This window comes from Lactuca virosa, chromosome 7 (genome assembly GCF_052849685.1).
Source record: "Lactuca virosa cultivar CGN04683 chromosome 7, Lactuca_virosa_CGN04683_v6, whole genome shotgun sequence".
Classification (NCBI taxonomy): domain Eukaryota; kingdom Viridiplantae; phylum Streptophyta; class Magnoliopsida; order Asterales; family Asteraceae; genus Lactuca; species Lactuca virosa.
The window spans coordinates 122,392,966-122,465,054 of record NC_136432.1 but is presented as its reverse complement, the minus strand read 5'-3'; the positions used below and the strand labels follow the sequence as shown (position 1 = coordinate 122,465,054).

At 39.9% G+C, this 72,089-nt stretch overlaps 2 protein-coding genes across 2 annotated transcripts; both read right to left on the bottom strand.

Annotated features, from left to right (window-relative positions):
* Positions 1 to 34,523: 34,523 nt before the first annotated feature.
* LOC145125615 (pollen receptor-like kinase 4) lies at positions 34,524 to 37,023 on the bottom strand. Its single transcript, XM_079061048.1, has 3 exons — positions 36,197 to 37,023; positions 35,514 to 36,092; positions 34,524 to 35,430 (listed from the first exon to the last, which is right to left on the bottom strand). The coding sequence occupies exons 1-3, from the start codon at positions 36,846 to 36,848 to the stop codon at positions 34,817 to 34,819; spliced, it is 1,845 nt and encodes a 614-aa protein (XP_078917174.1). The 5' UTR covers positions 36,849 to 37,023; the 3' UTR covers positions 34,524 to 34,816.
* A 2,131-nt stretch (positions 37,024 to 39,154) lies between these two features.
* APEM9 (3-phosphoinositide-dependent protein kinase-1) lies at positions 39,155 to 41,711 on the bottom strand. Its single transcript, XM_079058662.1, has 6 exons — positions 41,472 to 41,711; positions 40,961 to 41,131; positions 40,730 to 40,807; positions 40,265 to 40,553; positions 39,656 to 39,969; positions 39,155 to 39,445 (listed from the first exon to the last, which is right to left on the bottom strand). Exons 1-6 carry the CDS (start codon positions 41,591 to 41,593, stop codon positions 39,331 to 39,333), a joined length of 1,089 nt encoding a protein of 362 aa, XP_078914788.1. The 5' UTR covers positions 41,594 to 41,711; the 3' UTR covers positions 39,155 to 39,330.
* Between the last annotated feature and the right edge of the window lie 30,378 nt (positions 41,712 to 72,089).

The window sequence follows — 72,089 nt, the reverse complement described above, 5'->3', positions numbered from 1 at the left end:
AAGACCGACCTGCTTAACGAATTCCTGAGAATACAAGTTATTTTGAAAACGTCAACATATATAATGTTGGTGAGTTCATAAGCATGTTTGTAAGAAAAGTTTTGTATCATTGGTAAACTCCAGAAAATCCGATATTTTCCGCAAAAATTGTTTGAGCGTTTTGTTTCAAATCTTCTATTATAGCATGTGTGTTCATATTTTGGAAATGTATAAAGAGAGAGTTCCTAAAATTTCTATATTTTCTATTGTAAGTAAAATGTAAGGTATCGTGTTTGTTTCCCAGAAAATCCGATATTTTCTATCTGTAAAAAGAGTTGTAGTCTTTAAACCATAAGTCCCGAATGTTGTAGAATGAATAGCTCGTACGTGTATCAAAAGTATAGTATATGTATTCCGTAAATTTTACAATGGAGTTAATCTCTTAGTGAGTCATTATAACCATGCTTGATATGACTGTTCTGCCTGTCATGACGTTCTTCAGGCGTCGCTTGTTTAAGGTAAGACGTTTGTCACCCTAGACTGGCCTAGTCTAGCTGTAGCGAACAGCTCAAGTGCGGGGCTGTCAACCCCGTATAGATCTATACACAAACTCTCGCTCCCCCTCCAGGAGACTCTGGTTATAACAACGAGACTTAAGGTTGTACACTAGGTAGGTACGAATGAAAGAACGTCTCACAAGAACCTTAACTATGTTTACGAAAATATTGTAACACACTATTTAATGTTTTAAATAACGTTTCCGTGTATGTATTCAGGTTACAAGGCCCAATGTGTATGTACATGAATGAGTGAGGCCCAATAAGCATGAAATGTGTATACAAGGTCCGTCGAGCATGTAAATGAGTTAACAAGGCCCAATAAACATGTAAGGAGTATACATGACCTATCAAGCATGTAAATGGGCCACTAAGGCACAATAAACATGTAATGAATGTATCAGGCCCAATAAGCATGTAAATGGGTCACTAAGGCCCAATAAACATGTAATGAATGTATTGGGCCCAATAAGCATGTAAATGGACCATGAAGGCCCAATAACATGAAAATGTGTAAACAAGGCCCAGTAAAAGTGAGAATGACGTGATTAGTCTGTTTGTTATTATATTGCTCTTTTTAGCTCAATTATTTACCAAAATGACATAAAAGGCCCACTTTTTGTAAAAATGACATTCTTGGCCCATTATGCCGAAAATTTACAATTAAGGCACATTTTTGGTAAAAATTACACTTTAGGCCCATTAAAACCGAAAGTTTACTTTTAAGGGATCATTTTATATAAAATGACATTTTCAACCCACTTTTGATAGAATTAACATTTTCGGTCCAAATTTAATAGAAATGACATTTTCAGCCCATTTAACCGAAAATTTACATTTTTGGCCCATGTTTGTTTAAAATGACAATTTAATCCATAAAAAGTCAATAATTACCTTTTTAGGCCCATGAACCCGTGAATTTCTAAATAAGACCCATTTTGGTGAAAATTGACAAATTTAGCCCATTAAAACTGTGAAGGTCCAAATAGAAGCCCATTTTGTGAAAATTAACACTTTTGGCCCCTTTGAAACTGTGAATGTCATAAAGATCCATTTTTATTTAAAAATGAATCTTTTGGTCCTCTCAAAACCGTGAGTGACATAAAGGCTTCATCTTTTGTTTATTTGTCAAATATGGCCCCTTATATGATTTTATTTAGTTTTCAAACATCCTTAACATGTTTAATCCTTTCAACTTCATAGTAAGTCACATAAGATGGTTTAGTTTACAAACATCACCAAGTTTAGTAGATATTTCGAATTTGGTGAAGATTTAACATGTTTTCATAACATAATCACAACATATAACATGAAAACACACATATACATGCATAAATACATATATCTAACACAAAAGCAACTTGTATCCTCCCCCAAAACATAGTAAAAACCGAAAACAAGGGGGTATGAACTCACTTTGGGTGTTGGATCGGTTTTGAAGAGAAGAAGAAGATGTTTTCGGTCTACCAAGTTCCCTTGATGAGATCTTCGAACTTAAGGAGTTCTAAGAAGCAAGAGTCACAAAATAGAGTGTTTATGAGTGATAAGTTTAACATAAAAATAAAGTTAACTTTTTGAATGGAAGTAGCTTACCAAAAATGATGAACTTTGATGACAACTTCTTGAACACACACACAAGCACACACGAATTTTTAAGAGGAAGGATGGGATTTTTCTTGGAGTTCTAGAGAGGATTTTTAGTGATTTAGAAGTGGAAATGAAGGTGGTGATGGTGTTCTTTTGGCCGAGAATTTAAGAAGGAAGAGAGAGAAATATTAGCTTGGTTAATACATGAAGGATTTGGTCTTAGAAATATGGGAGGTATTAGCTTGGATTACCTCAATATAAACATGAGGTTGTCATCAATTTAATCAATTCATTTTTTTATAAACCGAGAATTAGGGAGAAGGGAAAAGGAATTTAGATGTTGGGCTCAAATTGCATGGGCCCATTAGGGATTTTCGATTTATGTGGGCCCACATGAGAGTTTACGACCCCCCAAAAGAGCAAAGATATGGGTTTTTCGGCCCATTGTAATTAAATGAGTGGTTTCCGGCCCAAATAGGCCTATAAAGACAAGGTGAGTGATTTTCGGCCCAATAAGGCCCATGAAGAGTCTTATGGCCCAAAACACTACAGTTTAATGCATATGGGTCCAACTAGGGCCCAAATGAGGATTCTTGACCCAAAAGAATCAAATTGATGGGTTACTGGGCCATTAGGCAATAAAGGGAGTCCAGGTCCAATAATAGGTATGAACCGGGAAGTTAGGGTTACAAACCCAAAATTGAGTGAGTGTAGTGCATTGAGTTAGGTTTAGGGATTCACGAGTGAGTTTTGATCCGAATAGTTGTTTTTGAGTGAGTAATATGTATAACATCAAACTTTGAGTTACAAGATACATCGGAGGTTAATCATACATAAACAGAATTCCCTAGCCAAAAATACTAGTTGTGACATCATCCCCCCGTTAGAGGGAATTTCGTCCCGATATTCTTTTGAAAGTTATTTTTAGGAACTAGAGAAAAGGTGAGGGTACTTTTGCATCATTTGGTCTTCGCGTTCCCATGTGAATTTCGGTCCGCGCTTTGCGGCTTTGTTTTGTACGCTTCATTTCCCTGTCCATTATCTCAACCGGTTCTTCGATGAACAAGAGATTCTTATTCACTTCAATTTCCTCCAACGGAACAACGAGGGTTTCATCTGATAAGCACCTTTTCAGATTCGACACGTGGAACGCGGGGTGTACGCTGCTGAGCTCCGTAGGTAGCTGCAGCTTATATGCCATCGGACCAATTCGGGCAAGAATCTCGAATGGTGCGATGTATCGCGGATATAGTTTTCCTCGCTTCCCAAAACGGATCATCCCTTTCCACGGAGAGACCTTCAATAGCACCCGATCTTCGACTTGAAATTCCAGAGGCTTTCGCCATTTGTCAGCATAACTCTTTTGTCGGTCTCGCGATGATTGGAGTCGTGCCTTGATTTGAACTATTTTCTTCATCGTTTCCCGAATGATCTCGGGTCCTGTAAGAGTGTTGTTTGGTGTTTGTCCTCTTGCCAAATGAGTGTCTCTCACCTCAGCCTAGCAAAGAGGTGATCTGCATTTACGGCCATACAAAGCCTCAAAAGGAGCAACCTTAATGCTCGTGTGATAGCTGTTATTGTACGAGAACTCGATTAAGGGCAAGTGGGTATCCCATGCCTTGCCAAAATCAATCACACAGGCTCGGAGCATATCTTCAAGCGTTTGAATGGTTCGCTCGCTTTGGCCGTCGGTTTGAGGGTGGTAGGCAGTGCTCATATCTAGTTGTGTTCCCAATGCTTTCTGGAGGGACTGCAAAAATCGTGAAGTAAATCTACTATCTCGATCTTAGATAATATATATCGACACCCCATGAAGTCTCACCGCATCTTTTATATAGATTCGTGTTAACCTTTCCATTTTGTATGACTCATTTATTGGCAGGAAATGGGCGGATTTGGTTAACCGATCGACAATCACCCAGATAGCGTCCAATCCGTCCGCTGTCTTAGGTAATTTGGTTATGAAGTCCATGGTAATCCTTTCCCATTTCCAATCGGGTATTACTGGCTGCTGTAACAATCCCGAGGGCTTCTGATATTCCACTTTCACTTTGGTACAGGTGAGACACTTGCCTACATAAGTGGCAATCTTTGCTTTCATGTTCGGCCACCAATTGAAACATCCCAAAAATACAGTCTGAAAATTTCGTTTAACCCATTAATAAAAATCATAAATATCCTCGTCATATAAAAATCATACGTCATGTATCAAAGTCACATGTCAAAATATATCATAACATCTATCAAATATATCAGAGTATAAACATCCCAGGCTGAAACAAATGGTGTGTGCACTGCAATCTTCCCGAGCTCCTCTTTTGAAAACTGAAATACCTGAATCCAAAACTGAAAACTGTAAGCACGAAGCTTAGTGAGTCTCCCCAAGCTACCACATACCATACACGTAATCACATAACTTGGGCCTAGCCCACTGCATCGGGCTCCGCCCGACATCAGACCGAAATCCGGTGCACATATAAACATATCAGCAATGCATAACGTAAACACATAACACAACATAACCTTGGGACTCCGCCCAGCTCCATCGGGACGAACCCGACATCGGGCTTACCCCGACATCGGACTCCTGTCCGGCATCGGGCTCACCCCGGCATCCGACCGCACCGGGCATCGGGCTCACCCCGACATCGGGCTTACCCCGACATCGGGCTTGCCCCGGCATATAACATATATCATAGACACGTAACATAAACATAAAACATACATCAGGCTTACCCCCGACATCGGGCGTGCCCCGGAACACATAACACATAACATATAACTAACATACATCGGGCTTACCCCGACATCGGGCCTAGGCCCGGAACAAATAACACATAACATGCATGAATCACAAAGACATCAAGCATACATATACTCTTCTCGGGACCGCCCCGACATCGGACCGTAGTCCGGAACTACTAACATATAAACGGGCCGACATTGTGGCCTTAGACCCGTTCCTACTGGAAGAGGACTCACCTCACACTGCTGAAGTCCCGCAGACGCAAACCCGGACTACTGGATGACAGCTTCCCGAACTGTCAATATCAAAACAATACCCAATTAATAATTGGGTTCCAACACGAAAGTCATAAGTCCATGCTAGGGTAAAAGACTGCTTTACCCCAATCTTAGCTTGATTCAAGCCCAAGGCCCAATCCAGAGGCCCAAAAGTCTAATAATGAACCCAAGCCCATCATATGGCCCAATTTTCCAAATTGGGCCCAAACCTCTACATGGTCTTCCCTTAAGGCCCAACCATTTAGTCCAGTCCAACATTTGGCATTCTAAGGGCCCAGTATCATATAACCATCAAGGCCCAAACTATGGCCCATCTATTGCCCAATTTTCCAAATTGGGCCCAAACCCTCATATGGGCCTTACCCTAAAGCCCATCTAAATATTCTAGTACATACGATTATTCTTGGATGGCCCATTTTTGCCCAATTACCAAAGCCCAATAGGAAAGCCCAACTCACGGTCCAAGTGAAATTAGGGTTTCACATAAAATGACAATTAGGGTTAAGTGTTTCTCACTTATTCCATTAAGGACTTAATCCATTAAGTCCTTTACTCTACTAGATAAATGATATGGAGTAGTTGGGCTTAATACACAATCCAATCCCGATGGCCCAAAAGTGGGTCCCAATAAGTCCAAGGCCAAATATCTAAAATTAGGGTTTTCTAAACCCTATTTAGGGTTTCCCAACCAAACATGGCCCAATAGGCCCAAAACTAATCTTTAAGCCCATTAGGGTTTCATTAGGTCAATTAGGGTTTGCTAGAGGGGCACCACCCACTACCACCTCGGGTAGTGGCGGTCAACGGTGGCTTACGGCGGCGGCCACCACCTTACGGTGGTGGTTATGGTTCTTTTCATTATTCTTTGCTAATTACAATTACAATGCTTTAATCCAAAAATAAACACACATACACACACACAACCACCCTAGTGGTGGCCGGCGGTGGCGGTGGCTGATCTTGGGAATTCCGGCCAAACGGCCCAACACCACTTTACTAAAATAAACACATACGCCCTAACTGATCACAAAACGACCCCAGCCACCCACCTGGTGGCACACGATGGAAACAGAAACACAAAACGGCGGCAACTGCGGTGCTTCTGGTAGCCGCAACGGCGGTTCTCCGACTCCTCACGAGAAGACACTCACGCCGGAATTTCTTTCCTACTACAGCCATACGATACGTCCCCATCATGGTTCCACGAGCTCAGCCACCCTTCACGGTGGCAGAAAAGCATTCCCGACGACTTAGGTTGACGACAAAGATTCACGACGTCCGGCTCCGATTCTCGGCCTCACCTTACGTCGGAAAATGGCAGCAGTGACAGCAGCAAGGCGGCAAGGGCTCACATGGCGGCCACGGCTGACTGGAAAAACGTTCATGGCGGTCGGAAGATGGCGATAGGGCGGCGGCTATCGGCGGCTGAGATGCAACGGTTCACAGCAGCAACGTACATGGCGGTGACGGGGTGGCGGCGCCGGAGAATGAAGAAGGAGGGTGGTGGCGGCACTGTAAGTCGAAGAAGGGGGAGGGAAATGGCGACCAATGCTTAGGGGTTGGCGGCTGCAACACCTTCCTTAGGGTTAGGGTTTCATGAGTTATATACCCGACGCCCCTAAACTTATTTCCCATAACAACATAATTGGTCCCTCTTCCATAAAAACCTTTTCAAAACAGCTCCCATATTTACCTACTACACCCTTGATCCTATAATTCTTTTCATAATTAATCCAATCAGTTACTAAACAGCCCCTCCCTTACAATTTATTTTCAAATGAAATCCATATATTACCATTCAGCCCTTAGCTTCCAAAATCTCTTCAAATTAAGTCCCGGAAGTTACCATTTAGTCCCTGCCTTCATAAATACTTACAAATTAAGTCCGAATTTTACACTTTAATCCCTACCTTCTAAAATCTTGACAATTAACTCCTCGAGGCCAACACCTTGTTATATAATTATTGATTTTTGGGCTACTATACACTCATTAATTATTAATTTATTATTTAATAAACGGGGTGTTACAACTCTCCCCCACTTAAATTAGATTTCGTCCTTGAAATCATTCCTTACCATTCCTTACATGCCCAACCACTCTAGTAACATGGTCACCATCCTAGGCACACCCTAGCCTTCCCGGGGTAGCCGTGAGCAATCTTCGCAAACCCTTAAATATGTTGTCTCGAGATGACCTGATTCCCCGACACCCACTCATACTGAATCATTATCTTTGAATCCATTCCGTTTATCCCTTAACGAACTACTCAGCTTCTCATAGCTCGAGGTTCCCACTATAAAACAGGATCACAAACCTAATTATCCCTGCATATAACTTATACCTGGTCAAGGCTCAGCTGATCCCGCTGTGAGTGACTTGTCACTTCCCAATCAACCAGCTATTCCGTCCGCACCTGCAAACCTGAAACACTAATACTGCTCGAGATCCTAAAACTGCCTGAAACACCGAACTGCCTGATGCAGTATGTTGTCACATGACTGCTTTCCCAAAGTCTATCGAGACCTTCCTAGTCTCACTTCATTCGTCCGTCATCTGAAATACCGGGTTCCAACCTGATTACGGAGCCAAAAGACTCACACGCAGTTGCTCCACGCTACTTCTGAACGAAATCCTTGTCTGTCAATAGTTGCTATTAGTTATCATGCCACTGAGGCTCTAATAACCTTCTGATCTAATTGATCGGTTCCATTCGTCGAGTCCTGACGCCACAAAAATCCAAGACTAAAAGTGATTGCTACCTGACCAATGGCAGACTTATATCACAAACGGCCTCATACGGTCCATTGCTTCCTTGATCCCATGACTGCAGTGACGTTCCGACAGTCTTATCCCTGCTCCACCAAGTCTAATTCATCTGGAGAAATCTGTAAACCAATCTGTGGATTTGTCACGCCCTCACTGCTGCACCCGAACTGGTGGGTACTACTGTTCCTTACGCGATCTAACAACACTCCCATGCTATCTACCAACCTAGTGAATGTTACGGTTACACCCGCAGTCTTACAACACTCTAGCACTATCTGGCTGCTAGTGAATGCTACAGCTACACCCGCAGACTTACAACACTTTCCATACTGAGTCGAACGCGTGCTTGACCTAATATTCAACTGAACTCATGTCCTGACTGGAATCCCTAATTTGATTCCCTAAGGCCTGCTATCACGTGACCCCGCTGCATCGGTACGACACCCATGTCCGTGATTGAAGTGTCACAATAACCCACAAAATCATCTACACCCTCTGGCAGGGTGAAAATCGGCACCTCTCACAATCGCTGTATGAGCGTCTCAAAGGCTGTCTGCTGCTCAGAACCCCAACGAAAAACCACCGACTTCTTGGTCAGTTGGGTCAACGAAACTGTTATCTTGGAGAAGTCTTGGATAAAACTCATGTAATACCCTACCAGACCCAGGAAGCTCCGAATCTCAGATGGAGACCTCAGAATCTCCCACTGCATCACGGCCTCTATCTTGGCCGGATCTACCAAAATACCCTTTTGGTTGACGAGGTGCCCAAGAAACTGAACCTCGCGCAAGCAGAACTCACACTTGGAGAACTTCGCGAAAAGTCTCTCCCCCCTCAGTGTCTCCAGCACCTCTCTCAGGTGCTCCTCATGCTGCTCCTGAGTCTTGGAGTAAACCAAAATGATGTTGTACTCTCCCAATCCCGCAATTTGGGAAATGTTCTATCACTATCCGCTAATAGTTCTCGGTATGCAATTGACATATAACATCTCTTGAAAATATAATTCAAACACAAAAAGAGGATAACCTAGAGTTACACTTACTCAAACCCTTGGAACAACAGGCTCCCTTGTGCAGTTTCCCACAAGTGCTTCACCGAATCTGGTCCTGCTGGCCTCTCAAAAGCAAATCCTAAATCTTGGGTCTCCTCCCGAGGCCCTTCAGTATAAGCAACTGATCTGATTCCCTCTTACCAATGTGCTCAAGTCCATATCTCGTTGTCAAGCTCTAGAAGTCATATCATTCAGGGTCTTGCACCCCGAGATACTCACGATCTCCCTGCTATCATTCTACAGTATGTTCTGATACCTTACCTTCTTCATTTCCTCATCTGCTGCATATTGTGGTACCAAATAAGCTCTTTCCCGAGACTTGGCAATGATCTCTGCCACAGTCTCAGTCGTCTGGTGGAGGTCTAACAACTCTTGTGCCAACTGCTGCGCTTCAATCGCCTGGGCACACTCTGCCCAGAATCTGGACTAAAAGTCATCCCATGACATAGCATCAATCGCATCATCACTCAACCTTCTACCAACCTCTTTCCATCAATCACGTGCCCTGTCCTTCAGAAGGCAGGAAGAAAGTCGGTCCTTGTCCCCTTTCGAGACTACGGATGGTACAAAAATATTGGCGACATCTGCCAATCACCTTCTACTAGCAATGGGGTTCCTAGCCCCATGATAATCTGGAGTTTCTCAAGCTCTGAACTCCCGAATCATCAACGTACTCATCCCTATCATGGCTGCTATCTCAGTGCAGAATGCACTCATCCTCTCATCACAAATCTCTAGAATGCCCTCCTTGATTATACTGAAGATCACAAGAGTCTGGTCAATGATACTGTGCCTACTCTCAGATGGAATGAACTCCCTTATCTGACCATCAAGCTGCCCGGCTCTAGAGTCCAAGCCTGATCCCTCGTCGGCACCAGAACTGCCATCTGGTCTACCACATAACGTCACTATACTCGGTAATATACCATCACTAACATCACAATACTCCTCATAACTCGAGGGATCTCACACACTACAAGTTCCCTGGTCTTATCTCAGCCTTCCTTGATTCGAGTACGGATCCTCTGCTTTCAGTAGTACATGCCTATACTACCTTCCACATCTATCTATACCTTCCTCAAGAACGGCCTTGACTCCACCAAGTCCCTTCTACTAATACTGCTGTTCTCATGCTAATCTCATCCTAGGATTGCCCTAGGAAAAATCTCTGTCCCACCCCGTCCTCAGCTGCTGAAGGACTTCCCATCAATGCCAACTAGCTAACTCATGTATATAGCCACATGCAACAAAGATCAGATAATCCTTCGAGTAAAAGACTAATCCCTAGAACGTTTGGACTCAGAAAAGAGCTGCGCAATAGCTTCAAGTCTGTCACTCTGAGATTATCCGGCCTGTGCCCCATGTGACCTAGCATATTCACTTACTAACTGACTCACATCGCCAGGAGCCCCACAAAGCACAAAGCAAGCAGCATTCGAACAATGGAAAACTAACCACATAAACCAATTAAATTGTTCTATCATCTACTTAGGAATCTGTACTAGCATGCAATTCATAAAGCTCATACACAAATATCAGGCATAACCTAAACAGGCTATCGTACCTCCGGCTGATCAATTCTAGCATGCAAGTCTACTAGCTCATAAAAACATACAAAGGCATCTCTTCCTAGATCCTCAGATCTAGTCTAGCATGTTGTTCTCATAATCATATCATACCATAACATAAAATTGTATGGGTAATTTGGGAGTACTTACTTGAGCTCGGCTGATTGCATGCACCACACCCTTTTCTCTTTTCAAAGTTCTTTTGTCTTGTCAAATTCTATTCTCTTTTCTAGATTTTTTTTATAAAAAGATTTACATTTGAAAATTTTCATACGAAATCCTCAGTTTGAGTTCAGACACACCCGAGAGTGTGCCCGAATCCCTCAAACCAAGGCTCTGATACCAACTTGAAACATCCCAAAAATACAGTCTGAAAATTTCATTTAAACCATTAATAAAAATCATAAATATCTTCGTCATATAAAAATCATACGTCATGTATCAAAGTCACATGTCAAAATATATCATAACATCTCTCAAATATATATCAGAGTATAAACATCCCAGGCTGAAACAAATGGTGTGTGCACTGCAATCTTCCCGAGCTTCTCTTTTGAAAACTGAAATACATGAAACCAAAACTGAAAACTGTAAGCACGAAGCTTAGTGAGTCTCCCCAAGCTACCACATACCATACACGTAATCACATAACTTGGGCCTAGCCCACTGCATCGGGCTCCGCCCGGCATCGGACCGAAATCCGGTGCACATATAAACATATCAGAAATGCATAACGTAAACACATAACACAACATAACCTTGGGACTTCGCCCAGCTGCATCGGGACGAACCCGGTATCGGGCTTACCCCGACATCGAACTCCTGTCCGGCATCGGGCTCACCCCGGAATCCGATCGCACCGGGCATCGGGCTCACCCCGGCATCGGGCTTACCCCGGCATCGGGCTTGCCCCGGCATATAACATATATCATAGACACGTAACATAAACATATAACATACATCGGGCTTACCCCGGCATCGGGCGTGCCCCGGAACACATAACACATAACATATAACTAACATACATCGGGCTTACCCCGACATCGAGCCTAGGCCTGGAACAAATAACACATAACATGCATGAATCACAAAGACATCAAGCATACATATACTCTTCTCGGGACCGCCCCGACATCGGACCGTAGTCCGGAACTACTAACATATAAACGGGCCGGCATTGTGGCCTTAGACCCGTTCCTACTGGAAGAGGACTCACCTCACACTGCTGAAGTCCCGCAGATGCAAACCCGGACTACTGGATGACAGCTTCCCAAACTGTCAATATCAAAACAATACCCAATTAATAATTGGGTTCTAACATGAAAGTCATAAGTCCATGCTCGGGTAAAAGACTGCTTTACCCCAATCTTAGCTTGATTACAGCCCAAGCCCCAATCCAAAAGCCCAAAAGTCTAATAGTGAACCCAAGCCCATCATATGGCCCAATTTTCCAAATTGGGCCCAAACCTCTACATGGTCTTCCCTTAAGGCCCAACCATTTAGTCCAGTCCAACATTTGGCATTCTAAGGGCCCAGTATCATATAACCATCAAGGCCCAAACTATGGCCCATCTATGGCCCAATTTTCCAAATTGGGCCTAAACCCTCATATGGACCGTACCCTAAAGCCCATCTAAATATTCTAGTCCATAAGATTATTCTTGGATGGCCTATATTGGCCCAATTACCAAAGCCCAATAGGAAAGCCCAACTCACGGTCCGAATGAAATTAGGGTTTCACATAAAATGACAATTAGGGTTAAGTGTTTCTCACTTAACCCATTAACGACTTAATCCATTAAGTCCTTTACTGTACTAGATAAATGATATGGAGTATTTGGGCTTAATACACAATCCAATCCCGATGGCCAAAAAGTGGGTCCCAATAAGTCCAAGGCCCACATATCTAAAATTAGGGTTTTCTAAACCCTAATTAGGGTTTCCCAACCAAACTTGGACCAATAGGCCCAAAACTAATCTTTAAGCCCATTAGGGTTTCATTAGGTCAATTAGAGTTTGCTAGAGGGGCACCACCCACTACCACCTCGGGTAGTGGCGGTCAACGATGGCTCACGGCGGCGGCCACCACCTTACGGTGCTGGTTATGGTTCTTTTCATTATTCTTTGCTAATTACAATTACAATGCTTTAATCCAAAAATAAACACACACACACTAACTGACACACACACACAACCACCCTAGTGGTGGCTGACGGTTGCTCGTGGCGGCGGTGGCTGATCTTGGGAATTCCGGCCAAACGGCCCAACACCACTTTACTAAAATAAACACATACGCCCTAACTGATCACAAAATGACCCCAACCACCCACCTGGTGGCACACGGCGGCAACAGCAACACAAAATGGCGGTTCTCCGACTCCTCACGAGAAGACACTCACGCCAGAATTTCTTTCCTACTACAGCCATACGACGCGTCCCCATCATGGTTACACGAGCTCAGCTAACCTTCACGGTGGCAGAAAAGCATTCTCGGCGACTTAGGTTGACGACAAAGATTCATGACGTCCGACTTCGATTCTCGGCCTCACCTCACGTCGGAAAATGGCAGCAGTGACAGCAGCAAGGCGGCAAGGGCTCACATGGCGGCCACGACTGACCGGAAAAACATTCATGGCGGTCGGAAGATGGCGATAGGCGGCGGCTATCGGCGGCTGAGATGCAGCGGTTCACAGCAGCAAAGTACATGGCAGTGACGGGGTGGCAGCGCCGGAGAATGGAGAAGGAGGGTGGTGGCGGTGCTGTAAGTCGAAGAAGGGGGAGGGAAATGTCGACCGATGCTTAGGGGTTGGCGGCTACAACACCTTCCTTAGGGTTAGGGTTTCATGAGTATATACCCGACGCCCCTAAACTCATTTCCCATAACAGCATAATTGGTCCCTCTTCCATAAAAACCTTTTCAAAACAGCTCCCATATTTACCTACTACACCCTTGATCCTATAATTCTTTTCATAATTAATCCAGTCAGTTACTAAACAGCCCTCCCTTACAATTTATTTTCAAATGAAATCCATATATTACCATTCAGCCCTTAGCTTCCAAAATCTCTTCAAACTAAGTCCCGGAAGTTACTATTTAGTCCTTGCCTTCATAAATACTTACAAATTAAGTCCGGATTTTACACTTTAATCCCTACCTTCTAAATTTATGACAATTAACTCCTCGAGACCAACACCTTGTTATATAATTATTGATTTTTTGGCTACTATATACTCATTAATTAATTTATTTATTATTTAATAAACGGGGTGTAACACCAATAATGTTGTTTAATGTCAAGGTACATCTTATCGGAACCTGGATGGACGGAGTATCGTGTTTTGTGCGCTTCGTCCATGACTACATCCCTGAATCCTCCAAATTTTGGGACCCAGATTCGACTCATGAAATAGTAAGCTCCGTCCTCTTTGACTTCAAGATTCTTATCCATTCCACGCAGTGCTTCATTCGCGACATTCTTCGGCTTCAATGCCTCTAATTGAGCTTCCTTGATTTGTGAAATTAGGTGAGAGTGGATGGTCATTGTTAGTGTTTTCACTCGGCGACCTGGGTATTCTTTTTTGCTTAAGGCGTCGGCCACCACGTTAGCCTTGCCTGGATGGTACTTGATCTCGCATTCATAATCATTTAGCAACTAAACCCACCTTCGTTGCCTCATGTTCAACTCCTTTTGATTTAGAATGTGTTGGAGGCTTTTGTGGTCCGTGAATATGGTGCACTTTGTACCGTAAAGGTAGTGCCTCCAAATTTTTAGGGCGAAGACCACAGCTCCCAGCTCGAGATCATGGGTGGTGTAATTTACCTCATGTGTCTTCAATTGTCTGGACGCATAAGATATCACTTTTCCATGCTGCATAAGAACACAGTCTGACCCTTGATTCGAAGCGTCGCAATATACTACGAAGTCTTCAGTTCCCTCTGGTAAAGATAGCACTGGAGCACTACAGATGGCTCGCTTCAAGGTTTGAAAAGCAGCTTCTTGTTTGACAGTCCAGTTGAAGGGTACACCTTTTTGTGTTAGAGTGGTGAGGGGCTTGGCAATCTTGGAGAAATTATGAATGAACCTTCAGTAGTAGCCTGCAAGGACCAAGAATTGCCTGATTTCTGTTGGCGTTTTCGGAATCGCCCAACCTTCAATAGCTTTGATCTTGGAAGGATCCACATGAATTCCTTCCTCACTGACTATATGACCAAAGAAGTTCACACTGCGAATCCATAACTCGCATTTGGAGAGTTTTGCATATAGCTTTTCAGCTCTAAGAGTTTCCAAGATATGACGTAGGTGCTGACCATGCTCCTCCTTACTTCGAGAGTATATGAGTATGTCATCAATGAAAATGATTACAAAATTATCGAGGAATGGGCGGCAGACTCGATTCATGAGGTCCATAAATGCTGCAGGAGCATTTGTCAGACCGAAAGTCATAACAACGAATTCATAATGACCATATCGGGTTCGGAAAGCAGTTTTGGGGATATCTTCTTCCCGAAATCGCAACTGATGATAACCGGACCTTAGATTTATTTTAGAAAAATAACTGGCTCCTTGAAGCTGGTCGAATAGATCATTAATCTGATGGAGTGGATATCGATTTTTGATGGTGAGTTTGTTCAATTCCCGATAGTCGATGCACATTCTGAAGGATCTGTCCTTCTTCTTGACAAACAAGACCGGAGCTCCCCAGGGTGAGAAGCTCGGCCTGATGAATCCTTTGTTCATAAGTTCGCTTAATTGACTGGATAACTCCTGCATTTCGGCGGGAGCTAACCTGTAGGGTGATTTGGCAATTGATGCGGCTCCCGGTATTAGGTCAATTCGAAATTCGACCTGTCGTTCTGGGGGTATTCCCGGAAGGTCTTCAGGAAATACGTCCGGAAAGTCACATGCCACTGGGATATCTTTGATGTTTATTTCCTCTTTTGTTTTATCCACAACGTGGGCGAGGAAGGCATAATTTTTCTTGTGCAGGCATTTTTGTGCCTTGATGCACGAGATAAGACGGAGATTGGCGCCAGGTTTATCACCGTAGATTATTAGGGTTTCGTGGTTGGGGAGGTGAAGGCGAACGGCCTTCTCGTGGCACATAGTATCAACATAGTGGGGGCTTAACCAATCCATGCCGATTATCACATCAAAACTCCTAATATTAACTGACATCAAATATATTTGAAATGAGTGGTTGTTTAATGTTAACGTGCATCCTACGTAAACGTCTTTGGTTGTTTAGTTTTCCCATTAGCCATCTCCACCGTGAAGGCTTCGCTTAGCTTTTGGAGTTGTTGGTTTAGTAAGTGTTTGAATTTATTACTCACGAAACTCCGCTCAACCCCACTATCGAATAAAATGCATGTGTAAGTGTTGTTAAGGGGAAACATACCAGTAACAACCGACGGGTCTTGTACTGCCTCTCCTTGACCCAATGTCAGGACCCTGCCTGATCCTCCTGCTCCTTGGTTGTTGGCTTTGGGGCAATTTCGCCTAAAATGGCCAGTTCCTCCACATCCATGACAAGTATGACTGGCCCCGATGTTATTGTTGTTGTTGTTGCTGTTGTTGTTTGGCTGTTGGTTCTGTTGGGGTTGAGATCTGCAGTACCGGGCGGTGTGCCTCTTGCGGTTGCAGTTGGTACACTGCATTTCTCTGCACTTGCCATTGTGGTGGTAGTGGCATTTGTTACATTTTGGTAAAGTTCCTGAGTATGGCCTGGTAGTGGTTTGAGCAGTTGAGGCTGGAGAAGATGGTGCTGGCGCAACTTGAGCGGCAGCAGCGTGGACTGCTACAGTTTGCTGCTTTTTGGGAGGATCCCTGGTTCTGTCGCCCCTTTCGTTTGTTGTCCCTATTTTTCTTGTTATCCCATTCCTTTTTGGTCTCAGTCTCAACAGTTTTGGTACTCTTCTTGTTGCCATGATCATAAAGCTTCTGAGCTAGCCATTTCGCACTGTCAAAAGTCTCAGGGTTTGCTGCAATCACGTTTCCTTCGATTAGGGAAGTTAATCCCCAAATGAACCACTCAATCTTCTATCCTTCTGATGTGATCATACCCGGGCATAATAATGCTAATTCACTGAACCTTGAGATGTAAGCCTCGATGTCTGAGTTTTGTACTGTGATATTCCATAACTCCTGCTCTAATTTATGTACTTCCCCACAGGGACACTACTTTGCCATCAACATTTCCTTGAGCTCCTCCCATGGCATGGCATTTGCCACTGGGAGTGTCATAGCCTCCACATGACCATTCCACCACGAAAGCGCTTGGTCGACAAACGTGCAAGCTGCAAATTTCACCTTGCATTCTTCAGGACATCCGCAGATCTCAAAGACTGACTCGATCTTTTCTATCCATCGCTTTAAAGCTATCACGGCTCCCGTTCCATTGAAGGTTCGAGGTTTGGCATTTGAGAAGTCTTTGTAGGACCTTGGTTCATTCCGTGGTTCGAGCTTCCAGTTCCTTGACCGTTACCGCCACCATTGTTCCCAGTTTGAATGTGTGTCAAGGCTGCTGTGACTGCAGCCGAGAATGCTGCTTGGAAAGCAGCAGAGTTCATCTCTGGCGGAGGCGGTGGTGGTGGTGTTGTGTTGTTATTTTTACGAACTGGTCTTATAGGCATCTTCTATTATGGAACAGAAGGACGATGAGCACATTGTTATTGTCTAGAGGTTTTAATGTTTTCGGTTGTACATATAAGTGAACCCGTATAATATCACGAAATAAGAAAAATAGGACACATAGCAGATAACAACATTACAATAAAACACATAACTGCTTCATTAATGATATAATATTCGTAGTACAGAGCATGAAAATTTGCCTTTTAAAAAGGCATACAGTACATAGAGAGAATATATAATCTGACAACATAACGACTTTATGAGTAGTGTAGTCACTTAATCATAAAGTCGGTCCTACCTACAATAGTACATAAAAGAGAACCATAACAATAGTGTAGTGGGTGGAGCTGATCCTAGTCGCGGCGGGAAGTGTCTGGTGGTGATGCTCAGATGCCGAAATGACGCACCAAAAGGTCGGCCAATTCACTCATCTCCCGAGTGATTTCATCTCTTTCGCGAGAAGTGGAGGTGTGAGAAGTGTGTAAGGGGGTCCATCACGATCACTCCCATGCATATGTTGGTCGTATTTTGAATAAATATAGTTGATCAGACTATATTTATCCCCAATATGACTACATAACTGTCCAGGTTTAACCACGATGTTCAATTCCTCCAATAAGTTTTATTGTTATCGTAATAATGCACACATAGGTATGTATTTTTTTTGTTCAAAGTATTTTAGTCCCAATGTATTTATAGTTGCATATCTTGTATGATTAGATATGCCAGTTCACTATAAACATTGCTCTGATACCAATCTGTCACACCCCCAAACCAGAACGGCGGAAACGTTCGGGGGTTGGGTGACTTCACCTTGTAATATCATCACAATGTATATAATTGAATCAAGACAAACATCATCATCACACATACAATAATACAACATACAACATACTGGGTTTACATCATTGTAATTGTTCACAAAAGTTACATCCCCAAAATAATAAGTGTATGATGGAAACAAAATGCAACATAATCCACAAGTTCTTGAAGACCGACCTGCTTAACGATTCCCTGAGAATACAAGTTATTTTGAAAACGTCAACATATATAATGTTGATGAGTTCATAAGCATGTTTGTAAGAAAAGTTTTGTATCATTGGTAAACTCCATAAAATCCGATATTTTCCGCAAAAATTGTTTGAGCGTTTTGTTTCAAATCTTCTATTATAGCATGTGTGTTCATATTTTGGAAATTTATAAAGAGAGAGTTCCCAAATTTTCTATATTTTCTGTTGTAAGTAAAATGTAAGGTATCGTGTTTGTTTCCCAGAAAATCCGATATTTTCTGTCTGTAAAAAGAGTTGTAGTCTTTAAACCATAATACCCGAATGTTGTAGAATGAATAGCTCGTACGTGTATCAAAAGTATAGTATATGTATTCTGTAAATTTTACAGTGGAGTTAATCTCTATGTGAGTCGTTATAACCATGCCTGATATGACTGTTCTGCCTGTCATGACGTTCTTCAGGCGTCGCTTGTTTAAGGTAAGACGTTTGTCACCCTAGACTGGCCTAGTCTAGCTGTAGCGAACAGCTCAAGTGCGGGGCTGTCAACCCCGTATAGATCTATACACAAACTCTCACTCCCCCTCCAGGAGACTCTGGTTATAACAACATGACTTAAGGTTGTACACTAGGTTGGTACAAATGAAAGAACGTCTCACAAGAACCTTAACTATGTTTACGCGAATATTGTAACACACTATTTAATGTTTTAAATAACGTTTCCGCGTATGTATTCAGGTTACAAGGTCCATTGTGTATGTACATGAATGAGTGAGGCCCAATAAGCATGAAATGTGTATACAAGGTCCGTCGAGCATGTAAATGGGTTAACAAGGCCCAATAACCATGTAAGGAGTATACATGACCTATCAAGCATGTAAATGGGTCACTAAGGCCCAATAAACATGTAATGAATGTATCAGGCCCAATAAGCATGTAAATGGGTCACTAATGCCCAATAAACATGTAATGAATGTATCGGGCCCAATAAGCATGTAAATGGACCACGAAGGCCCAATAACATGAAAATGGGTAAACAAGGCCCAATAAAAGTGATAATGACGTGATTAGTCCGTTTGTTATTATATTGCTCTTTTTAGCTCAATTATTTACCAAAATGACATAAAAGACCCACTTTTTGTAAAAATGACATTCTTGGCCCATTATGCCGAAAATTTACAATTAAGGCACATTTTTGGTAAAAATTACACTTTAGGCCCATTAAGACCAAAAGTTTACTTTTAAGGGATCATTTTGTATAAAATGACATTTTAAACCCACTTTTGATAGAAATCACATTTTCGGTCCAAATTTAATAGAAATGATATTTTCAGCCCATTTAACCGAAAATTTACATTTTTGGCCCATGTTTGTTTAAAATGACAATTTAATCCATAAAAAGTCAATAATTACCTTTTTAGGCCCATGAACCCGTGAATTTCTAAATAAGAACCATTGTGGTGAAAATTGACAAATTTAGCCCATTAAAACCGTGAAGGCCCAAATAGAAGCCTATTTTGTGAAAATTAAGACTTTTGGCCCCTTTGAAACCGTGAATATCATAAAGATCCATTTTTATTTAAAAATGACTATTTTGGTCCTCTCAAAACCGTGAATGTCATAAAGGCTTCATCTTTTGTTTATTTGTCAAATATGGCCCCTTATACGGTTTTATTTAGTTTTCAAACATCCTTAGCATGTTTAATCCTTTAAACTTCATAGTAAGTCACATAAGATGGTTTAGTTTACAAACATCACCAAGTTTAGTAAATATTTCGAATTTGGTGAAGATTTAACATGTTTTCATAACATAATTACATGCATAAATACACAGATCTAATACAAAAGCAACTTGTATCCTCCCCAAAAACATAGTAAAAACCGAAAACAAGGGGGTATGAAATCACTTTGGGTGTTAGATCGGTTTTGAAGAGAAGAAGAAGATGTTTTCAGTCTAGCAAGTTCCCTTGATGAGATCTTCGAATTTAAGGAGTTCTAAGAAGCAAGAGTCACGAAATGGAGTGTTTATGAGTGATAAGTTTAACACAAAAATAAAGTTAAACTTTTTGAATGGAAGTAGCTTACCAAAAATGATGAACTTTGATGATAACTTCTTGAACATACACACAAGCACACATGAATTTTGAAGAGGAAGGATGGGATTTTTCTTGGAGTTCTAGAGAGGATTTTTAGTGATTGGAAGTGGAAATGAAGGTGGTGATGATGTTCGTTTGGCCGAGATTTTAAGAAGGAAGAGAGAGAAAGATTAGCTTGGTTAATACATGAAGGGTTTGGTCTTAGAAATACGGGAGGCATTAGCTTGGATTACCTCAATATAAACATGAGTTGTCATAAATTTAATCAATTCAATTTTTTTTATAAACCAAGAATTAGGGAGAAGGGAAAAGGAATTTAGATGTTGGGCTCAAATTGCATGGGCCCATTAGGTATTTTTGATTTATGTGGGCCCACATGAGAGTTTACGGCCCAAAAAGAGCAAAGATATGGGTTTTTCGGCCCATTGTAATTAAATGAGTGGTTTCCGGCCCAAATAGGCCCATAAAGACAAGGTGAGTGATTTTCGGCCCAATAAGGCCCATGAAGAGTCTTATGGACCAAAACACTACAGTTTTATGAATGCGGGTCCAACTAGGGCCCAAATGAGGATTCTTGACCCAAAAGAATCAAATTGATGGGTTATTGGGCCATTAGGCCCAATAAAGGGAGTCCAAGTCCAACAATAGGTTTGAACCGAGAAGTTAGGGTTATAAACCCAAAGTTGAGTGAGTGTAGTGCATGAAGTTAGGTTTAGGGCTTCACGAGTGAGTTTTGATCCGAATAGTTGTTTTTGAGTGAGTAATATGTATAACATCAAACTTGGAGTTACAAGATACATCGAAGGTTAATCATACATAGACAGAATTTCCTAGCCAAAAATACTAGTTATGACAGTAGTTCATCAACTCGCCGAGTTACCTGAGTAACTCGTCGAGTTCCCTAATGTCCAGAAGACCGAAAACTCATGTAGACCGAAAACCCTAATCCTTCACCGAAACCACTCAGAATCTCAGAAACGGGTAAACCCGACCCAACTCATCGAGTCAGCTAAGCCACTCGTTGAGTCCCTTTAGTCCTTTCCAGTGGAATCCAAGGCTCCAAATCACAAATCCAACCCCTTATGGTGTAGTTAGCACGTAAAGGTGCAAACTTTACGTGCATGCAAGGCCTCACAAGGCTAAAACACTTAATCAAGGCTTTTCTAGAGGCTTAGAGCATGAAGGAGGGCCAAGACTTGATAAAGTTGGCAACTTTAAGTCCCCAAAGGCCCTGAGATGTCCAGATCTAAAGCCATATCTTTAATTCATGCTCAAAACCAAGAATGGTACCAAACTAGGCTAATAATGGCCATAAACTCTCATAAAAGAATATCTAAGCAATGGATGGTCAAGGTTTCGACTTTATACCTTAAAATGGTTGCCACAACAGAGCAAACCCCGAATCTTCAGCCTCTCCCTTCAGCTATGCACCAAACACTTCAAGCTTCTCCACATAAACACCAAAAAGGCACTCCTTAAGCCCTCACACACTCAAAATGGGAGATGAGACACGATTTAGGGTTTCTCTGGACAAAGGGGCGGAGGGGGGCGATAAGAGAGGCTACAAGTAAGGCTTAAGGCCTTTAAATAGGGTACAAACTCTAAAAATTAGGGTTTTCCTTTCCAGTGTCTACTCGTCGAGTCGGGGCCTTCCAACTCGTAGAGTAGGATCTAAATCCCGCGTCCTCATAAATGATCTCTACTCGATGAGTTGGAGCTCCCCAACTCATCGAGTCCTAGCCCAAAAGTCCAAAAATGCTGAAAACTGAATAACACGTAAACCAAGCGTTACAAATCTCCCCCACTTGAACTAGACTTCGTCCTCGAAGTCTGTTGATGCACATGGTCTGGTTAATACTCCTCATCTCCTCCTTCGACCACTGCTCACGAGCCACGCCCGCGACTTCCATTACCTACTATGACCCGACTGATGATTCCCATTGCCCTTCACTAATCTTGCTACCTTACTTCCTCATGGCCTGCATTTTCTGTTTGATAACTATCACTAACTTCCTCCTATGATCCGGGTGCGCCTTTGCCTGAATATCGAACACAGCGGAGTCGTTGTCCAAACACTTACGTGGCTGATACATAGTATGCACTATGAATCAGTCTGAGTTTCCGCAACAGTCCTACACGATGCATCGCCTTGCCCAATCGGGCCAAAATCTGACCGAATCACAATACCTGGCCTTCAACCCTTCTTCTCGAACCGGGTGTCACCCCTCAAGTCGAAGCCCTTAGAGCATTTCAAACATGATGGAACTTGAGTATCCAACTCTTACCAATAATCGGCAACCCATTTTGAACCCAGTGAATACCGACACCCGACGTCCCGAGAGACACGACTGCCACCCGATCATTCACTGGCCTTTCCAAAGGCAACAGGAGCCAGCCACACCAGACTCTCTTTGATCCTGATTATCTCGGTGTTACCAACTAATAGAATTCACCTACCATAACCGAATGTCGAACACCTACATTCGAAACATCGGTTTTCTGTCCGGTTGCTGAGCCGACTAACAGCCTCACACCCGCCCTACGCGACTTCCGAAAGAAACCTCGTCTTGCAATATCTGCCCTAGTCATACCGCCACTAATGGTTCCATCAATCCTTCTGATGCATCCGATCATAATATCCTGGCAACCTGTCGCCCCAGAATAAAAAACGAAAGTGACTGCTACCAGAACTACTGTTGTCTCACATTGCCCCTGGTCTCTATCGAACCCTCTTTTCCTCACTTCAAGTACGTTGTGGCTCTTTCACAGCTAAGACTCAACCAGGGCACATCACCATAACTCGGGCTGCCATCAACTAAGCTCATCCATTACCCTTGGACCTCGCAACTGTCTCCCTTGGCATATAGATACCCCTAATTCCCATTTCACTGAAACCAAGTCCTGCACTGAACATGCGCGGATTCTGATTCAGGATCTTCCTCAAAACGAAGCGATACCCCGCTCCTACCCCGAGATCCACAAATCTACATTTGCATAATGCACCATAACATCCGACATCCCCTACTTGACTGATAAATATATACCCTTAGCCGATCCCCGAGACTACCAGTCTCGCACCCAGTCCAATCATCAGGTTCCCAAGAGGTCAAATATCAGGACTACCCAGCTGTAGCCCTACTGTGTCACGTACTACTTATCCACATGATCCTGCAACTCAAGATCCAAACCCTTGACTCAAAAGTATCTACCAGTTCCATCCTGAATTCCCATAACCATCCGGGCTCGCCCACAGATAACTGATCAAGCCAACACCTTCGGTCCTGAGTCTAATTAAGCCGTGGCCTTCCCACAACCTCGCGAACTGGCACCCTAGCCTAAATCATGTGAAAGAATTCATGAATGCTACGGCTATCCTGCAGTCTAACAACACTTCCCACTCTATCCGACTGCTAGTGAATGATACGGCTCCCCCGTAGTCTTAAAACACTTCCCACACTATCTGACTGCTAGTGAATGCTACGGCTCCCCTGCATTCTTACAACACTTTCGCCCTAACTGACCATTAATGAATGATATGGCTCCCCCGTAGTCTTACAACACTTTCACCCTAACTGACCATTAGTGAATGCTACGGCTCCCCCGTAGTCTTACAACATTTTCACCCTAACTACATGACCACCGCCCTTGGCCCTATCGTTTATCTACCAATCAAATGCTTCTCAACGTTGAGCACCCACGTGGTTTACCCTCCCAAACTGAACTCAAGTACTGACTGGAACCCGACATGGTCCCCTTTCCCCAAAGTCTGCTATCGGACGTCAAGAAGACGCGATCCAAATATTAGGTGGTTTCCCGAACTCCCGTCCTGCAACGTCCTATATCCAGTCAGCCCCTAAGGCTGCCTTCCCTCCCCCGATGGGGATGTGAAACGCATCCTAGCTTCACACTCGCTTTTGTCCTGAATATCTGAGCAGTTCTCCCCCACTTAGATTCAACTAAGTCTGCTCGGCACATGAAAATTGAAGGATTCCCAATCCTTCTTTCGTTCCAATGATCAATCTGTTGACGACCGGTGCCTACCAAAACTAGTCACAATTCCTGAAAACCAGCTAATACTTCTTGAATCCCAACAACGCCAATGACTCCAGATGCTCAAACTAATATTACACTCAGATCTCGCAGTCCAAAGGTCGGATGCTCCAATCAAAACTTTAGCAACAACTCTCTCTTCCTTTGGCAACCCCGGAAACCCTTCCAAGCATAGTTACTAACGTTACTAAGTCCTAGTCATAACTCCCTAGTACAAGCCCTTGAACTAGCCCCGACTAAACCCAAAATGACATTCGAACACTGGAAAATCCGTATGTGTAAGGAGACGACCTCGTGCTACTCCACCAAAGGTCCATGATATGCAGATGAACTCTTCTTGAATATATATATATATATATATATATATATATATATATATATATATATATATATATATATATATATATATATATATATATATATATATATATATAAATCGACCACAAACAGAGGTAACAACTCCACGATATCCTCACTCACACTGATGCAAGTTAACATCAACCATACATAGGTAAGGCTGGAAAGAAAGCAAAAACGTACCTACCCCGTACCCTTGCCTGCTGAAGTTTCGATCTCTCCTGTCTGATTCTGTGAATTATGGCCCCTCTCTGCTGGGGCTCCTGACCTACCCTCTTGTCCGTCGGTGATCCTCAAAATAGCCGGAGCAGGTGCACTCACCGCTCTTCCTCGATCACCAGACAGTCGACCTCCTTGTCGCCCACCTAATCATAACGAAAATATAACGGGCTTGCCCCCTGTGGGCAATCCCTGCTGTCGCGACCAACCTTGCCGCACTTGCAGCAGCCCAGACCCCTGGAACGACAATCTCCATCGCACAGTTTCACGCAAGTGCTGCACTGAATCCGGCCCTGCTGGCCTCTCAACAGCTGATCTGAACTCTTGGGTCTCTTCCCGAGATCCCCTAATAAATTAACATGATCTGAACCTCTCTTATCGAGGTACTCCAAATCGATCTTCTGCCCTCGGCTCTTGGACCCGCATCATTCAGGGTCTCGCACCCTGACCCACTCACCAGCTCAATCGTCCACGGCTGAAATGCAATAGCTGGAGCAACCTCTGCTCTAAACCGGGCTACTAGCTACCCCCAAGACATGGTTTCTAATCCCGAAAGTGCAATAAATCGCATAATCAATCCTTGCCGCCTGATACAAGAGATCCAAAGCGAACTCAAAAATCCTGGCAGTCCTTCCACGAACTGGCTCACCACCGGAGTCGGGACCAAACCCTGGTCCTTCCCATGCGTACTCATCCTCATTCTGCAAAGCATCTATCCCCACGGTCCAAGCATAATCCAGAATTCCCTTCCCTTAGGCTTCTCAGATCCTCCAAGGCTCTCTCCTATTCGAGTATGGATCCTGTGCTTTCAGTAGTATGGGCCCAATACTAGATTATCTTTGGATGATCCTATTGGATTAGGTGTCTAAGCCCATAACTATAATTGGTATGTACTTGAATTGATAGCAGCACAGTCCTTTTGGGTTGCCCTCAAACCTAGCAACTGGACAAGGAAATTATGAAATAAGAGATATTGATTTATTATAAGATTAATAAATTAATATAAATGATTTATTAATATGTTAAAAGATTTATATATTAATTAGAAATCATTATGTTTAATTAATAGTCAGCCAGAAATTAATCAGAATTAATTTTGGGGTTAAAAGTATTAATTATAAAGTGCAGGGACTAGTTTACAATTATCAAATAGTTGAGTGGAAGGCTCCAGAACCTCCTTGGAAGGAGGTGGACGAAATTCATAGGGGAAACCCTAATGATTTCGTCTAAGGGGGCTTGGATAAGGCCTTGGATTAACTTAGGCCCCAAGCAAAGGAGTATTAGGGTTTTCCCTAAACCCTAGATCCCTCAGCTATATAAGGAGCCTCCTGACTCCCAAAATTGGCCACTCTTACTCTGGTGAAACCCTAGGGCCGAAATTGCATACCCTAATCTCTCTCTCTCTCCTTCTAGTTTCCTTCTTGCTAGTTCTTCGGTGTGATTCCATTAGAGGCATTACATTTGTGGTGCTAGGCTTCCAAGAAGATCAAGTTCAAGAGGATTATCAATTGTTTACTATAACAATTGAAAGGTATGTAACTCTTAAACCCTAATTATTTATTTTCGAAAATAGCCTCCTCCTCTAGGGTTCTTGTTTTGCAATTCAAAGTTATATGTTCAATAGTTAAAACATAGATCCAAAGTAGATTGCATGTGAACTTAGGAATTGTTTTCTAGTTTATTTGTTTTACCTAAAACCCATCAGTGGTATCAGAGTCATTGTTTGTTTTAAATTGAATTGCTATAATGGTTGAATTGCAAATTAGGGTTTATAGCTATTAAACCCCAAAGGCCAAAATTTTCGATTTTTAGGGTTTTGGATCAAAGGGTTTGCGAAAAACCCTAGCCTCCATGAACCCTAATCGAAATTAGGGTTAGGGTTTTGAAAAACCCTAGCCTCCTCCCTTGATTTTCGAAATTTACATGGTAATTTAGGGTTTCTTGTTTTTGGATAATTGTTGCCTTATTGGATAATTGAGAAAAATAAGGAAATTATCCTATCCCCATATTTTTGAAATCTATAAGGGATATGGATTAGGATTAAATTAATTGCTTAATTTAATTAGATAATCCTTACAAGATTTAATAAATTAATTAAAAGTTAATTAATAGATAAATATTAAATCTGGTTATTTGGTTTATTTTAAATTTAAATTAATACTTTAATTTTTTCGAAATTTATATAAAGCTTAAAGTTTTAAAAAGTTTAAAACACACCTTATATATGTATTATAATTAAAAGTTAAATACTATATATGTATAAGAATATGGTCAGTCAAATCGCTAGTATGCCTCATTCACGAAGCTGGTCTATAATGGGGTATAAGGAAACTGCCTATAAAATGGTAGTTGAATGGGTGTCCACTCTCACCCACCGCTTCCTTGATTAGTGGAGGGTCGTTAGCAGAACGGGTTTGATAGGACAACTACATCTCATTAAAAGTATAATGTTGTTAAAGAAAGTACTATAGCATTATTTTACAAAATCCCAACTCTAGTTACTTTAGGAAAAATGTGAAAAGTATGCTAATCCATGAAATTGCACATTATGCTTTATTGGTCGTTAGTGGAGCGTGTGTGGATTACCAGCACACTAATAGGCACTAATAAAGACTAGTAATGGGTATCTCATAATTATCATTTTGGTGGAGCGTGTGTGGTTTACCGGCACATCAATAGTTAATGATAAAGACAATGAGGTTACCAAGCACATTTGCATGGTTATTTACATCTTGTTTGTGATCCTCGGTATCCCAGTCACAAATAGAAGAGCATAATTCGAGATTAAAACATGCCATTGAATAGTTTCAATGTATCTCAAAAGGAATTAGGAATTTCACTTCGTTTATTTCGTCTAATGGTGGAATTGGTGAATCGTCATTCACCTACCTTTATGAAATTTACACTTGGATCTCGGCATCCCATTTCTAAGTTGTGAATCTTCATAGTTGGATCCTAACCTTGATATTATATCTTTGGGTTATTATATTGAGGTATCTTGAAATCTAACTAAAACTATCTTTCTTTTCAGATGTCTACTCGTGGAAACAATTCTGCTTCATCATCCTCCAACCACAACTTCTCTTTGCTCAACATTTGCTCCAAAGTCGTTATGGATGGCTCAAACTATAACGATTGGATGCGCAACATCAAAATGGCGCTTCGTTTTGAGGACAAAGAGTATGTCCTTGAAAAGGAGCTCAAAGAAATTGATGAGTCTAAAGCTACTCCTGAAGAATATGCTGCCTACAAGAAGCACTATGACGATGCCACCAAAGTGGCATGCATCATGGTCGCAACCATGTCCCTAGAACTGCAGAGGTACTATGAGGACTACTTGCCCTTTGAGATGAACAAGGACCTTATGGAGAAATACCATAAGCGATCTCGTCAAGAAAAGTTTGAGGTAGTCAAGTCACTCATGGCTTGCAAGATGAAGGAAGAGGAGTCGGTTGTTAGTCATGTGCAAAGAATGCAACGCTACATAGAGCGTTTGGTCAAGCTCAACATTCAATTTGATGAGGAATTGGCCATTGACATGGTCTTGAACTCATTATCCGATTGTTAAGGTCAGTTTATCCTAACTTACCATTTGAACAACACTGAGCAGACACTGGCCCAATTGCACAATTTGTTGCAGACAGCTGAAGCAGGGATAAGGGTAAAAGTATAGCCTCCACCCCTGCAAGTGCCTCTGTCTTGGCTATTGGACAGGGAAAGGGGAAAAAGAGGAAAGGTCCTCCTAAGCAAAATTGGAAGAACAAGGCTCAAGCTGGTTCATCTAGTAATGGCCCAAAGGCTAAGCCCAATGCTACCATTCCCCATGTTTCTGATCCAAAGGATGCATATTGATTTTATTGCAATGACAAAGGGCACTGGAAGAGAAGCTGCCCAAAATATCTGCAGGATATCAAAGATGGCAAAGTGAAGCCATCTTCAGCAGGTATTTACACTATTTCTTCTAATAACTCATTATATTCTCGTTCATGGGTCCTTGATACAGGATGTGGTTTTCACATCTGTTCTGATTTGCAGGGGATAAAAGAAAGTGAGGAGGTGGAGCGAGGGAGGATAAACATGATCATGGGAAACAGAAAGTCTTCACCAGTAACCAAGATCGGAGTTTATCAACTTTTGCTTAATAATGATTTTAGATTAGATTTATTGAATTGTTGCTATTCGTCTGAGATGACGAGAAACATTATTTCATTTCATGCATTGTTCAGACAAGGTTTTAAGTATTCTTTTAATGATTTGAATGGTTCAATTTCTGTTTATAAGAATGGTGTCTTTGTGTTTGAAGCTTTACCTTGTGATGGTGTGTATAAAACAGTGACTTGTGTTGATAGCTTAGGTAACAGTGTGTTTAATATTGACTTGTCTAATAGAGTAGACAAGGCATGCTTGTGGCATTGTCGTCTTGGACACATTAACAAGAAACGCATAGCCCAACTCCAAAAGGACGGAGTGTTGGAATCATTTGACCTAAAATCAGATGATATGTGTGAATCTTGTCTTTTGGGAAAGATGACGAAATCACCATTCACATGGTCTTGTGAAAAAGGTGAAGGTCTACTGGACCTCATACATACAGATGTATGTGGGCCCTTCAGATCAACTACAAGGGATGCTAATCGATTCTATGTGACTTTCACTGATGATTATAGCAGATATGGGTATATCTACTTAATCAAACATAAGTCAGAAACCTTTGAAAAGTTCAAAAAGTTTAAGCATGAGGTCGAAAATCAATTGGACAGGAAGATAAAGGTACTTAGATCCGATAGAGGCGGAGAGTATCTTAGTATCGAGTTTAACGACTATCTAAAAGAATGTGGGATAGTCTCACAATTAACTCCTCCTAGGACACCACAGTTAAATGGTGTAGCTGAGAGGCGTAATCGAACCTTGTTAGACATGGTTCGTTCTATGATGAGTCGTGCTTCGCTTCCTATTCACTTCTGGGGGTATGCCTTAGAGACAGCCGCCCACATCCTCAATCTTGTCCCTACAAAGAAGGTTACCAAAACACCTCACGAAATGTGGACGGGGAAAGTTCCCTCGTTAGCACATATTAAAGTCTGGGGTTGTGAAGCTTTCGTAAGACGAGAGACTCACGACAAGCTAGCAGCTAGAAGTGAGAAATGTGTTCATTGGTTACCCAAAACAGTCTTTTGGATATTTGTTCTACAGACCTAGTGAAAACGTGGTCTTTGTAGCACGAAGAGGAGTCTTTCTAGAAAGAGAGCTCATATTCAAAGAGGACAGTGGGAGCACCATTGACCTTGAAGAAATTTAAGAGTTAGCCAATGAAGGAACCTTAGATGACACTAGCACTCAACCAGAGGAAACAGTTCCTGTTGAACCAGTTGATAACTCATTACCTCTTCGAAGATCCACTAGGGTGAGTGTGCCACCTGAGTTGTATGGTTTTCATATTACTTCAGATGGTGACACATTCATCAGTGATAGGACACTGGTAAATTTAGATGAACCAGTTACTTACAAGGAAGCAATGGCAGGCCCAGAGGCTTCCAAGTGGAAAGAGGCAATGGACATCGAGATTAAGTCCATGTATGACAACCAAGTTTGGAATTTGGTTGATAGTGCACCAGGTCGTAAGACAGTTGGATGCAAATGGATCTTCAAGAAGAAGACATACATGGATGGAAACATGCACACATTCAAGGCTCGACTGGTTGCAAAAGGTTTCACTCAAACCCCAGGGGTTGACTATGATGAGACCTTCTCGCCAGTAGCTAAGAGTAAATCTATTAGGATATTGCTCGCCATAGCTACCTTTCATGACTATGAAATCTGGCAGATGGATGTCAAGACTGCCTTCCTTAACGGGAAGTTGGCTGAGGATGTTTACATGAATCAGCCAGAGGGTTTTGTTGATGCAAAGTTTCCCAATAGAGTGTGCAAGCTTGAGAAATCCATTTATGGATTGAAACAAGCATCTCGCAGCTGGAATCTTTGCTTCCATGAGAAAGTCAAAGAGTTTGGTTTCTCTAGAAGTGAAGATGAGTTTTGTGTGTATATCAAGGCTAGTGGCAGTATAGTAACTTTTCTGGTATTATATGTCGATGACATATTACTCATTGGTAACGACGTTCCAACCTTGAAAGATGTTAAGTCTTGGCTTGGAAAGTGTTTTGCCATGAAAGACCTTGGAGAAGCTGCCTATATTCTTGGGATTAGAATATTGACAAAAAATAGAAAGAAGAGACTAATTGGACTTAGTCAGAGCACATACTTGGATAAGGTACTAAAGAGGTTTAGTATGGAAAATTCCAAGAAGGGAGAGCTACCTATCCAAAGCAATACCAAATTGAGTAAGACTCAATGCCCGAGTACAGATGAGGAAATAGCTGACATGAGTCGTGTACCTTATGCTTCCGTTGTCGGATCGATCATGTACGCTATGACATGTACTCGCCCTGATGTAGCATTTGCTTTGAGCATGGTCAGTCGCTATCAGGGAAACCCATGTAGAGCTCATTGGATAACGGTTAAGAATATACTCAAGTATTTGCGAAGCACAAAGGACTGGGTCCTTGTGCTTGGTGGCAAAGATACTTTGAGAGTAGATGGTTACAGTGATGCCAGCTTTCAAACGGATAGAGATAACTTCCGTTCTCAATCAGGCTGGGTATTTTTATTGAATGGAGGAGCAGTTACTTGGAAAAGTTCCAAGCAAGATACGGTGGCTGATTCTACTTGTGAATCAGAGTACATAGCAGCGAGTGAAGCGTCGAAAGAAGCAGCTTGGTTGAGGAACTTCATCGGAGATCTCGGAGTTGTTCCAACCATCCAGGAGCCTATGGAACTGTTCTGCGATAATGAAGGAGCTGTTGCCTTAACAAAGGAACCCAGAGATCATGGTAAAACCAGACATATCGACAGAAAGTACCATTTCATAAGACATAGAGTAGAAGAAGGCCATCTTGTTGTGAAGAGGGTATCATCTGAAGACAACCCAGCAGACCCCCTCACAAAGGGTCTGAGTAGGGTTAAGCATATTCAGCATGCTCGGAGCATTGGACTGAGAGATGATATTAGTTTTAGTAGTTAGATTAGTTTTGTTCTGAAACTTGTAACAAAGTAAATGTAATTGACTTTTGGTGATTAAATAATAAAGTATTATTTATAAGTTTGGTTACTGCCTTTTGTCAATTGTTTATTATTGTGTTTCATATTTTGCATGTTTTACTTCCCAAATAATATAATTATTCAAACTCCACAGTCACTCGTACTTTCGGAAGTAAGTAGTGAATTAAGACTGTCATGAATTGGATTGCAGATTGTCTAAGGGAGTTAGACATAGCAATAGAATTGCTGCAATGTTCATGAGTACTCAGAAATTGAGATTTGAGTATTGGATAAACCCTCGCTCAAAGTATTACGTCATGGAATTCATCAGGAGTAATACTAAGACGATAATATCTTATAATTTTGAAACGAAGATATATGAGTTGTAATTTGCAAATTCGGTTATACATTGGTGATACGAAAACGCATCAGTAACCTGGTGTTATAAAACGTATTGTCATGTATGGTTTGATGAGTAAAAGATACAAGCATATGAGTCAACGTTTATTCGTTCCTTTTGCCCTAACGGGAAAATAGATATATGTGGGCCCCTCGATGATTTGGTGTTGACTTATGTGCTGGGCCCAGCCAGGACTAAATTGATGTGGATTAGAAGTCCTATATCATCACAAATCAGAAATCGGGAAACATAGATTCTGGACAAAGAGATTGATTACATTCCATGTCTTATATCTGGTGATATCTTGCAGAACGAAGGATTATATGATCACTTATCTAAGGACACGTAACTGACTGGGTCAGAGTTCAGCAACAGCTTTTGGAAGCTACAATTTGCTGGTCAAATTTAGAAGTCATACTAGCAATTATAGTTACAGACTTATCCAAGAGGGAGACTGTTGGATTAGGTGTCTAAGCCCATAACTATAATTGGTATGTACTTGAATTGATAGCAGCACAGTCCTTTTGGGTTGCCCTCAAACCCAGCAACTGGACAAGGAAATTATGAAAGGAGAGATATTGATTTATTATAAGATTAATAAATTGATATAAATGATTTATTAATATGTTAAAAGATTAATATATTAATTAGAAATCATTATGTTTAATTAATAGTTAGCCAGAAATTAATCAGAATTAATTTTGGGGTTAAAAGTATTAATTATAAAGTGCAGGGACTAGTTTGCATTTATCAAATAGTTGAGTGGAAGGTTCCAGAACCTCCTTGGAAGGAGGTGGACGAAATTCATAGGGGAAACCCTAATGATTTCGTCCAAGGGGGCTTGGATAAGGCCTTGGATTAACTTAGGCCCCAAGCAAAGGAGTATTAGGGTTTTCCCTAAACCCTAGATCCCTCAGCTATATAAGGAGCCTCCTGACTCCCAAAATTGGCCACTCTTACTTTGGTGAAACCCTAGGGCCGAAATTGCATACCCTAATCTCTCTCTCTCTCTCCTTCTAGTTTCCTTCTTGCTAGTTCTTCGGTGTGATTCCATTAGAGGCATTACATTTGTGGTGCTAGGCTTCCAAGAAGATCAAGTTCAAGAGGATTATCAATTGTTTACTATAACAATTGAAAGGTATGTAACTCTTAAACCCTAATTAGTTATTTTCGAAAATAGTCTCCTCCTCTAGGGTTCTTGTTTTGCAATTCAAAGTTATATGTTCAATAGTTAAAACATAGATCCAAAGTAGGTTGCATGTGAACTTAGGAATCGTTTTCTAGTTTATTTGTTTTACCTAAAACCCATCAGATCCTCCATTCTAGATGTCCAAATCTGAGAAGGGCGTCTACATCTACAAGAGTTTGCATCATCAAATATCTTCGTTGTAGATCTTGAGTTGGACATCAACGATTGAGAAGGAGAAGAAGAAGTAGCTATTACAAGAGATCGAACACCCACATCGTTCGTTTTTCTCTTCTCCAAGCCCTAAATCGATATATAAAGGGCAATTCTAATATGCTTATTCCATGTCATTAAATATAATGTCATGTCATTTGCCAACTAGTTTTATACCTAATGAATTTGGTTGCCGCTAATGAGAATTGAACAAAAGCATAAGTTCGTTGGGTTTTTTTCAACAAACAAAACATGATTGGAGTTTTGTGAACGGTTTTGAAACTTCGTTGGTCTTACAAGTTATTTTCCGATATTTAATTACACGTCATAAGCCATGTCATTCGTTGACTTTCATTAGTCGATTGACCCTAAATGAGAAGTGTAAGTTAGTTGGACTTTTTTAGACAAAATGTTAAGTTCGTTGCAGTGGCGGAGGTTATATAGGGCCAGGGGGGCTATGGCCCCCCTATTTTTTTTATAATTAGTCCTTATACATTAAAAAAAGTTACATATTATGCCTAAAACTATAAAATTTGACTTTGGCCCCCTCCTGTTCTTCAATTTTTATACATATTCTATTTTCGCCCCCCCCCCCCCCCCCCCCCAAATCAAAACTTCAAGCTCTGCCATTGGTTCGTTGGGTTTTCTTGAACAGACAAAACATAATTGAAGTTTTTTGAACGGTTTAGAAACTTCGTTGGGCTTATAATTCATTTAGGGTAATATGCAACAAAGTGGATAAGGTCGAGTTTATATAAGGACGTACAACATATCTATCTTTGAAATATAAAATATCTATTGGGACTACTATAATCTTCTTACAAAAACGTATATACATGATTAACTCTAGATTTTATAACTAGGTTCAGAGACACCCTATTAAGCCCCTAAAATCCATAATTTTACCTTACTACAACGAATTTGACTTGCATTTTCTGGTTTAGTGAAGTGGTACTTCAACCCTCATGCCTTGTCATTATAATCTAAATCCCACTCTATCCTTAATTCTTCTTAAAACTCAACCACGGTCATCTTTTTGAATGTTTGATGTTGTCATCTTCATCATTCTTTTCTCTCACCTCCTCGATCCGGTTGACAGCTTCTTTAATGTCCCATCTCTTTTCTATGTTAGGTTCACAACAATTCAATCCTATATTCAACAACGTCAACATCTGCCCTTCATTACGCTTATCAAACCCTCCCATTTCTTTATCCAATACGTCACTCGTCGGTTCCTCCTTCATCATTGAGTCCATGAAGTTCGCAAGCTCTGTGTCGCCACCTTTGCTTTGTTGGAACGAGTTTGCTGGGAACTTCCCTGTCATGATCTCTAGAATCAACACGCCAAGACTCCATGCATCTGTCTTCTTTGTAATACGTCCATGTTGCTTGTACTCTGGTGATTTAAAAGAGATCATTACATCTCGTGCTTGTTCTTGGTTTGTTATAGGAACCAATCCGTAGTCTGTAAGGAGCGAATCGAATTCTGGATTTAGTAAAACGTTTGATGATTTGAGGTGACCATGAGGTGCGATCAAGCTTGGAAGCTCATTGTAGAGGTGTAGAAGCCCTCTTGCTATACCTTTCACGATCTTCAACCGAGTAGGCCAATCCAGTGTTTGTCTTACGTTAGATCGCCTTCCTGAGACGTTTTCAATAACAATTAGCTTGCAACGTTGCTAAGTATATGATTATAGACATATATTTTAGGAAAATCGAACATACCATGAAGATGAACAGCTAAGCTGAAGTTTTGAACGTAGTTCGCAACAAAGAGTTTCTCTTCTTCTTGATAGTAAAATGCGATAAGTGGTACCAAGTTAGGGTGATTCAACTTACCTAACCTTCTCATATGCTTCACAAACTCATTGTTTGTAACGTTGTTCATGTGCTTAAACCTCTTCACCACTATCACTTTTTCACGAGTGAGAGCGGCCTTGTAACTTGATCCGAACACCCCACCACCAAGTATCTCCGCCGACGCCTTTAACAGGTCTGCCAAATCGAACTTTTCTATGTCGTTTCTGAAGAATGTCAACTTGTGGGATGAATCAATCTTCTTGGCTGCGGTTTTACCACGACCTTGCTCCATCTTATCATGGTGATCAGATGGAGTTCCCTTCACGTAAGTTGGTGGTACTTGAAAGGAATCTTTTGCAGATGTGCCAAAGTGTCGCAGGATTAAGAAAGCTAAAGTGATCGCCGCCAACGCTGCAACCACCACCGATGCTATCAAGATGATCGTGCTGGTGGGGATCTCCGCCGTGCACTTCTTCAATGGTGGTCCACATAGCTCGCTGTTACCTAAAGGCAAAAAGACATCATGACCAACGTACACAACCTTCAAAAATTCACAAGCTTTTTCGGTTTTCACCATGGACGAATTAATCTAAAATGAAATAACTCACCAGAAAATTGACTTGCGGGAAACTTTTGAAGGCGTTTCGGAATAGTACCTCGGAGATGATTGTTTGCAAAGTTTACGATCATTAATTTATCACTGACAAACACGGGTATCGCACCTTCAAACTGATTATTTTGGAGCATCAAATCTCTTAGCCTTGGTAATGTGGTTAGTGAGAAAGGGATTCGACCTTTGAAATGGTTATCCGCTAAATAAAGCTTCTTGAGCCTCCTCATCCCTTCAAAAGCGTTCGAAGGAACCTCTCTGGAGAACTTGTTGCCTGTCAAGAAAATACTTCTTAATCCACGTAACTTTTTGAACTCCGGGAATTCTCCTTCAAAACTATTGTTTTGAAAACTTATCGTTATCAAAGAAGGCAATTTTATCAAGATGTTCATGTCAATGATGCCACCGAGTCCTTTGCCCTCAAGTCTTATACCCGAAATGGCGTCGTTGGTGCAAAGAAGACCTTCCCAATTGGGTTTGTTGCCATTGCATGGGATGGTGGAGGGGTTCCAAGTGGTTAGCTTGTTGCCATTGGTAACAGAATTCTTGAATTCAAGAAGGGTGTCGGATTCCGAACTATTTACATAGTGGAGGATTGAAATACAAATGAGAACATGAAAAAGGTGGGCATAAGCATGGGCCACCGTCATGACAATGGCGGAGATTGGCAGTGGTGCGCGCACGGAAAGTGCGCGCCCACCGGAAAAGCAATGGATTATGGACAATGATGGCTGCCGCAGGGGTACAGAAAGCCAGAAGATGAAAGGGATTTTCGTGGGGATGAACAAAGGGCATGAGAGAGAAAGAGATTTTAGAGAGAAGGAAAGAAAATGAACATGATTAGAAGAATGAAAATGTACAATTGGCTCATACAAGGCTTTCTATCAGACTTATACGGGTTACCTTTAGTTTTTCAAGCATTAATTTCACATATACCTTATTTCAATTCGTATAAGATACTTATATATGGTCTACTATATATCTATCATGTGTGTCGAGAGATTGTCACGTTGTCACACCACTTTAATTTCTTGTCATCTATGCAACATTTTTTTTGTTATTTAAAACGATCTAATTTACACAAAATCAAAGTTTTCATTAAACTAAAAGGCAATTATATTATAATAAAATATAACTTGAAAATAAAACATAGGAATCATAAAACATAAAAGTAACACGGGTGTATATTATATATTGTGCATCCCTTGACAACTTGCCAAAATTCTAGATACCAGAAATGATTGTTTTTTTCTTGGCGGAAAATTTCAATAACAGTGTTTAACACCGTTCCATCATTTTCACCATTTGGCCAATCATGTCTCACTTTATTAACACAACGTTAAACTGTACTACTGCTTTGTTCGTGTTCTTCCATTAGGTGTAGATTTGATCTATGCTTAGTAGAGACCTCGATTCATTTCGTTGAGGAAACGTTGGATGATTCTGTTCCAAAAAGATGACTCGCTTTCCTAGATGCCAACCAACGGGTCCTCCGATACATTAACCCATGCACGAGCCAAAGTCACCTATTCAGTCGTGCTCCAAGGTACAATCGGGAACCGAGTTAAGCATTTGAGGAAGACATTTGAGATAGGTAAATGAGTGTTGAATGTTTAAGAGAGTTGAATATAGAAGGTTTGAGTTAGAGTGGTGAAAAATGAAAAGAAAAGTGGTTTAATAGTAGATACAGACTAATATAAGCACGACCAACACCACCATTTTTATCCCTATACTCACTTTCTTGAGAAGGAAAAATAAATTGCACATTCTTGGCTAGCATTGTAACCTGGTAATTGTACTCAAGCAATAACATATACTTTACGTCCTTGATGGATGAAATCTTGATGAAAGGGATACTATAGTCGATAAGCACATGAGTGACTATATTGATAGTAGGAGGTAGTTGATGAAAATGGGACAAAAGTCAAAGTGCGTTGTTATTCTTAATTTTGTACAAGATGAGGAGAAATATGGAGGATTGGTGAATTGTGGAAGATGTGAACCATGGGAAAATACTCGTATCTTCATTAAATGGACGTTATGATCATGAGAGTTGTAATTTAAGTAGGCTGTGAATGGTTATCAGTTATGAAAAGGGAACTGATTTGTACACAACAATTTTTCTCCATACACAACAATTGATGCTTTAAAATGTTGTATTGTACAATTCTATAATACATAAATTGTTGTGTATGACAAAAAACTATTGTGTACGAATCACTTCCCTTATGAAAATACCTTAGTATACATATGGAGTCCAAAATGCTACTTTTTGATGTGAATCTAACAACAAAATAACAAATTTACCAAATATGAAGCACACTATGATACAAAAGCATAAAAAGATGTCATATAGTTAGGAGAGAAATTGATTTTTTTTTTACATTTGTTTGGTGCAAATGACAAATATTGCACATTACATAATTTCAAAATCTGAAATCATTGTAGTGATTATCTCTTTTACATATAATTGATTTTAACAATTTTATTTTTAAAAATAATAATAATAATAATAATAATAATAATAATAATAATAATATTCAATTCAGTGTAAATTTTTTTGAATATTAAATAATAATATTTTATAAGAATTTAACCTCAGTTTTTAACTGAGTCGATGTGAAACCGAATCCTCAACAAATCTCATACTTAAGAACGAAATTGTTATAAAAACCTTTTTGACTGAAACTGCAATTCTCCGTCATACACAGGGACCATTTCCGTAATTTACTCTAAGATTTATTTTATAATTTCATAGGGACCATTTCCATAATTTACTCTAAGATTTTATTTTATATTTTTGCAACCAACTTTGGTGCAATTTCATTAAATTCAAGAAACAACTCTATTTGATTTGTCGTTTATTGTATAACTATTCTATTTTCATTTCTTCCTATTTTCTTCCTATTACAACATTATGCTTTTTGAAAAATTTAGCAAATTAAATTCATCAAGATACAAACAAACTTTCAAAAATTGCATAGACTTTTCGAAGTATAATGTCCTAATAAGAAAAAAAAAATATACACTGCTATAAATAAAAGTACATTGTTATTAATAGCAGATCTTGGATGATAAAAATAATTAACATTATTGAGTAAAGTGTTGTAAACAAATAATTTAACATTATAATTAACGGGTTATGAGAGGTTCAACTGCAGCTAATGGATTTACTTGGTATGAAAATGCAAGTTGCCATAAGTCTATCACAGATTTCTTCACAAACAAGGCCTGTTTTTTGAGAATACTGCAACCACAAATATATATATAAAAAAAATTAATTATATACCGAATCAAATATTGACCATTTTCTGTAGTTTTGTGATCTATTCCATTAATATGTGTACTGCTGCTAAATTGCTACATTCTATGATCATGTGTGGTTGTTGTGTATGATAGGAATGAATTTTAACAACATTTATAAAATGCAGTTTATATTAAAATGTTACAATCGTACCTTGTTATCGTATATTTCTTCCTTCTCATATAATAGTATGTGAGAAGCATCAAAATCGTGATCAAGATACTTCCATTTGATACTGCAAACCGGACCCCACCAAACTTTACATTAAGGGTCCGGAACCACCATAATGTAGGAACACGTTGTCCGGAATATCTTAAAATTGCTTGTTTTGCATCGACTTGTTTCACGGATTCCAAGGTTTTTGAAGATCTTGAGGTTACATTTTCGTCTGTTACCAATGCTGACGTGGAGGCTTGTGATCCTGTATCCTTGGAAGAGTGAATGGAATGTAAACGCCGTAAAAGCTCCTAAAATTGAAACCACATGAGGGTGATTTAGTAAATAGCAGAGTGTCTAAAGGGAAAAATAAACCGAACCAATACCCATTTAAGGGTATTGGTTCGGTTTATGGTTTATGGTAGAATCCAATGGAATTGGATTCTACCATAAACCGATTCAATGGAATCCAATTCCATTGGAATTAACCATTCCCTCCCCAATTCCATTAGACTCACTCTTAAGTCTTAATCTCTCGTCTGTGCAAAAGACATGAATGCCCTTCTCATTCTGATCATCGAAAATAGCACTAGAAGGAAAGGTTACCTGGCGTATATGCTCGGGTAATGCAGCTTTCTCAACCCAAGAAATTGCAAGATTTATGCCTTTTATAGTCCCTGAGAGAAGTGTTATATATGCCTCAACAACTTGAAGATATGTATCTGCTTCTAGAACAAATCGATTGCCACATCCTTCCATGTAAGATGTTGTATTTGTTTTTTTCTCTAAACTTGCTAGAATATAATATTTTTCATCCACAAATCTCCATTTGCTTAAAAATTCCTCAAGATTTTTTTGAGCCCCTTGAGGGTCTTCTTGCATCTGAAAACATACCCTGAAAAAGTGTATTTTGTTTGAATTAGGGCTCATTGCATCAAATCAATTATTCAATTGCATATACATACACACATACATTAATAATTTATACTTAAATACATAAATATATATATATATATATATATATATATATATATATAAAAGAAAAGACTTATTGCAATGATTGAGCAATACCCAGCAAGGAAAACTTGGATTGGAATGGCAGCAAGTGAATCGAACAGCTGAGTTAACTCACTTATTATTTCCAATGTCCTGGAAAACAGAAATCATTGTTAAATGCATGTTAATACTTGTTGATGGTTGTTATTTTATAGTTTCATGACTAATTTGGTCCATGTTCCATGTAAAATGACTATTTTACCCTTCTTAACTCTTGTTAGAAGGAGCAATTATAAAGATGAATACCTTCCAAGTTCCTTCAAGGACTGCACAAACACCATACCAGCTGATTCAAGCATGTCATTAAGCTCAATATCATCATCTACAACTGTGTTCATGTGTTCTTTGTCACATAAACGTTTAAGAACTGAAGAAGCTGATGATGATGCATCTTCAAACATAGAGCAAACTAGGTAACTGCATCGCAAGGTGGTGAAGTATATATTAGAATCGTGCATTACTTTGCAGATATTTGTATCTTTTAATTGAATAAAAACAGTATATGGCATATTTGATCCAAGTAATCTACAGTTCGATGTAAATTGTGTAGTACCCCTCTCCAAACATGACCGATTTAGGCCTTCCAGACAGTAGACTTGCCCGAGAAATTGCTAGCGACTTTAGGGAGTCAAAATTGGTATGTTGAAACGATTAACAAAGTTCTTACGAGTGGAATTTGATCGTAATAGAGAATTGCGGAAATATGTAAAGATGATTAGGTTATACAAGATAAGAGGTATGAATATTGAAAGTTTACCTTTCGGCTAGCTCAATTTCACCCCAAACTGGCCGACTTCCAACCGGCTTTTCCATCTCCGTGACACTATTTAGCTGATCAACGACGGATGTCTCGGTCTGTCTCCCCAATTCCACTGCCATCGATCTGATATCAGTGCAGAGCAACCCAAGTACCCAACTTGTAAAAGGGATAATCTATGCGGAAATTAGGGCCCGCAATTCGACGCGATGATAATGCTAAATGCACGAAACAAAGCTACATAAACAATTTATACTTCTATTAAGAAACCAATTTTTATGGTAGCTTTGAAATGATGGGTATTGGATAAATCAAATTTTAAGTGGAAAAATCATTTTTTTTTTGCTAAATTAGCCCATAGTTAGAGTATGAAAGTAGGGTTGTAAGCGAATTAAGGGTTAAACAAAACATCCGTGAAGCGTTCACTGAAAAGTTGGTGTTAAATGTGATTTAACATTTGTAAATCAAGTTTGAGCATTTGGTGGCATTCTGGAGCATGAAGCTTCAGCAGGTGGCCAACCTTGGGCATCAAGATGTGGCCCTAGGAATTTAAGATGCTCCTCCAAGGAGACAAGGTGTGTGTCATTGTCAAATGTGTTGGGGGCATTGTTAGATGCATTGCAAATTGGTGTTGGTCTGGATGTGATTATGATGTGTTGTTGGAATCATGATGCGCTTTGTAGAAGCAAGATGCTCCCCTTATGGTGCAAGATGTGCCCCCTAGGGTGCATGGTGAGCCTTTGCGTGGATGGTGTGCCCTCTCTATGATGCACTATAGAGTTCAAGGAGGTCCACGGATGCACTTACGGATGAACCTCCTAAGGAGGATGCTGATGGGTTTTGAGCACTACAACATTCGTATGGTGTACATGCAACCCTAATGCTTTAGATCTATGTTTTTCTCAAGTTATACATACAAATCAAATCATCCAAAGCATGAACCCTAACTAACATACAATTTTCGGAAATCATAACATAAACAAAGTTAGAAGAATACCTCTTAGCTTGTAGTTTGTAAATCTTGACCTTCAAGAGCTTAGTGCCTCAAATGTTTCACCTCTAGTGAGTCACAAACACCAAATAACAAGTTGGAAGAATATGAGAGAGATTGGAGGCTCAAAATCGGTTAAGGTATTCTCTTGGAAGCAAGTGGCCGATTTTGGGAGTCCTAGGGGTTCCTTATATAGCTGAGTGATTAGGGTATTTGACTGAAACCCTAATTCTCTGCTTAGGGATTAAGCAAACCAATAGATCCTTCCAGAAGCCCCTAATGGACGAAATCTATGTGGACTTCCTCATAGAATTCGTCCATCCCTTCCTTAGGGATCCACAAGCCCAACTTTGCAATTATCTTATAATTACAATATCAGTCCCCACAATTTAATCGGTCTCTTTTGATCACCAAATTAATTCCAAATTAATTTCTAATCAATACTAACTAAATAATATAATTTTCCAATTAATATGTTATTCTTATAATATATTAATAAATCACGATTAACCTCTTTCTCCATAATTCATCCAGTCAAGTTGTTATGGTGAAGGCAACTAAAAGGACTATGCTACTATCGGGTCAAGTACATACCAATCATAATTATGGGCTTAGACACCTAATCCAATAGATGCCCCTATAGAGCATTATGCGCCCTCATAGAGCATCATGTGCCCTCATGGAACATGATAAACCCATTTGGCATCATGGTGTACTCCATGAGCATAGTTGGTGCTCATGCATTGTTCCTCAAGGTGGAAGTCTCTAGAAGTGATTGTATGGCGTGATGTGATGTGATTTGTTCATATATGTTTATGCCTTAGAACAGTGGTATTCATTCGAATTGTCTTGAAATCTTCAAATCTTGTACTTGTAACTTTGTTTGAAAATATTATGAATAAGAATAATCTCTCCTGTTGTATGGACATAGGGCACCTTGACCGAACCACGTTAAATATTGTGTCTTTATGGTTGAGTTTTTCCTACACGCTTTCTCGTTTATTCCATAACAAGTGGTATCACAACAACAATTTGTTATGCTAATTGAAAACGACATCTCACAAGTTCGATCTGAAGAAATTCAATGGTTCGAATGATTTCACTTTGTGGAAAGTGAAGATGATGGCACTTCTATTCAACAGAGTTGTGCGGAGCATTGGAATGAGAAATAGAACATCCAAAGGACATGGTTGACATGGTGAAGGTGGATATTTGTAACGACCCAAAAGCCCGAATAAAAACAATTATTTTCATTTTTCAAAAATAAACAAGTACCATAGATATAAAATTTATCCAAAAACCATCACAATGTATAAACATCACAACATCATAGTACACTATCAAAATGCAGAAATAGTGCGAGAGAATGATGTGCCATCACGTCGAGCCCTTCCCCTTAGTACCAGAAGTACCTGAAACCATAAACACAATCTGTAAGCAAACGCGTAGTAAGTTTTCCCCAAAGTATCACATACGAACATACAATTTAATGCTATGGGCCAAATCATAATCTTATGTATAATTCTTGCCGAGGCACAAATCCCGGTCTTCCATGCAATTGCTAGGGGCCAAATCCTGGTCTTTCATGCAACTGCCAGGGGCCAGAATCCTGGTCTTTCATTCGGATGTCAGGGGCCAAACCCTGGTCTTTCACACACATATCACACAAGTAATTTGTATCCTATAATACAAATAATGGGTCGGCCTTGTTGCCTTCGACCCATTAATACAGTGAGAAGACTCACCTCACAACCTAAATAGAAGCTTATGGGGTCCTGACTCCGAATCTCAGCTCTGTAACCGACACCTATTCCCACCAATGACCAATTCCATCAAAATCCCAAAATACCCTCAAGGTCAAACTTGGTCAAAGTCAACTGGTCAAACCAACTAGGTCAAATGAGTCAACCCAACTGATTCAACTCGACCGAGTCAACTCAGGGTGCGTACGCAGGGCGTACTCCGGAGGTACTCTGGGCATACACGCAACCTCGCAGTTGACCACCATCGGGGTGGTTAACCTTGTACGCAGGGCGTACTCCGAGTAGGCGAGGCATACCCTCCCAAGTCCTAAACTCTATTAAGAGCTTAATGTCTTAAGCTCTTACGTCCATAATTCAGATCCATGGCTAAAATCCTCACAGGAGTCATAAAGTCTCCAACTTTATGACCTAGCATGTCCAATAAGTGCTTAACACAAGGTCTTATTCTATTAAGACCTTCTAAATGATGCATGAAGCAAAACTAATCGTTTGGAACCCATTTTTATGACTTAAGACCCCTCTTAGGGTCTGAAAGGACAACTCAAAGGTCAAGAACATGCCATATTCAAGATCTAACATTTTTGGGACCAAAAAGCTCCATAAAGACATCCAAAACTAGATCTATATACTAGAGGAATAAAGTTGCAAGATTTTTATCTTAGAATGGTTGCAAATGATGTAGAAATCTCAGATCCAAGTGTTCCACTCCTTTAAGATGAGCTTGGATTCCTTCCTTCTTCTTCTAAGGCACCAAAAACACAATTATAAGCTTAGAAAGGCTCCTCAAGGTGACACTAGGGTTGTACTAACATATGAGAGGGATGAAGGCAGATAAGGTGAATCAAATGAGGCCATAAGAGTACTTAAATGTGAGCCACACCCTAAAAATTAGGGTTTCCTTATCTGGCAAGTACGCCTAGAGTACACTAATGTACGCCCAACGTACTAGGGTGTGCCCTAGTACGTTCCGCGTACACCATGTACGTGTGGCGTACTCCGAGGCCAAAATTACAAAAATGCCATTAGGGCTCCTTTGCACACCTTTGCACACGTTCTTGAAATTATAGGTTTGAATTTAGAAGTACCAAATTATGATTAAAAATGTCAGGTCCAGTCAGAGCCTCTCCGATGTTGCCACTGTACCTTTACCAAAGGTATCTCCTTGTTGTTCAGGACTTTCATCTTTCTCTCTAAAATAACCACCAACCTCTAGACATAGTTTGGGCTCCCATCCACCTGAATACCATCCAACGAGATCACTTCTGAATCATCGGCTACACATTTCTGCAACCGAGACACATGGAAAGTGTTATGGATCTGTATGAGCTTTTCAGGAAGATCCAACCGGTATGCAACCCTGCCAACACGAGCAGAAATCCTGAATGGACCAATAATTCGGGGACCCAGTTTGCCCCTCTTCCGAAATCGGATGACACCTTTCCAATGTGACACCTTCAGCTACATAAAGTCTCCCACCTAAAACTCGAGATCCAAACGACATCGGTCAGTATAACTCTTATGATAACTCTGCGTTACCTGCAATTTGTCGCACACCTGCTGAATCAACTCAATGGTCTTAAGCACCACCTCAGTGCTTCCCATGACCCAGTGTCCGAACTCTCCCCAACAAACTGGGGTCCTACACCTCCTTCCATACAACATCTCGAATGACGGTTGATCAATACTAGCATGATAACTGCTGTTGTAGGAGAACTCTGCCAGTGCAAGTTAAGTATCCCAACTCCCTCCAAAATCCAGCACACAAGCCCGAAGCATATCCGCGAGCGTTTGGATCGTCCGTTCGCTCTGACCTTTGGTCTGGGGTTGGTATGTTGTACTAAAATGCAATTGAGTACCCCAACTCCTCATGGAACTTCCTCCAAAACCTGGATGTGAAACGAACATCACGGTCCGAGACCACAGATACCGGCACCCCGTTCCTGACTACCACCTCCCGAACATAGATATCCGCTAACTTTTCTACGGATATGCTCTCGGCAATCGGGATAAAATATGCACTCTTGGTCAAGCTGTCCATAATGACCAAAATAGAATCAACACCCCGTGCCGTCCTTGGCAATTTTGTGATGAAATACATAGTGATTTCCTCCCATTTCCACATAGGAATGGGTAACGAATGCACCGTGCCGTGAGGTCTCTGGTGTTCGGATTTGACCTTTCTACAAGTCAGACATCGCTCAACGAACCACGCGACTTCCCTCTTCATACAGGGCCACCAGTAACTTCACCTCAAATCTCGGTACATCTTCGTGGCCCCGGGGTGGATAGAAAATTTTGAATTATGTGCGTCTTCCAAAACTGTATGTCTCGCCCCACCTGATGCCGGAACCCAAACCCTACCACACTATGTCAATAACCCCCGGTTGTCTCTAACAAACAAAGGAATCTGCCCTCTAATCCGCTCAGTCTTCCAATTTTCCTTTTTCAATCCTTCCACCTAAGCCTCCTTGATCAAATCCATCAAAGGTGAAGTGACATACATACTCAAACAATATATCCTGGATCGATAAGCAAACCGCCTTACTGCTCAAAGCCTCGGCCACCACATTGGACTTCCCGGGGTGGTACAGAATCTCGCAGTCATAACCTTTCACCACATCCAACCACCTCCGCTGTCACATATTCAAATTTGACTGATCCATCAAATATTTCAAACTTTTATGATCGGTGTAGAGAGTACACCGGACCCCGTACAAATAGTGCCTCCAGATCTTGAGGGCAAACACCACCGCCCCCAATTCCAAATCATGCGTGGAATAATTCATCTCATGAGGCTTCAGCTACCTCAAGGTGTAAGCAATCACATGCCCTCTCTGCATAAGAACAGCTCCCAAATCCTGAAATAGAAGCGTCGCAGTAAACCACAAAATCATCCAATCCCTCAGGTAATGCGAGAATCGGGACCTTGCACAACCTCTGCCTCAGTGTCTTGAATGCCAATTGCTGATCTGGACCCCTCCGAAAGGTCACATTCTTCTTGACCAGACGGGTCAGAGGCACTGCAATCTTGGAGAAGTCTTGAATAAATATCTGATAATATCCCGCAAGACCCAAGAAACTCCGAATCTCTGAACCTCCAAATGCATCACAACCTCGATCTTGGCCAGGTCCACTAAGTTCCATGAGGAACTGGGTACGAGGTTGCATCTCAACACCACTTATCATTTGCAGACTAACGGTCGGAGTGAGTGGACCATTCAGACATTGGAGGATATGTTACGAGCCTGTGTGATTGATTTCGGTGGGAATTGGGACTCCTACCTCCCCCTAGCTAAGTTTTCTTACAACAACAAATATCACTCCAGTATTGGTGCCCTGTCATTCAACCTTCTCTATGGGAAGAAGTGTCATACCCCAGTATGTTGGGGAGAGGTTGGTCATAGAGCCATGGTAAGAATTGAGATAGTTCTCTAGACAACAGATCTTATTAAGCAGATTAGACAGAGACTACAGACAACTCAGATTCGGCAGAAGAGTTATGCCGACAAGCATCGATCTAAGTTGGAGTTCCAGGTTGGCGACATGGTTTTGCTGAAGGTATCACCTTGGAAGGGTGCTTTAGGAAAATAGGCAAGTTGGGGCCCCGGTATATTGGGCCATTTCGAGTGATTACCATGGTTAGCAAGGTAGCTTGCGGGCTGTATTTTCCTGAGGAGCTCAGTTAGATTTGCAATACCTTCCATGTTTCCTAGCTTCGGAAGTGTGTGGCTGATGATTCGGTGGTGGTTCCCTAGGAGCATATTCAGGTCGATGATCGCCTAAATTATGTGGAGAGGCCAGTGACGATTTTGGATCGGAAGACGAAGGCCTTATGCAACAAGGTGGTGTCCTTGGTCAAGGTTCAGTGGCGGCACTGGAAGGGTTTTGAATGGACTTGGGAACCTGACACGGAGATATGAGAGCACTACCCCGAGTTATTCACAGCAGCGAACTTCGAGGATGAAGTCTAATTTAAGTGGGGGAGAATTGTTACATCTAGTCCAAGTATGAATCAACTTTTATGTATAAATCTTAATTGGGGTAGCCACAACGTAGTGGAGCATCATCACGGCATGGCGGAGCTTTTTGGATCGCAGGACTTAAATAACCCACCACGACGTGGTCTTTAGCACCACAACGTGGCAAGTGTTTTAGTAAATACCCTAATTTTCGGCTTTGGACCCTATATAAAGAACATCGAGGCTAGGGTTTCAGCCTTCATCTTCCTCCCAACCTCAAAAAACCTAGCCCTAGTCTCCATTGAAGTTGTGAGCTCACTCTTGGTGCTTTTTGGTGATTTTTGAAGGAGAAGGAATCTCTTGGTGTGGTGGTTGCTTGGAAAGCGTCATTTCTCTAGCTAACATATCCCTGGACCTTGGTGAGTGTCCAAGATTCAACCTTTTTCTTACCATGTTGATAGATCTTTGGGTTTTGTCCCCTTTTTCCATTTTTTGATGTATTAAGTAATGGGATCTCATAAAATTTGCAACTTTATGAATCTCTAGATCAAGTAGAGAATTTAGTGTCTTGGATCTGAATTATAATCGAGTTTTGAGGTCATGCATGAGAGTTTTGGTCATAAAACCCTATTTTTTGACCAAAAATGGAAAATGCATGCATTGGGCATGCAAGTCCATAAAGCCACGATTTTTAAGGTCCCTTAGGAGCATGAAATCCTTCTGGAAACTTTGGAGGTGCAACTCTAAGGATTGGGTGCTTAATAAGAGTCTTGATGCCTTAAGTTACGATTAGAGGTTAGGGTTGGGACTTTGGCTATGGAGGCTTTTAAGGGATAAAGTTGGACACTTTACCCATAAATACCATGGGAAGGACCATATCTGAGCTTTAGGAGCTCAGATAGTTGAAGGAGACAACTTAATGATTCAAGCTATCCAAACGCATCACCACAACATGGTTAAGGTTATTAGGGCGTGGTGACTTGGTCAAGACCCGCCTGTTTTGTCGGACTGTGGCCACGGCGTGGCCAAGGAGGCCACGACGTGGCGACTAGCTATGTTGACTTTGACCAAGTTTGATCTAAGGGTATTTTAGGTATTTGTGTTGTGGACTAAGATTTGGTCACTGTTTGTTGTAAAGGTGATCGATATAGTTCGTATGAAGAGTAGCGTGTTGATCAGCTATCTTTTCAGACTGAGAGGTGAGTTTTCTTCAATGTACTCGTGGGTCGAAGGCACCAATGCCAGCCCACTAGATTATGTATCCTGGTATATAGGATGTCGTTATGCTATAGTGATTTGTTAGATCTGAATCCTTTTAAATAGGATGTTGATATGCGATAGTGATCTGTTGATCTGTCTATTTGTCTACTGATTGGTTATATGTTTATCTGTTGCTAGATATATGTTAATTGTTATGTATATGTCGATATGATATGGTGGGGTTGAGACTGTACTACTTTGTGTTGTTAGTCAACAGACTGAGGCATTCCAACCGAAAGGTTATGGTTCGGGGGTAATCCAATCAGGAGGTTGTGGACCCATTATGTATTGGAAATCCAACCGAAAGGTTGTCAGTCGAGGCATTCCAACTGAAAGGTTGTGGGCTGGGGGTAATCTAACCGAAAGGTTGTAGACCCGATATTTGTCTGGTTATATGTTTGTGTGGTGGTACTTTGGGGGAACTCACTAAGCTTTGGCTTACAGTTTCAGTTAGTTCAGATGACCGTGGCAAGGCGAAAGCGTGATCGTGCACATCCTTTAGATTTATGTTATTTAGATTTTAGGACACTCTGATTATTGAATAATATTTTTGAAAAATGCTTTTGTAAACATTTATGGTTATTGGGATGTTTTTGAAAAATTTAAATTTACTTTGCTTTTCTGGATGTTACAGTTATCTAGTTTTTTATGAACATTGAATTGCTAGATCTAGTGATTTGAACAAATCCTAGAGTTAGTTGGTAAAGTTAGTTGCTTTAGTTGTGTTAGAGAGCATTTTTAATTCATAATATGTGCTTATGTTGCTTGTCTTGATCATATATAGGTAATTCTTAGATATAATCATTCATAGTCCAATATATATCTTAATATCAATTTGGTGTTCTTAAGTTGCTTGACCATTGTAATTAAAGATCATAAACTGATATGAGCTAAGAAATCGAAACAAGATTGTTAGTAACTTATTGGTAACCAACAAAATTAATCAATTATCTTGAAATTAACCATAGGGAAATGGGGGATTCGAAGCTAAACGGAAGTATCTTTTATTCTTTATTAAAAATCATTTTCTGGTTTATTTGCGTTTGTTTGAAGCAATATTAGTTAAGTGCTTAATTTAAGTTTTCCTGAACTTGAAAAAATTAGATAAAACCCCCCATTTTAAGTTATTTCTCTTAGTTTAGTTTTAGCATTTATTTTCTTAATTAGAATATTGTTCCATGTGATCGACATCTTATTTACTCTACTATATTACTACACGACTAGGTACACTTCCTATTGTATTTTAGTTGGTAAAATTAATTAGGTTGTAAATTTAAAGCTTTTAATTGATATATAAAACACATCACCTTCATATGGGGGGGGGGGGTGGTAGAAAATCTACCCAATGTCTCATGTGTGATGGTCAAACATTACCCAAAGTAAGACATATTTTATGCAACCTATACTTGTGTTTGATTGTAAATTTTATGTTGTGTTACCATCTTTTCCATGGGTTACTTTGGAAAGTCCCTTATTATTGAAAAAAACCTTATTATAAGAGTAAATAACATGATTTTTAGGTTTAGTTTCATGCATTGCATCTATTACATTATTTTTAAATTATCATTGAGCTTTCAATGTGTATAATAGTGTAAGATATTCTTGCAACGTTTTTTCTCCAATAAGATAAGTTTACTTTTCTTCTTTGATTCATAAATATTATTTAGGTTTTACATCAAGCTTTGATTATTGACCATATTCGATTCTTCATTAGATGTTTGACTCCAGTAATACTCATTAGGTTTTTCAAGTCTAACCTACTTATTTTGACATGTGTTCGAATGAGGAGACTTAGTTGAAGACCAAAGATGGAACTGCTATTTGTATATTTAGAATATGTTTAATTTTGAATTAAGATGTGTAACACCCAAAAATTTCAAGACAAATTTGAACTTTTCAAAACATTTAAAACCCACAGTTATTACAAACTTGTTTTCAAAATAGTCTATATTAGAGTTTTTCCCAGAAACATAAATAAAACATGAGGAGCTATACGATCATGCATTCGCCTTGCCGCGATCCCCCGATGTACCTGAAACAATAAACTAAAACTGTAAGTCCAAAAGCTTAGTGAGTTCCCCCAAAATACCGATACACTACACATAACACATATACAAATAACAACATATACTGGGTCCACAGCTTTACAGACTGGGTTACCCCTGGGCCCACAGTGTGAGTCTGGATTGCCTTACGGGCCCACAGCTCACATCTGGATTGCCACCGAGCCCACAGTACGAGTCTCCCTCAACTCGTATCTGGAATGGTCCCGGGTTTGCTGATTACCGCACAGAGCAATATCTCCTCAACCCATCTCACATAATATGTCGACATATACCATAAGTAATGCACATACAGATAATCATACAGAATCACAGGTAGTTCTATAGATCTACCAGACTAGCATACCACTGTCATACATTACTAGCTCAAACTCAACATATCAATAACTACTAGGATATCAAATCCAATGGGCCGACCTTGGTGCCTTAGACCCCTTAGTATAGTGAGGGTATCTCACCTCGCAAGTAGCTCGGAAGATAGTGTTAAACTCCTCCAAATGTAACTCTAACTCCAACACCTATATTCACCAATGTCCTTTGCTATAATATCCAATTTACCAAAAATACCCTCAGAAGTCAACTGGTCAACCCTTGGTCAAAGTCAAAGTCAACTGCCAAGGTCAACAGTCCATGTTGACCTCAACTCGTCGAGTACCCTCAGCTGCTCGCCGAGTTCCTTGCATAACTTGCTAACTCGCCGAGTCACTCGTCTGACACGCCGAGCCCAAGGCAATCTTCGTCGGACTCGCCGAGTCATTCTACTGACTCGCCGGGTCTACGTCAATCTTCATCGGACTCGCCGACACGACCATGCCACTCGCCGAGTCCCTTCGGTCCTTCATCCATACAGATGCTTTTTAAGCCATGCCAAGGCTCCATACTGCAGATCCAAGCTCCTAGGGCATGTTTATCACGTCAAGTTGCAAACTTTACGTGCATGCAAGGTGCTAATGACTTAAATTAAGCTACAGAAGAGGTTCTAGGAAAAAAAGCTTCACCAACATGCTAAAGACTGAGACTTTATGATGATAAGATCCAAGATGAGCCTAGATCTGAAGTTGCAACTTCAGATCTTGGTTCATCACTCGAAATGCAACACCAAATGCCCCAAAATGGACCCAAAACTCAAATATAAAAGGGATCTAGCTAGAAGAAGCTCAAGGTGATAACTTGATACCTTTAAATGATGATAAACTGAGGTAGACTTCAGATCCCCAACTGTTCCTTGCTCAAAGCTTCTTGATCTTCAAGCCTTTCCTCACCAAGATCCACATTTCAAGCTTAAACACACAAGTATGGAGAGAAAATGGAGATTTAGGGTTTCTGGACTCACAGGGGTTGTAAGGGACTAAGGGAGGCTAATGATTCCTTAAATAGGGTGCAAAACCCCGAAAATTAGGGTTTCACCCTCCAGCTCCAACTCGTCGAGTCACTCTTCCGACTCTGCGATTTGGTCACTTAACACGTGGCCCCAAACCCGCAGCTACTCGTCGAGTCAGGGCATCCAACTCGTCGAGTAGACCTTGAAACTTGAAAATTAAAGCCATAATATTAATACCTGAGAATCAAGGCGTTACAATTCTCCCCCACTTGAACTAGACTTCGTCCTCGAAGTCCGCTGCGATGAACAGCTCCGGATAGTGCTCCCGCATCTCAGCCTCCGGCTCCCAAGTCCACTCGGAACCCCTCCGATGTTCCCACTGTACCTTTACCAAAGGTATCTCCTTTGTTTCGCATAACTTTCATCTTCCTCTCTAGTATGACCACAAGCCTCTCCACGTAATTCAGGCGTTCATCGTCCTGAATATCGTCCAACGACACCACTGCCTCCTGATCCACAATGTACTTTCGCAATTACGAAACGTGGAAAGTGTTGTGGATCCGGCTAAGCTCCTCCGGTAGCTCTAGCCTGTATGTCACCTTGCCAACTTTGGCAATGATCCTGAACGTGATGGGTTTTATACAAAAGAACATCCTATGTGCTCATACAAACTCTAATGCTTGGATCTAGGTTTCTCTATCGTACATGCAATTCATCCAAGACTCAAGAACCCTAATCTAGCATATGTATTTCGAAATTAACATATAAGATTGGATCTAGATGATTACCTCTTCAAGAATGGCTTGAATCTTCTTGTCTTGGAGCTTAGAGTCACAAGTGTCACTCCTCTAATGGCTTACAAACACCACAAGCAAGAGGATGAACAAAGAGAAAGGGAGGAGGCACCAAAAACATTCTAGGGTTCTTCCAAAAGAGTTAACCACGTTTTTTGGGGACATAGGGGTCTTTATATAGTGAGGCTATTAGGGTTTTCAACTAGGAAACCCTAATTTGACTGCTTAGGCCCTAAGCAGCCCATGGACTCCCTTTAGAACACCCCTTGGACGATTTCTTTATGGTCTTCCCATAGAATTCGTCCAACCTATGTTCCAAGGTGATCGATAGTCCAATTGAAATTATCTTATAATTACAATTTCAGTCCCCTAAGTTTAATTAATGTCTTTTAGTCACAAAACAAACTATCAATTAATTCTTGACTAGTATTAATTAAACAATATGATTTCTCCTTTAATATATTATTCATTAACAAATCATAATTAATCCTCTTTCTCCATAAATCATCCTATCAAGTTGCTTTGGTGAAGGCAACCCAAAAGGACCATGCACAACCGGGTCAAGTACATACAAAATATAGTTACGGGCTTAGACACTAATCCAACAGTCTCCCACTTGGATAAGTCTAGTAACTATAATGTAAGTACAATCCGATTAGCAATCGTAGCTGTAACGCCCGTGTTTCGGGGATAGGCATTAGTAGATGATGTAATAGTCTAGGTCAACTATTGTAACTCTTTTTGAAGCAATAAAGATGAATTATTTGAGTATTACGTGACTTGTGTGAATTTATGTGCTTTATACTTAATTATAAAGATATAATTAATAAAGAATAAAAATAAGCGTCAAAATTAAAGTGTGAGATAAACCCAATATCTTTACATAAAGTTGTAGTGGTCGAAACAAGGATTCCAGATATATAAAGAACGCCGAAATCCGAGCTATAACGAAGAAGTTATGGCCCGTCGAAGTTTCACGACAAAACCGGCACGACGCTGTGCGACGTAAATAGTGAATTTACAATAGGGGAGTTTTTAGCCTTAGTAATCAAAAAAAGTCATAGTGTTCATTAAACCGAGAGCGTCCATAAAAAGAACACCCAAATCTGACTTCGTATGAGGAAGTTATGATTTTTCGAAGTTTCGGATCAGCAGTGTACAACCTAAAACTCAAATTTTAGATCGAGCGATTTTTGGCCAACGCGACCTAAATGAGAATTGAAGATCTCATTAATAGGAGCTCAACGATAAAAAGACAGACGAAAACAGAGCCCGTATGTAGAAGTTATGAATTTTACGCGGTCATTTAACAGTATAATATCCTCCTACTGTTAAATTTAATATCGGTCGAGAATTAGCCAATGGAGTCAAAAGGAAAGTTGTAGATCTTGTTTTTACCTACGCGTGGATATAAAGAACGTCGAAAACGGAGCTCGTATGCGAAAGTTACGGGGTTTAGAAGTCGGGAGGGTGCTGCTGCAAAAGGGGTGACGTGGCACAATGTAGGCCACCCACGTTCTGCCACCAGAATGGTGACACGTGTCCATGGACTCGACGAGTTGGAGGCCAAATCGACGAGTTGGGCTGCCAGCCAGCCTATAAATAGAGGTGCCGGGTGCAACACTTTTCTCATACCTTCCAACTTCTCTTTCTCTCTATAGAATCTCTCTCTAAGCCCGCAAACCCCCCCCCCCCCCCCGCCCCCCCAAAAGCCTAGGAAACTTCCCTAACACTTGAAGAAAGCCTCGGAGAGCCTGGAGTCTCCGAGAAAAAGAGTTTTTCGGTTTGAAACTCTGCCCGCGCGGAGCCCGGTTTTCAAGCAAACTTCCCGGTTTCGTCAAAGAAGATTATTTTTAGAAGCGAGGTGCTGTCCGGATCACTCCGTATCAGGTGAGTGTATAGTCACTTTCATCTTACACATAGATATGAAGTATTTTATATAAATCATGTGCTATGTGTATATATATGTTATCTGTTTAACTGAGATGTTTGTTGGATGAAAGATCTATACTTCTTTCTTTCAGATCTGAAACTTTTTCCTTCAGATCTACACTTTTTCATCTCAGATCTAAACTTTTTCTTCAGATCTAAACTGTATATTTTGAGATCTATGTTGGATGAAAGATCTGAACTTCTTTCTTTCAGATCTGAAACTTTTTTCTTCAGATCTACACTTTCTCATCTCAGTTCTAAACTTTTTCTTCAGATCTAAACTCTATACTTTGAGATCTATGTTGGATAAAAGATCTAAACTTCTTCCTTCAGATCTGAACTTTTTCTTCAGATCTGGACCACATATATATTTTATGCTTTGAAAGTTATGCTGGATGAAAGATGTAAACATTATTTTTCAGATCTAGACTATATAAATATTTTATGCTTTGAAAGTTATGTTGGATGAAGGATGTAAACATTGTTTTTCAGATCTGGACTATATATGTATTTTATGCTTTAAAAGTTATGCTAGATAAAAGATGTAAGCTTTATTTTACAGATCTGGACCATGTATGTATTTTATATCTACAAATATGTTGGGTAGAACATAGGTAGATAAAATAGTTGGTGTGTAGTGAAATAAAATGATGAGAGACCTCAATATTGACGATGTTCCAGTCTAAACTTTTTCATCTCAGATCTAAACTGTATACTTTGAGATCTATGTTGGATGAAAGATCTGAACTTCTTTCTTTCAGATCTGAAACTTTTTTCTTCAGATCTACACTTTCTCATCTCAGATCTAAACTTTTTCTTCAGATCTAAACTCTATACTTTGAGATCTATGTTGGATAAAAGATCTAAACTTCTTCCTTCAGATCTGAACTTTTTCTTCAGATCTGGACCGTATATATATTTTATGCTTTGAAAGTTATGCTGGATGAAAGATGTAAACATTATTTTTCAGATCTAGACTGTATAAATATTTTATGCTATGAAAGTTATGTTGGATGAAGGATGTAAACATTGTTTTTCAGATCTGGACTATATATGTATTTTATGCTTTAAAAGTTATGCTAAATAAAAGATGTAAGCTTTATTTTACAGATCTGGACCATGTATGTATTTTATATCTACAAATATGTTGGGTAGAACATAGGTAGATAAAATAGTTGGTGTGTAGTGAAATAAAATGATGAGAGACCTCAATGTTGACGATGTTTCAGTCTAAACTTTTTCATCTCAGATCTAAACTTTTTCTTCAGATCTAAACTGTATACTTTGAGATCTATGTTGGATGAAAGATCTGAACTTCTTTCTTTCAGATCTAAAACTTTTTTCTTCAGATCTACACTTTCTCATCTCAGATCTAAACTTTTTCTTCAGATCTAAACTCTATACTTTGAGATCTATGTTGGATAAAAGATCTAAACTTCTTCCTTCAGATCTGAACTTTTTCTTCAGATATGGACCGTATATATATTTTATGCTTTGAAAGTTATGCTGGATGAAAGATGTAAACATTATTTTTCAGGTCTAGACTGTATAAATATTTTATGCTTTGAAAGTTATGGTGGATGAAGGATGTTAACATTGTTTTTCAGATCTGGACTATATATGTATTTTATGCTTTAAAAGTTATGCTAGATAAAAGATGTAAGCTTTATTTTACAGATCTGGACCATGTATGTATTTTATATCTACAAATATGTTAGGTAGAACATAGGTAGATATAATAGTTGGTGTGTGGTGAAATAAAATGATGAGAGGCCTCAATGTTGACGATGTTCCAGTCATCTAGCGGAGTATGGATGACGACCACAGACTTTTCTAGGAAGTCCAGTGGAACGCTAGCAGGCTCGCAACCTGTAGCTGTTTGTGAACGAAGTGTTCACCGGTGTACTCCATCCCCCCACCCCCCCATGGTTGCCTTACGGACATATATGGTTGAGGAACCCCCTTAGCAGTAGTGTCCATCCCGATGAAATTCTGTAGGATAGATCCCTTATGAGAGATGCTTTAGGACGTAAGGTGAGGTTAAGGGGAACGGGTAATCGGGAGTAATGATTGTTGAAAATAATAAACTTATTTATTGTGGGTTGAAAACCCTATATGCTCACCAGGCTCCTCAGCCTGACCCACTCAGTTTCTTGTATTACAGGTAGTGGCAAAAGCATAGTTGGATGATTTGACGAGAGATTACGGATTTGAGGCCATATAGTGTTTTGTGGCCTAAGATGTTTATTTCTTTTTAGTTTATGCTTATGGTCTATATCGATGATTGACATCCCAAGTTTTTGTAATGTAATGGAAATATATTTCTTTAAGAAATGCTTTGATAAAATTTATATCATATTGTGTTTTGGGAACAAATTCCGCAATACTTTTCTTAAGAAGTTACTCTGATTTTTATTAAAAAGCATAAACAATATCGGTCTTCTCTGGCCGTAAAAATGGGGATGTCACAGTTGATGTCAGAGCATTTGTTTACGCGAACTAGGAATTTGTAGGATTTCTAGACTTAAACTTAGAAATCTAAGCGATGATTGTGAGATGAGTGTCTACCATATTTTAGACACGAGCACTAGTTTATTTTAGGAAAGATGCCTAAATTACTTTATGTGCTAAATGAATTATGATGCCACCGGATCTATGGTCTGTTGCCGTCCGGATCTGGAAATTTTATGTGTGCAGGTTTATAAACGTTTGATTATAGAATTAGAACTGGCATGTAACTTTTCGGCGTAATAAGGAGATTTATACGTCTATCATAAATAAATCTTTTCTATCTAAATTCTCGTCACTACACGTCGAACGTCTGATTTTGGTGTATAGATCGACATGGTGAGCACTCGAAGTGGATTCGGAAATGGTAACCCGCAGCCTGAGCCACAAGTGATTGAGAAAGCACCAGATGTAGCAGTTGCACCTGAACCAATCACGATGGTAGGAGTACAGGCAATGGTGCGGATGATGTTGGATCAACAAATGGAAGAGACAAGGCGTTTACTTCAACAAAGTAAGGACGAACTTACTGTGTCGGTACGCCAAGCACCAACTCTTGAGGCAACCATCTGGGTTGCTAAGTCTATTGAAGAAATGATCAACGACAGGACTACCAACAAGGTTGAAGTTGGAAAGAAGAGGAAATTTGAGGGGTCTTCAAGGTCCAACAAGAGCAACATGTTCTCAAAGTCTGGCAAAGGAGGAGGTAAAGAAAAACGGTGCGAGAAGTGCAAAAATAAACACTCTGGAAGGGAGGTGACTTGCTTCAAATGTGGAAGGACTGGGCATTACGCCAATGAGTGTACATTTAGTAAGAGGGTGTGCTATGGTTGTAGGGAAGAAGGACATATTTCTAAGGACTGCCCGAGGAAAAATGAAGCCGCAAGAGAAAATGTGCCTCCAAAGCCGAAGGCAAGAGCATCTCAGACAATCCTCGACGAAGAAGGTGACAACGCAAGGAATCACGAGTGAGGATTTTCTATCCGAAGATCAAGATATGTAGTAGCCATGCGGGTAGTATCTTATGATGTAGCCTATTAGAGGCATAGTCTAGGGTGAACTTGAACACCTATGTAATCGTTTCAAGGAATAATATAAAACCTTCATTTTGCTATCTGATGTGTTAAGCTGTTGTGTGATTTTCATGTATGGTGACTTGGAAAACTGCGAGACAATACTTGGGACGAGTATGAGTAGGTGTGAATGGTAGTAGAGGCCTATGCTACCGGAAGCACAGGACTCGCACTTGGATCAGGGAAAGTCACAAGGTTACCAAGGTACAAGTAATTGATTATGTTTTGTTCATATCTGTTGTTACCATCGTTTCGGTAATGACTAAGAAGATGGTTGTTAATCCGACCCTAGTGGTCATATCAAATCGAGTCCGAATAAGATGAGTATGTTACGTGGTTCAAAGAACCAAGATCGATGTAGCATCCGATTTAAGCCAAAAGATTGAAGTGAAAGATAATCGAAGCGATCAATAGAAGTATTGTAAAATTTGTTATGCTAAGAAGCTTGTAGCTAGAAGTGCTACATGCTAGAATGTGATTATATCGCATTAAAACATGAAGGAAGGTATATTCTGTTCTGGAATTTGACTCTAAATGACCTGAGTCTAAGCGTTGCATCATATGACGAGATGTCACTAGGACATGTCCCATTGGTCTGTTACGGTAATCGAAGTAAAGAACTTATCTTTATTTAAGTCTGTTTAAGAAGGAGCAGGAGTATCCAATAAGGATTGAGTTTGTAACTCGAAGGTTACGATTGAAAGTCCAACATGGGATGGAGAGCGGGTGCAAGATCGAGCACCACCTACAGACAAGAATTCCAAAAGTTAGATACTCATTCGAAGGAACATAATAGTTACGACTATTACCTTGGATGAAGAGATAATGTATGGAATTGTTATACAATCCCTGTCTTGTTGATGATTTCGGGACGATTTGAAAACTTCGTAGTCTATGGCGACACATCGAGAGTTGGGTTGATTTGTGTTCTGACCCAAAGAGATAAGGAGATAGCGTATGTATCTCAACAACTGAAAGATCACGAAAAGAACTACCCCACTCATGATCTGGAGTCTTCAGCAGTGGTATTCGCTCTAAAGATATGGGATTTATCTTTATGGCACAAAGTGCAAGCTTTACACGGATCATAAGAGTCTTCGGTATCTCTTTGATCAAACAGAGTTAAATATGAGGCAACGACGCTGGCTGGAGTTGCTCAAGGATTACGACTGCGAGATACTTTACCACCCTGGTAAAGCAAATGTCGTAGCCGATGCTTTAAGACGAAAAGTGAGCCTTGAAAGGAGAAGGCCAAGAGCGTTAAGAATTGAAGTTGTCTCAACGATCGTGGAAAGTATTAAGAAAGCTCAAGAAGAAGCTTCAGAGAAGAATGACCGAAAGGAAGAATGTTTGGGCTAAACGTTGGAGTTCGGTACAAACAGGCAAGGGCTAAAGGTATTCCAAGATAAGATTTGGGTACCTAAGACGGGAGGAATAAGAGATCTTCTAATGGAGGAAGCTCACAAGACCATGTACTCGATTCATCCTGGCAGCACAAAAATGTATAGGGATCTGAAACCCTACTACTGGTGGCCGACGATAAAGCTCGATGTTGCGAAGTATGTGGCCGAGTGTGTGACATGTGCGAGAGTTAAGGCACAACATCAGAAACCGTATGGGAGTTTAGAACCTTTACTTGTTCCCATGGGTAAATGGGAAGACATTACCATGGATTTTGTCACTAAACTGCCCAGGACAAGGGAGGGTCACGACATGATTTGGGTGGTCGTTGATCGATTCACTAAGAGTGCACACTTCATAGCAGCTAACGAAAGATTGTCGATGGATAAGCTCGCCAATGCTTACGTGAAGGAAGTGGTAAGGCTTCACGGTGTTCCTTTAACGATTGTATCAGATCGTGATAGTCGATTCACGTCAAGATTCTGGAGGAGTCTACAAGAGGAATTGGGTACGAAATTGTGTTTAAGTACAGCTTATCATCCGCAGACCGATGGTCAGAGCGAAAGAACGATTCAAACGTTGGAGGATATGCTAAGAGTGTGTACCCTAGAGTTCCAAGGTAACTGGGATGAACACTTACCTCTGGTAGAATTTTCCTACAACAACAGTTACCATTCGAGCATCAAGATGGCACCTTATCAAGCTTTATATGGACAAAAGTGTCGTACGCCGTCTTGTTGGCTTGAAGCCGGAGAAAAGCAGTTTATGGGCCCCGAGATAGTCCATCAGACTGCTGAAAAGCTAAAAGTGATTAGGGAAAGCATGTTAGCAGCTCAGGATCATCAAAAGAGCTATGCTGACAAGAAGAGGCGACCGGTGACATTCGAAATTGGGGATTCAGTTTTGCTCAAAGTCTCACCGTGGAAGGGACTTATAAGATTTGGGAAACGAGGAAAGCTGAGTCCAAGGTTTATTGGACCGTTCAAAGTTCTTTAAAAGATTGGGAACCAAGCTTACAAGCTCGAATTTCCCGAAGAACTAGACGGTATTCATAACACCTTCCATGTGTGTTATTTGAGGAAATTCACGGGAGAAGTTACCGACATAAGTCCAATCTCAGAGTTAAGGATGGATGAGAATAAGAGGCTAATCGAAGAGCCCGAGGCTATCGTTGACCGTAAGGCTAAGAAGTTACGACGCAACATGGTCGACTTAGTGCTAGTCTGTTGGAAACATACCTTTTAGGCCGAATCTCACTTGGGAAACAGAAAGTGACATGATGAGTCGCTATCTGCATCTGTTTGCTGACGCATGATTCCGGGACGGAATCATCCTAAGGGGGAGAGAATTGTAACACCCGTGTTTCTGGGCTAGGCATTAGTAGATGATGTAATAGTCTAGGTCAACTATTGTAACTCTTTTTGAAGCAATAAAGATGAATTATTTGAGTATTACGTGAATTATGTGAATTTATGTGCTTTATAATTAATTATAAAGATATAATTAATAAAGAATAAAAATAAGCGTCAAAATTAAAGTGTGAGATAAACCCGATATCTTTACATAAAGTTGTAGTGGTCGAAACAAGGATTCCGGATATATAAAGAACGCCGAAATCCGAGCTATAACGAAGAAGTTATGGCCCGTCGAAGTTTCACGACAAAACCGGCACGACACTGTGCGATGTAAATAGTGAATTTACAATAGGGGAGGTTTTAGCCTTAGTAATCTAAAAAAAAGTCATAGTGTTCGTTAAACCGAGAGCATCCATAAAAAGAACACCCAAATCTGACTTCGTATGAGGAAGTTATGATTTTTCGAAGTTTCGGATCAGCAGTGCACAGCCCGAAACTCGAATTTTAGATCGAGCGATTTTTGTCCAACGTGACCTAAATGAGAATTGAAGATCTCATTAATAGGAGCTCAACGATAAAAAGACAGACGAAAACAGAGCCCGTATGTAGAAGTTATGAATTTTACACAGTCATTTAACAGTATAATCTCCTCCTACTGTTAAATTTAAGATCGGTAGAGAATTAGCCAATGGAGTCAAAAGAAAAGTTGTAGATCTTGTTTTTACCTACGCGTGGATATAAAGAACGTCGAAAACGGAGCTCGTATGCGAAAGTTATAGGGTTTAGAAGTCGGGAGGGTGCTGCTGCAAAAGGGGCGACGTGGCACAATGTAGGCCACCCACGTTCTGCCACCAGAATGGTGACACCTGGCCATGGAATCGATGAGTTGGAGGCCAACTCGACGAGTTGGGCTGCCAGCCAGCCTATAAATAGAGGTGTCGGGTGCAACACATTTCTCACACCTTCCAACTTCTCTTTCCCTCTCTAGAATCTCTCTCTAAGCCCCCAAACCCCCCCCCCCCCCCAAAAGCCTAGGAAACTTCCCTAGCACTTGAAGAAAGCCTCGGAGAGCCCAGAGTCTCCGAGAAAAAGAGTTTTTCGGTTTGAAACTTTGCCCGCGCGGAGCCCGGTTTTCAAGCAAACTTCCCGGTTTCGTCAAAGAAGATTATTTTTAGAAGCGAGGTGCTGTCCGGATCACTCCGTATCAGGTGAGTGTATAGTCACTTTCATCTTACACATAGATATAAAGTATTTTATATAAATCATGTGCTATGTGTATATATATGTTATCTGTTTACCCGAGATGTTTGTTGGATGAAAGATCTATACTTTTTTCTTTCAGATCTTAAACTTTTTCCTTCAGATCTACACTTTTTCATCTCAGATCTAAACTTTTTCTTCAGATCTAAACTGTATACTTTGAGATCTATGTTGGATGAAAGATCTGAACTTCTTTCTTTCAGATCTGAAACTTTTTTCTTCAGATCTACACTTTCTCATCTCAGATCTAAACTTTTTCTTCAGATCTAAACTCTATACTTTGAGATCTATGTTGGATAAAAGATCTAAACTTCTTTCCTTCAGATCTGAACTTTTTCTTCAGATCTGGACCGTATATATATTTTATGCTTTGAAAGTTATGCTGGATGAAAGATGTAAACATTATTTTTCAGATCTTGACTGTATAAATATTTTATGCTTTGAAAGTTATGTTGGATGAAGGATGTAAACATTGTTTTTCAGATCTGGACTATATATGTATTTTATGCTTTAAAAGTTATGCTAGATAAAAGATGTAAGCTTTATTTTATAGATATGGACCATGTATGTATTTTATATCTACAAATATGTTGGGTAGAACATAGGTAGATAAAATAGTTGGTGTGTGGTGAAATAAAATGATGAGAGGCCTCAATGTTGACGTTGTTCCAGTCATCTAGCGGGGTATGGATGACGACCACAGACTTTTCTAGGAAGTCCAGTGGAACGCTAGCAGGCTCGCAACCTGTAGGTGTTTGTGAACGAAGTGTTCACCGGTATACTCCATCCCCCCCTCCCCATGGTTGCCTTACAGATATATATGGCTGAGGAACCCCCTTAGCAGTAGTGTCCATCTCGATGAAATTCTTTAGGATGGGTCCCTTATGAGAGATGCTTTAGGACGTAAGATGAGGTTAACGGGAACGGGTAATCGAGAGTAATGATTGTTGAAAATAATAAACTTATTTATTGTGGGTTGAAAACCTTATATGCTCACCAGGCTCCCCAGCCTACCCACTCAGTTTCTTGTATTACAGGTAGTGGCAAAAGCATAGTTGAATGATTTGACGAGAGATTATGGATTTGAGGCCAGATAGTGTTTTGTGGTCTAAGATGTTTATTTCTTTTTAGTTTATGCTTATGGTCTATATCGATGATTGACATCCCGAGTTTTTGTAATGTAATGGAAATATATTTCTTTAAGAAATGCTTTGATAAAATTTATATCATATTTTGTTTTGGGAACAAATTCCGCAATACTTTTCTTAAGAAGTTACTCTGATTTTTATTAAAAAGCATAAACAAAATCGGTCTTTTCTGGCCGTAAAAATGGGGATGTCACAGTAGCTCTCAAAGACGCTGTCGAACTCTGATCTTATCAGCAGCCTATCCTTTAGATAAGGGATCACATATTCCTCCATTCTAGATATCGTATGAACTGAGACATGGATTTTAATCATACTCTCTGTTCATGTGTTGTTTCCCGATTTCCGATTTATGACGACTGCCAACAGACTACAGTTGAACACATCAACTTAGTCCCGGCTTGGCCAAGCGCTTAGGGTGTCATCACTAAATCAATGAGGGGCCCACAGATATCGCTTTTATCCCACTTTGGGTAAAAGGAACGGATAAACTTTGACTCAATGCTCGCTTGTAGTCACTCATCGAGTCACACACAACAATACGTTTTATAATACCAAGTTACTGGTGCGTTTACATATTATCAATGTGTAACCGAATCGCAAGATACAACTCACACATCTCGGTTTCAAGAATATAAGATATTATCGTCTCACCAATCACTCGTGATAAAATCCATGAAGCGATCAGAGTGAGCATGGGTTTAATCCAATACTCTAATCTTATAGCAGTACTCATGAACTCTGCAGCAAACTTGTGCTATGTCTAAACATTTTAGACAATCTACAGACGGATTCATGACAGTCTTCTTTCATACCTACTTCCAAAGTATGAGCGACTGTGGAGGGTTCGAATAATCTTATTATTTAGGAAGTCAAAACATGCAAAGTGAAACACAAGAATAATACTAGTCCTATATAACCCCAAACCTTTGAGTATAAATAAAACACCTTTTATTTAATCACCATATTGATTACTCATTATTTGTTGTTTCGGGTAATCAACTTCTTACTTGAATTATAACATCAATTGTCCCATGCTCTTAGCATGCACACTATGTTTTTCCTATGGTCCTTACTTTGTGAAATAGATCAAATGAACACATTTCCAATGATGCTCATTTCACAATTCCTAATCTTAATCAATTAGTGTAAGAATACATATTCTCGCCACTACTTGAATATGTTAGATTCTAACATTTTATGCAACGGTCCTTTCGTAATATCACAGCACCAAAGTCACCAAGACTTTGCCAATGAAATTACAAAGTGCTCTATTGGAAATTGTTACAAGACAATTCCACATTCATGAAGTCTCACATTCAAAGTACATTCCTTTGAACATCCTTCTTGCATAGAAGTTTCTAATCTAGACATAGATTCTTAACGTCCAACTCCCAATAAGGAAACATTTCCATATTTTCCATATGACAACTCATTGTAAATAGAATCTTATCGATTCATAATAATGTAAATATGGTCCATCCATGACTATACTTCCAACTATCCACAAGCGACCAATCCTTGGCGAACCTTAGATTGTCCTTGACAGTTGTTTAATTATTTTAGTCAAATCCGGTTCTATTCCCCTTTTCCTTTCTAAATGCCCTAGGCATTTGGAAAAATTTAGAACGGTCAAATATTACAGCATATACAATCGATCCTATACCCGAAGCGTATGGGATACGATTCAGGAGGAAAAACGTGAAACTTTACAAGGTTCTTGCTATAATATTGTCATAATATTTCTAGTTGCCGTGTTCTCAAAATTCGAACTATGAAGAGGGATGCCGTAATCATAATCGAACTTTCAGAATGCAAATAATAAATATACACTTGACTAAATTCAATTAAAATTTCTCGATCTAAACTTTTGGATTGGAAACGAAGTATAACATCCTCTCCCTTAATTACAGCAAAAACAACTTTTCAGCCCCTGCAACTTTGCAAAGTGAAACTTTTTGTTTTTCTATAATTAATATTGCCAACTTGCAACACTTAAAATAATAATCATGCTCCCACTAACATGATGGTTATATCCATTCCAACATAACATTTATGCTCCCACTAGCTTTGACACGTGTCAGAAAACAGTTGAACTTCTAGAAGACAATACTTATTGACTTCCAAAGTTCACATTTCCAATACGATGTGCTTCGATAAGCCTTTATCTAAGCTTCTCAAACTCATACACCTTTCCTCACACAGCTCACATGTGTGTCTAAACTAATTCAGAACTTATATTACTAAGTCACAAATGTTCAGACCAATTGCCAAATCTCACAATTCGAACTATGAAGAGGGATGCCGTAATCATAATCGAATTTGAGAATGCAATTTACATAATCGCTATCTCCTTAAAATCTCTCTTAGTGAAAGCGTTTCCTCACAATCATTTTCATGAAGGAGAGAAACCTTATGACACTTAGATTTTATGGTGCATGTGTTCCTATCCATGCAAATTTGTCATAAGCATAATCACAAGATAATGTTTGTGACAAATTCAAACTCTTATGGACAAAACTTGTTCATTCTTAATTTCTTGCCATCAAGGGTCCCACCATTGCTTCCAAGTTATTTAGCAGCTCACCTATGCCAGTCAATGTACTTTCATTGAACAAGGTGTTTGCCCTTATGCAGTCAATTGAGAACTCGTAGAACTCATATGCATAAGTAACTTTACCGGAATGACATAGAAATAATTTTTTGTCAACACGATAGGTTACAAACCTCTAGTCGTGTGCTAGTGTTTAATAGATTTACTCTTGATTAGTTCTTGAAACTTTTCAAGATCTTTAGACTCTCACGGACCTCTTGACATATTAGATTCTCTTATCAAGAAACATTTCTTGATAAAACAAATATTCAAGAGTTAGTGTGTGTCTATATCAAGACAAACTACTACACACAATTGGTCTTAGTTGGTATTTGTCTTATCCAAGACATCACAATTTACCAATTTCAAACGCGCAAGAGTAAGAAAACAATTTTCTACTTCACATTTGATGAGTGTGTTAGATCTACTTAAGATGTATCACTCAATTCACAATCTTGGAGTATGACTCTAAGACTTGATTTTGGAACGAAGTATGACTCATCCTTTTGATTTAACCATTTCAACAATTTCCGATTCCTCTTCTTAGCCATACTAGTTCAATAAGATGTCCTTAGAGGATCAATTATGATATGGCTCTTAATCATTAAGAAGATCATAAAACATGACACAAAAGTACCCCCCCTTCTTCTTAGATTGGAGAAACTTTTATCTTTCCGCCTTCATTGATTCTACTTATTCGTTCTACCATTCATTGAAAATTTTTCAATGATTCAGAATTACACTTAATCTTGTAAGTATAACCACATTTACTAGACTTTTAGTAAATCATGACGAATAATGTTATTATCATTTATGGTGGACTTGACTAGTGCACAACATTGTGTACTAGTTCCTTTAGTCCTTCACTTGACTCACATACTTATGTGAACAAAGAATTAGTCTTAATTACATAAGTACCAAGATTTCCATACATCATACAATACAAGTCGTATGATTCCAAGTTTCTGTCCAATTGAAACTTGGGCGATGGGAATCTTTCCTTACTTAGAAAATTATGACACTACCATAAATAACATAACTAAGAATCACATCCATTTCAACATTGCTAATAATAGAAATACACAAACATCAATTTTTCATACATTTCATTGCAAGGATAAATAAATAAGACAAAATCAAAATTTATTTTATCGCGGAAAAATTTGTCCTTACAACGCAACTCAATTGAAAAACTATGCTATTATATTTCTTAGCAATCTATCCTAACTCTAAAGGAGCAGCTTAAAATCCGATCTTTGAATCCATGCGATCGAAATCCATTTCTTCACGATCAGATTCAGCATGCTTCTTCCTTTAAGCTTCCTCTTTTTTCTTCGATTCTACAAAACATCAAAAATGTAATCTTATCACATAATGGATCAAGAATCAAAAAATAGGAACTTATAGAGTTAGTTAATGGATTTTACCTGAAGTAGAGCCATACGTCTTGACTCTCCCATCTCTTAGATCTCTCAGGTAGACAGGGCAGCTTCGTCTCCAATGCCCCTTCTCTTGGCAATAAAAGCAAATTGACTCTTTTGGAACAGCACACATAACTACTTCAGACTTTGCCTTTCTCTTATGATCAAACTTTTCGACCATGTCATGCCTTTGGTTGCCATTACCTATGTCCATAGAGGTTTGGAAGGTAGATACACCAATCAACTTTGCTTCTCCAATGCGCCAAATCATTGCTGATTCAGCAGCAACAAGCAAATAGGTGAGATCGATGAGGATCACGTCGTGGTCTATCATATAGTACTCTCTTACGAACTCACTATATGAGTCAGGAAGCGACTGAAGAACCCATTCAACAGCCACCTTCTCACAGACAACGACTCCCAACATTCTTAACCTATCAATGTGTGATTTCATCTCTAAGACGTGTGCACACACTGACTTTCCTTCTTCATGTTTACTTGCCAAAAGGGCTTGAGTGAGCTTGAACTTTTCAAGCCTTTGAACTTGTAGGTTAGGGAGAACAATAGGAGGAGGTGGAGGAAGTGAAGCATGATCTCGTGTTCCTCGATCGAATCGTGGAATATCATCTTCATGTGGAAAGCTTGTTCCACGGGATTTGGGAAGACCATAGTTGTCATACTTTGACATCTACAAAATTGGAGAAAATTCCAGTTAGTTGATTGATTGAGTCCTTAATAAAACACCCAAATGAGATATTAAGGCCAGGACCTAACACAATACTCTACAACTTGGGAGAGGGATGTCGTAACCCAAATTGCAGAACATTTGAAGGTAAGTGAATGACGATTCACTAATTTTCCACCATGAAAAACGAAAAAGCGATTAAGTTTTAAATGTATTGAAAACTCCTAGATCCTTTGAGATTCATTGAACTTTTCAATGGCATGTTTAAATCTCGATATGCCCCTCGATTTGTGACTGGGATGCCGAGGATCACAAAACAGGGTGTGAATAACCATGCAAATATACATGGTGCCCCCAATGTTACAATCACCTATTCGATGTGCCGGTTAACCACACACGCTCCATCAAACTATGACAAACAATGAGTCACCCTTTGCCACCTTTGCTTAGAACCCAATTAGTGTGCCGGTTAACTACACACGCTTCACTAATGTCTTAGCAAGGGTACAAAGTGTAATTTCATGGAATTGCATCAATTCACTTTTGCCTAAAGTAACTAAGATTGGGAATTTTGTAAAACATTTAGTTACTTAATTATTCATTATACTTTTAATGAGGAGAGGGTTTGCCCAATCCTACCCTGTGACATCCCTATTTTTCACGGCCAGAAAAGACCGATTTTGTTTATGCTTTATAAAAATCAGAGTGCCTCTTTTAATAGAAATTTGCGGAATTTGTTCCCAGAAAAACATGATAAATACATTATCAAAGCATTTCCGAAGAAATGTATTTCTATCCATTTTAAAACATTTGGGATGTCATCGTCAATACAGAAACATAAGCATAAACAGAACTTACATTCATTTACACTAGTGATCTACATCTCTTTTAAATCCCTCAGTGTAAAGTAGCTTCATATCGACAGCTGTGATACAAATAAGCTTGAGTGGGTCAGGTTGGGAAACTTGGTGAGTACATAGGATTTTCAACCCACAATAATTTAATTATTATGTTTAAACATCAAACAATCAACCCAATTACCCATCCCCATTATCTTCCTTACTCTTAAGGATCTACCCTAAGAATCATCTATCCTGCATTCGTTCATTTCGAAGCCCATTGCTTCCAGGGTTTATATGATAGACACTAAGTCCATAGCTGCCAATGCTTGTTCGTAAAGCACTAATTCCATAGCTGATAAAGTTCATTCATCGGGTACTAAATCCATAGCTATCGGTGTTTAGGTACTAAGTCCATAGCTGCCAGGTACTAAGTCCATAGCTACCATCACCTAACAGGTACTAAGTCAATAGCCACCCGTGTTTACCTAATAGGTACTAAGTCTATAGCTACCGGTGTTTGTCCAATAGGCACTAAGTCCATAGCTACCAACGTTTATCTAACAGGTACTAAGTCCATAGCTACCAACGTTTATCTAACAGGTATTAAGTCCATAGCTACCAGCGTTTATTCAATTGGCATTAAGTCCATAGCTGCCGATGTTATTTATTAGGCACTAAGTCTATAGCTGCCTATGTTCACTCATATCATCCTTCATCTCTCATCTTTCATCTAACCATGTTTTACCCAACATATTCGTAGATATAAAATACATATACAGTTTAAATCATTTAAAACTTGTATAAAATCGTTCATCCAGCATAGATAGCAAGTATACAGATAATATGCACACATAGCACGTAGTTTATATAAAATACTTCATATCTATGTGTAAGATGAAAGTAACTATGCACTCACTTGATAAGGTGGTGACTCGGTACTCGGACAGCGCTTCGTTTACTTTAAAATAATTTCCTTCGACGAAACCTAGTATTATTACCACTAGATTTTAGTCTAATATTTATAGTGACTAATTATTAGTCTTATTATTTTTTTTTATATAAGCGTTTAAACAATACTTTCCAACCACTATGTAGAGACAGGGGCCAGACATAAAACACCGGAGGGCAGGACCATTTTGGCATATAGCACTTCTGAAATCCAACAACCCTATGCGGCCCTTTAAACCAGATTCTCCGTACCACGAGTAGTTAAAAGATATTATAACGACACTTATATAAGTCATAATAATAGCTCAAATATTTATTATAAGTTCATAATAACAATATTAATTTTAAATATAAGCTATATTAAAATAGGTAAGCATAACTTATTTACAAGGGGGTTTTAGCTAGGAGTCGGGCTCTGCAGGGGCAGAACTTCGTCGCTGAATCTTTCTAAGAAAGATTCGTGCAACGCTTCAGCGCTCACCTTACTATACTAAAACTATAGAAAGAGAAGTCGAATCACGAGGGACCGAAATGCTCGGGGGATAAGAAGAGAAAGACTCTTGAATAAGAGAATGGTGCAAGAAATATGAGAGCCCAAGCCTCTTATTTATAGTAATTGAATTTACAAAAACTACCCTCCATAATTACTTAATGACCTTATAGTTATATAAACGACTAAACACCCCTTCATAATACTATTTTAAATAGATTTAACGATATTTATACTAAACTAATGTCGAAAGTACTCAACACTAGTCTTATAATAACCGCATCGCCGATACCTTTCTAATGATATATACATTTGTATATATATGTGTACGTATATATGATTTATACTTTATTTTAATACGTAAATATGCTATTATAATTTGTAACTCGTTCATACGAACTCCATTTTTGACCTTCTTTATATCCACGCGTTGGTATTTACGAGTACTACAACATTCATTTAGACGCCGTCAGCTAATTCTCATTCTATCTCAGATTTACAAAACGGTATCGAATTTATCGCGCTCGAAGAGTAGGGACCAAGTTTCGACCATATCTTTAAAATACGAGCTCTACTTGTAACATACACGTTTTGAGACTGTGTTTTATATAAATAATATTATGAAATATTATGTGATATTGAGTATTGAGTTCTAACAGATAGTTTTTACTAGAAATAAGGTAAAACTATGTTTAGAATCACTCATAAACTATTGGAAGTCTTATGAGATTCCAATTAAAAGCTAAATAGTGAAATTTAGCGAAAATATAAAATTTGAAATAAGTAAACTTTTATTATTGAAAGTTGTAGATAA

Coding starts and splice junctions, on each gene's coding strand:
- LOC145125615 (XM_079061048.1), bottom strand. CDS start 36,848: ATGACGGTGGCCCATGCTTATGCCCACCTTTTTCATGTTCTCATTTGT. Junction 36,093..36,196: donor TCCCGCAAGTCAATTTTCTG/GTGAGTTATTTC, acceptor TTTTGCCTTTAG/GTAACAGCGAGCTATGTGGA. Junction 35,431..35,513: donor CTTAGCTGTTCATCTTCATG/GTATGTTCGATT, acceptor AAAACGTCTCAG/GAAGGCGATCTAACGTAAGA.
- APEM9 (XM_079058662.1), bottom strand. CDS start 41,593: ATGGCAGTGGAATTGGGGAGACAGACCGAGACATCCGTCGTTGATCAG. Junction 40,554..40,729: donor ATCCAAGTTTTCCTTGCTGG/GTATTGCTCAAT, acceptor ACACTTTTTCAG/GGTATGTTTTCAGATGCAAG. Junction 39,446..39,655: donor AAGAAATATACGATAACAAG/GTACGATTGTAA, acceptor TTGTGGTTGCAG/TATTCTCAAAAAACAGGCCT.